The sequence below is a fragment of the Vanellus vanellus genome (assembly GCF_965231255.1).
Source record: "Vanellus vanellus genome assembly, chromosome: Z".
In the NCBI taxonomy this organism is placed as follows: domain Eukaryota; kingdom Metazoa; phylum Chordata; class Aves; order Charadriiformes; family Charadriidae; genus Vanellus; species Vanellus vanellus.
In genome coordinates, this window is record NC_138908.1 from 43,419,040 (window position 1) to 43,490,686 (window position 71,647).

Consider the following 71,647-nt stretch of genomic DNA (forward strand, 5'->3'; position numbering starts at 1 on the left):
GAAAGGCAGTGCTTTGTTCCCAATGGGCACCTGAAAACAGTCCATGTGCCTCTCAGGCACAAACAGGGCATCTGGCATCCAAAACACTTGCAGCAGAAAGCCCGTCCTTCCCTGTTTATCCAGAGTGGCCATGGACAGGAGCTACAGCTGCAGGGGGAGAGAGGATGTGCTGTCCCCTGGTGCAGGTCCTCGAGTGAGCCCGTGGGACCACTTCCAGCACAGCTCTCTTCACCTACACCTGCGACCTGCTGCTATGTAATGTATAAGATACTGTTCAGAGCTGCTTAATCTTCTGGGACTTGTCTCGCTGTGTAACTGTGGATTGTTAGTGTTCCAAAAGTGTTTTTTGGAGGAAAAACGTGGAAAATTCCCCCTCCAAAATGAACAATATTACAAAGCTTTATTCATTTTCATCTGCCTGTAACTTCTCACTTGTAACAAAAACACATGTGTTTTTGTTTACATAGCCGGCCTGATTTTTAGAGATAACTCACACCAGAAGCCACCACTGACAGCAGAAGGAACTGAATTGGAGGAAGATCAGTACTTCTGACTGCACGGAATGCACAGCTTTGAATTTTACAGCCCAGTTTTTATGGGCAATCATTTTGAGAAAATCTTGGTGTAAGAGGATCTTTGGTCCATACTGTTTCCTGAATTGTGGCTATTTTCTATTTTTGAAGTCAATAAAAATATCAGTTCAAATGAACTGAGTATTTGACCCCTTTTATTTACGTATTCACATAGGCACACATGTATGTACATTTACCTGCATGTACGTAAGCTGTATTTAATGAAAGTGTTTAATTTCATTCTTTTTACAAAGTAATGCTTCTTATAAACCATAAATGAGGGAAGTCAATACTATCTATATACTTTTTACAACAAGAAATTCTCACAATGAGCAACTTGTCATGTTCTGTACCTCTAATTTATTATACTGTTAAAAAAATCCGTTAACCTGGGAACTCAAAAACATGTGGGGGTTGTAAAACTATCCACTATAATAAAAGACTTACAACATTTTTAGCCAGCTGAGGAACTGGGAATTAGGTTGATGGAAGGGATTATTGCTTAATATTTTCCGTAACATCAGCAATCTTGTCAAAATCCCCTGGTTGCTCTGAGAGTAGAAGACATCTGTTTTATGGGGTGAGCACATATCCTGGAATGTCTGCCATGAGTCAGCGTCACAACCAGGCTTCATTACCCCTTCACACACTAAGCCTGGTTTACACTTCGCAGTGCCATGGAAAAATCACACATTCTGCTTATGCCAGCAAAAGCCTTGTTACAGACACAGTCCTGCAGATTAGAAAGTCCCCTTGACAGTATCATTTAGTTAATGTGGGGAATGATTGCAGGCTGTACGAGCACATGAACCATCTTTCCATTTACATTGCACCACAGGTTTGCCATCTAAGCTTCAGCTAGGAGGATTTGCCGGCGTAGCTGTCTCTCACCTTCTAGCTTTCAGGTCAGAGGCCAGTTCCTAGTGGTGTGTCACGGGGATTGATACTGGGACCACCACTGTTCAACATCATCATGAATGACCTGGACACTGGTACTGACAGCACCCTCACCAAATCTGCAAACAGTACAAAACTGGGAGGAGCACCTGATACGCCAGAGGGTCCTGGACAGGCTGGAGAAATCTGCCCACAGGAACTTCATGAAGTCCAACAAATGGAAGTGCAAAGTCCTACCCATGTTGGGGAACAACCCCAGGCACAAGTACGTGCTGGGTGCTGAACCAGTTGAAAAGCAGCTCTGCAGGGAAGGACCTGGGGCTCTGTTGCACAACACGTTGACCATAAGCCAAACACGTGCCCTTGTGGCAAAGAAGGTCAACAGCTTCCTGGGAAGAACATTGCCAGCAAGTCAAGGGAGGTGATCCTTCCAGTCTACTCAGCGCTGGTGAGACATATGTGTAGGCCTAGGCTCAGTTCTGAGCTCTGGGGAAAAAAAAAAAAAAAAAAAAAAAAAAAAAGACATGGAGGTACTGGAGCAAGTCCTACAAAGGGCCACAAATATGATGAAGGGACTGCAAAATCTTTCATACAAGAAGAGAGTGAGCTGGGACTGAAGAAGAGAAAGCTCCAGAGGATCTCATCAGTGTGTATAAATACCTAATGGGAGAGTGTAGAGAAGATGGAGCCAGGATCTTTAAGTGGTGTCCACTGAGAGGACAAGTGACAGTGAGCACAAATTAGAACATACGAAATTCCATCTGAACACAAGAAAACACTTGTTGTTCTGTGACCGCTTGTGAAGGCCGTCAAAGTTTGTCACAGGTTGCCCAGACAAGCTGCAGCATCTCCATCCTTTGAGATACTCAAAACCCAACATGGACAACTGGACATGCTCCAGGTGACCCTGCTTGAGAGAGGTGGGTAGACTAGGTGATCTCTAGGGGTTCCTTCCAACCTCAGCCATTCTGTGATGCTGTGACAGTGGTATTGACAAACCTTTGGGAACTGGAATGAAGTTTAGAGATCCATGTCCCTGGGCAGACATCTTTTCCAGCTCCATCTGTGCCAGCAGGAGGTGTTACCCTTTCCATTTATGAAATTTTTCCTCAGGGTCCTTCTTTCTCAACTTATCAATTATATAATGGGTATAGACATGTTGTATGTCTGAGGCAACTGAACCCATTCTCAAGAAAAAATCAGATATGGTGATCATCTATAGCTTTTTAAGATAATGATGAGAGTTAGAAAAATATATTTCACTTGCCTCTGTTTTACAGCCTCTGTTCTTCGGGGGCAAAGAAAGTATTCAGGTGAAAGCATGTTAGAAAGTACATCTTTCACGGAGTGGGAACCTATTCTAAAATATTATTCTAGATGTTTTTGACACAGAGGATTAGTGCTTGGTTGTGGTACAGGGAGGCACAGGCACACTAGCTTTAATTTACCGAGCCTGGGGAATAGCAGAAACCCCAGCCTGGGAGGGCCGGCAAAGCCCAAGTTATATGGAACCTGTGGCAGAACTTGACAGCCTGTGCTGCCATTTCCCCATCCCCCCCGTTGTCCTTACCCAGACTAGCTAAATTGTTAAGGACATTTAATTATCACACCTTTATTTCACTGCATAAGCGTGTCTTTAAACCCTGTTTTCATTGGCAGTTTGAGCAATAGTTTTTCAGCAATTCTTTTGAATCTGCTGCCATCTAGTGAGCAGAAATCAAGCTGAAATGTATCGGGTTTGCGGCCCGCGGTCGGTTTTTAGCTTCTAAGTCATGCAGGTTTTTGTCCCGTTCTCCTTCCACGTCAAGGTGCAGCTTATGCTGGGGTTTGCATGCATCTCCCCAGTAGGCTTCCAGATGCAAAGACATAATTGATATAAGGCGTTCTCTGTCTTATACCTTACTCCCTCCCTGGCTAGTTCTAAATCACTTCATTTTAGCACACGGAGATTCTCATTAGGTGCCCTCTACTAACAGTTCCAGACTTGAACATCTCAGTCAAAAAGTTGTGAACATCCAGGACTTTGACTGGGTGTACTGGTTTTGGCTGAAGTAGAGTTAAATTTCTTCAAAGTAGCTGTATGGGGCTGTGTTCTGGATTTCTACTGAAAACAATGTTGATAACACGGGGATGTTTTAGTTACTACTGAGCAGGGCTTACAGAACATCAAAGCCTCTTCTGCCCCAGCCATCTCACCAGCAAGTAGGCTGGGGGTGCACAAGAACTTTGGAGGGGATTCAGCTGGCACAGCTGATCCCAGTGGACCAAGAGGATACCCCACATCATACGACGTCATGTTCAGCAATAAAATTAGGGGGAAGGTTGGGGGGGGACACGCTGCTCAGGGTCTGGCTGGTTATCAGTTGGTTGGTGGTGGGCAACTGTTTTCATTTGCATCACTTGTCTTTCTTGGGTTTTATTTTTTTGTCTGCTATTTTTGTCCTCTTTTCATTATTATTAATATTATTAATTTTTTTTAATCATTACATTTTTCTTATATCAACCCATGAGTTATCTCACTGTTACCCTTCTGATTCTCTCCCCCATCCCACCATGGGGGGAGAGTGAGTGAGCAGCTGCATGGTGCTTAGTTGCTGGTGGTGATTAAACCAGGGCAATCTTTTTTGGCACCCAACATGGGGCACAGATAGTTTAATATGATAACAGTTTGACCAGAATGTATTAGAAGGGATTTATATCTGTTAACAATTGCGGTTCACAATATCGATTCATCTATTCTCAATATTAGTCTATCTGATTTGTGCCATGCTCTTTTTTTTCTGTACATTTTGAAGGTTGGTGTTCACTTTTGCAGTTTGCTGTGCTCTGTAATACTTGGTGATGTATTGCCTGAGAGAGTCATTATGAAGACACTGGCCTTGAGCTTAATTGGGTATTTGGGGCCTGTACTGAAGACATTACTGTACTTCAGGTACCATCTCACGGAGACAATTAACAATTACACTTCTTCCTCTGAGAGGTGTTTTGTGGAGGCAATACAGAATGCACCTTCACCACGTTCTTCTCTGATGTTTTCTCCCGTGTTACAATAACTTTTCAGTATCTTGAAGATCCTTGGGTAGTTAAAATACTTCTATTGGTACTTCTTAGTAACATAGTTTTTACTTTTTTTTTAAGATTAATAAGCTATTTAGGAATAATGACCCAGGCCCTGTGCCAGTGTGGTCATGGGTGGCAAAGCATACAGGAGAATATGAGCATGTATCTAGAAACCTTCTCACCTCCACTGGCCTGGAACTTCACTCCCGAACAAGTGCAGGATCCTGATGAAGCGATAGAATATTTGCAAAAAGAATGCCCTAGCTATTCCAAAGAGACACAACTTACTGCAGTGTGGTGGAGCCTGGCCAGCACCTACCAAAGACTGCTCAATATTATACAGCACCCTCAAGGAGAAGAGAGGGTCTCTGAATCTGAAAACATCCCAACAGTTGCTATGGCTAAGCCAGAGACTATATCAATCGCCCTTATAATTAAAAAGAAACAATGGAAGCAGAAGTCAGCTCATGTAGTAAGGGATGAAGAAGTTTCTCTTAAGAGGGAGTGGGAGAAAGAGTCAGAAGAGACAGCCTGTTCTGCAGCAGAGCAGTCACAAGAACAGGAGGAAGAAGAGACTGAGATCATAAAGGAGACAGAAACCACCTGAGCCATATCACTAAGTAAGCTGTGAGATATGCAAAAAGATTTAGCCATCAACAAAGCGTGCAAATTCTCAGCTGGTTACTCCAATGCTGGGATCTTGGGGCCAATAATCAGGAATTAGATGTTAAGGAAGCTAGGATCTCTTGTTGTGGTGGAGGTGACCTATAACAACCTGGACAACGACCAGGCATCCAAAGACCTGGATGAGATCTGGTGCATGCGGCCCATGTGGTAAAAGTTTATAGGAAGTCCACTGATGTCATATGCCAGCACCCTGGTGATACTGAGCTGGGCAGATATGGAGGCACTAATTATGGATGGATTGGCCAGACAAATCCAAGAATACAAAGATAATCTTGCTTGCCCAAAAATTGTAAGAGCAATCCAAGAAGGATAGGTCTTCCTCACCCACACCAACAAATGTCTCAGCTATCAAGTGTCAGCCTTTTACTGTTCAAGGGAAAAGGTACTGGTGGCTCACACCACATGCATCCCTGTGGTTCTTCTTGCATGTGTGGGGTGAGGACATGAGGAAGTGGGATGGTGACCTACCTGGAGACTAGAAGCTCATGTACAGGAAGTGCAAGGAAAAACAACAGTCAAAACGCATCCATCCAGGAAAATTACTGTCCAGTGCCTGTTGGGCAGAGTAGATGGGCTGATCGTAATTTTTACCCTGATGAAGGGACTTCTGGTTTGCAGTTACAAAAATCAATCAATGAAGACTCCTATCAGGAATACTGGGTATCAGTACTGGGACATGTACTGTTCAACATCTTTGTTGGTGACATGGACAGTGGGGTCGAGTGCACCCTCAGCAAGTTTGCTGATGATACCAAGCTGTTTGGCAAGGTAGACATGCTGGAGGGGAAGGGTGCCATCCAGAGGGACCTGGACAGGCTGGAGAGATGGGCCCAAGCCAGCCTCATGCAGTTCAACAAGGCCAAGTGCAAGGTCCTACATCTGGGTCGGGGCAATCCCAAGCACCAATACAGGCTAGGCAGGGAATGGCTGGAGAGCAGCCCTGAGGAAAAGGACCTGAGTGTGCTGATCGACAAGAAGCTCAACATGAGCCAGCAATGTGTGATCGCAGCCCAGAAGGCCAACCGTATCCTGGGCTGCATCAGAAGTGTGGCCAGCAGGTCAAGGGAGGTGATTCTGCCCCTCTACTCCACTCTCGTGAGACCCAACGTGGAGTACTGCATCCAGCTCTGGAGTCCCCAACATAAGAAGGACGTGGACCTGCTGGAGCATGTCCAGAGGAGAGCCATGAAGATGATCCGAGGGCTGGAGCAGCTCTCCTATGAGGAGAGGCTGAAAGAGGTGGGGCTGTTCAGCCTGGAGAAGAGAAGGCTCCGAGGAGATCTTATTGCGGCCTTCCAGTACCTAAAGGGTCCCTACAGGAGAGCTGGGGAAAGACTTTTTACTAGGGCATGTAGTGATAAGATGAGGGCGAATGGCTTTAAACTGAAAGAGGGCAGTTTTAGATTAAACATTAGGAAGACATTTTTCACTTCGAGGGTGGTGAGGCACTGGAACAGGTTGCCCAGAGAGGTTGTTGAGGCCCCATCCCTGGAGGTGTTCAAGGCCAGGCTGGATGTGGCCTTGGGCAACCTGGTCTAGTGGGAGGTGTCCCTGCCTATGTCAGGGGGGTTGGAACTGGATGATCTTCAAGGTCCTTTCCAACCTAAACCATTCTATGATTCTATGAATAGAGAGGCCCTGCCTTCAGCCAGGCAGAGGGAAAGGACAACCAGGTTTATTGGACTGTGTGGGTTCAATGGCCTGGCATATCAGCCCCATGGCAGAATAAAGCTCTAGTGGATTCTGGTGTACAGTGTACTCTAATACCATCAGATTACAAAGGGGCAAAATCCATCTGTATTTCTGGAGTGACGGGAGAACCCCAAGAACTGTCTGTGTTGGAGGCTGAGGTAAGCCTAACTGGGAATGAGTGGCAAAAACACCCTGTTGTGACTGGTCCAGAGGCTCCATGTATCCTTGGCAAGCACTACCTCAGGAGAGGTTCTTCAAGGAACAAAAAGGGTATCAGTGAGCTTTTGGCATGGCTGGCTTGAATATGGAGAAGTTTAAACAGCTGTGTATCTTGCCTGGTCTCCCAGGGGATCCTTCTGTTGCAGGGTTGCTGCAGGGCAAAGAACAGAAGGTGCCAATTGCAATTGCTACCATTACACTGCACCGGTGACAATATCACACCAATGGAGATTCCCTGGTTCCCATTCATAAGCTGCTCTGGTGACTGGAGAGTTAAGGGGTCAGTAAGACTCATTCATCTTTAATAGTCCCATATGGCCTGTGCAAAAATATAATGGAGAGTGGAGGGTAACAGTGGACAATTGTGGCCTGAATGAAGTCACAGCACCACTGAGTGCTGCTGTACCAGACATGCTAGAACTTCAATACCAGCTGGAGTCAAAGGCCACCAAATGGTATGCAGCCATGAATATTGCTAATGCATTTTTCTCAATCCCTTTGGCAGCAGAAAGCAGGCCACATTTTGCTTTCACATGGAGGGGTATCCAGCACCCCTGGAACTGACTGCCCTAGGGGTGGAAACACAGCCCTTCCAGTTCCCATGGATTGATCCAGACTGCACCAGAACAGGGTGAAGCTCCAAAACACCTGTAGTATATTGATGACATCACTGTGTGGGGCAACACAGCTGAGGAAGAGTTTGAGAAGGGAGAATAAGAATCCAGATTCTTTTGAAAGCTGGTTTTGCTATAAAACAAAGTAAGGTCAAAGGACCTGTACAGGACATGCAGGTTTTAGGAATAAAATGGCAAGATGGGCATTGTCATCTCTCAATGGATGTGATCAATAAAATAATTATGTCTCCACCAACTAAGAAAAAAGAAACACAAGCTCTCTTAGGTGTCATGGGGTGCGTTTTCCAGGTTGCAGTCTGATCATAAGCCCTCTCTGTCGAGTGACCTGGAAGAATGACTTTGAATGGGGCTCTGAGCTGCAGCAAGCCTTTGAACAAATTAAATGGGGGATAGTTTGTGCAGTAGCACTTGGGCCAATCCAGACAGGACAAGATACGAAAGTCGTGCTTTACACCACAGCCAGGGATAATGGCCCCACCTGGAGCCTCTGGCAGAAATCATGAGGGGAGACTCAAGGTTGACCCCTAGGGTTTTGGAGTCAAGGATATAGGGGATCTGAAGCTTGTTATACTCTAACTGAAAAAGAAATATTAGCAGCATATGAAGGAATTTAAGCTGCTTCAGAATTCATTGGTACTGAAGCACAGCTTCTTTTGGCACCTTGATTGCTTGTGCTGGGCTGGCTATTCAAAGAGAGGGTCCAGTCTATACAACATGCAATGGATGCTACATGGAGTAAGTGGGTTGCACTGATCACACAGCAGGCTTGAATGGGAAACTTCAACCATCCAAGAATTCTGGATGCAATCATGCATGGGTCAGAGGGCCAAAACTTCAGAGTGTTGCCAGAGGAGATGACTCATGCTGAGGAGCCCTCACTGTAAAATAAATTACCAGAAAATGAAAATCAATATGTGCCCTGTTTACAGATGGATCCTGTAATACAGTGGGAAAACATCAGAGGTGGAAAGCTGCTGTGTAGAGACCTACACAAGTTGCAGAAACTGCTGAAGGACAAGGTGAATTGAGCCAGTTTGCAGAAGTGAAAGCCATCCAGCCGGCTTTAGGTATTGCTGAATGAGAAAAATGGCTAGCAGTTTATCTCTATACTGACTCATGGATGGTCACAAACGCTCTATGAGTGGCTACAGCAACGGAAGCAAAACAACAGGCAGAGCAGAAGTGAACCTATTTGGGCTGCTGAATTACGGCAAGATACTGCTGCTTGAGTAGAGGACCTGGTTGTAAAAGTACATTACGTAGATGCCCACACACCCAAGAGTTGGGCCACTGAAGAACATCGAAACAATGATGTCCTGGTTTGAGGTAAAACAGGACCAGTTTTGTTCAGTAACTTTATTTCTTAGCTAGGCCTCTTCTGACTACCAAAATTAACAGCATATTGTGCAGACGCTGTTCACTCTCACAGTGATAAGACCAATTGTTTACAGCGATGCCCAGGTGCAGTATGCAGAAACGCTCTTGCTTATACTTATTGCTGTAACACTCAAGGCCAGCTCACTCTGTTACTTGCCCTGTTGGAGAGTCAGAAGGGGAAAAGTGTAGAGGGGAGAAGCCTGCGGGGAGAAGCAGACAGGACAGGTGACCCAAAACTGACCCACAGGGTATTCCATCCCATCTGCCTCAAGCTCAGTAGAAAAGCTGAGGGATCAAAGAGTCAGCCCTCTTTCTTCAATGGCCAGCATCAGAGGAGGACTCAGTTTGTTTGTCTGCCTTTGGTCCTGATCCTGAATCCAGATCCAGAATGCAGTTCCTATCCATCATTAAGTCCAGTCTGGGACTTCCCCAGTGCCAGCCAGTGATGAGATTGTCATCCTGGGACCTTGATATGATTTTGTATATACTTCATTTTTCTTTTTATTTTATTATTAATATTTCATTAAAGTAGTTTAGGTCCTTCTAAACTCATAAGTCTCTTTTTCTCTCCTCTGCCTCTCTCTTTGAAGAGGGGTATTGGGGAGCATCCGTCAGTCCCATCTGGGGTGCCCCACATCCCCAGTAGCCGATTCAGCTAAACCACAACAAATGAGCAGGTGGACTGGGCTGCTAGAATTGAAGTGGCTCAGGTGGATCTGGACTGGGAATATAAGGGTGAGCTATTTATAGCTTGATGGGCCCATGACACATTAGGACATCTATGAAGGCATGCAACATATAAATGGACTTGTGATCAAGGGGTGGACTTGACCATTGATACCGTTGCAAGGGTTATCCACGATGATAAAAAGTGCGCCATAATCAAACAAGCAAAGCAGCTAAAGCCTTTTTAGGTATAGAGGACAATGTGAAATATCAATATGGGGTAGCCTGGCAGATTGATTATATCACGCTACCATGAACTCGCCATGGCAAGCACTGTGTGCTTACAATGGTGGAAGTGACTCCTGTATGGTTGGAAACATACTCTGTAACCCATGCCACTCCCTGGAATACTATCTTGTTTGAAAAGAAAGTTTTATGGTGACACGGCACCCCTGAAAGAATTGAATTAGGCAACAGGACTCATTTCCAAAACAACCTTATAAACACCCAGGCCAAGAAGAATGCCATTGAGTGGGTATATCACATCCTCTATCATGCACCAGCCTCTGGGAGAATTGAACGATACAATGGACTGTTAAAAACTACACTGAAAGCAATGGGTACTGGGACATTCGAGCATTGAGATACAAATTTAGCAGAAGCCACTCGGCTAGTTAACTCTAGAGGATCTGCCAGTCGACCCGGCCATGCCCGATCAAAACCCCTGAGCACTGTGGGAGGAGGTAAGATCCCCATAGTACATACATGGAACTTGTTGGAGAAAACAATCTGGGTTATTCCTTCCTCAGGAAAGGGTAAAGCTATTTGTGGGATTGTTTTTGCTCATTACCTGGTGGGTAATGTGGAGGGATGAGGGAGTCCAATGTGTACCTCAGGGTGATTTAGTCCTGGGTGACAATAATCCATGATTTGAGTTGTATGAGGGCAGTGTTACACGATGCTGTATGTCACCACTGCTGTGGCTGCCATTTATCAAAAGCATTAGAGCAGGAACCTCTTGCTGCTGGCCAAGCTAGAGGCAAGAGGAGGAATTAATTGCAACTTATGGCCTAGTCCAAAAGGATCAGGGGTGGAGAATGTAATGGATATACCTTTAAAGTTTTCTAACCTATTATTTGAGTTGCACACTACAGGAAGTATTACTGCAGAAACCACCTGAACCAATGAAGGGTGAACCTCACAAGAAGCAGTGCAAGTGCAGCAGTGACCCAACTTGAGCTGGTTTTAGTGCTCAGTAACTCCATGCAACACACCACCTCTTCTGTCCTGAGTGAATACCATAACAGGTGAAGCCCAAAGTCACAGACCAAATGAACTCAGTGAACGTTTTATGGATACTTATGGATATTTCACAAGCATTTTATGGAGAAAGGGGTGGTTAATGAGGATGTGTTCCAATACGGTGGGATCTGAACATGATATAAATATTATGGAATGAAGGGTGGACAAAGTACTGGCTTTGGATGGGATAGAGTTAAATTTCTTCACAGTAGCTTGTATGGGGCTATGTTTTGGATTTGTGCTGAAAACAGTGTTGATAACACAGGGATGTTTTAATTTCTGCTGAGCAGTGTTTACACAGAGTCAAGGCTTTTTCTGATTCCCACACAGCCCCACCAGCAAGTAGTCTGGGGGGCACAAGAAGTTTGGAGGGGACACGACACTGGGCCAAGTTCTTTTCAGGTGTAAATGGGTCAGCTCCGCTGTCTTCAGGAAAATCTCGCCTTAAAATATTGGGCAGATGGGGTTTCTGGCTTACCTGCAAGTGATGCAGTGCTCCACTGATGTAAACAAGCAGCAAAATTTTCAATACATCTTAGCTTGCCAAGCTGGGGAGTATTGCAACAGCGAAATGCTGAGGTGACAAACACAGCAGATATGGGGTGAGGCTCCAAGAGATGGCTGAATCACAGTAAAAACAGGCACTCCACCTCTGCTTCCCACCACTCCTACGCCTGGGCAATCACACTCCCATTAGCACCAGCATGGCAAATTTCTGATCCCAAATCAACCCTGTTTATCTCACAAGACTGCAGAAATTTTGAATCTTTTTTTTTCTTGGTGGGAAAGCTTTCCTAAAGGAAAAACAGGTACATTGTACAACAAGTAGAGCATCTGCACTGAGATAACGCAGGCCTGTAAAGAATTCTGAGCTGGCTTATTGAACATGCTTGAGATGCCTGCCCTGCTTCCGAAAATGTGAAAGGACAGTGGAAAACTATGCCTGTGTGAATCCCTGAAATACAGGCAGGAACAGCAGGTTCAGGCCCTCGTTCTCATTCTCTCACTAACAAGGACTCTCTCGAGCAAGGACTGAGCTCCGCAGTGCCAACGTTCCCGCTGGTGTGTCTCTGCCCGGGTACTGCTTCAGACATCCCCCAGTTCGCCAGCTATCACGATTAAATTTACTCTTTGCGTCTCATCTGTGATTTTGCAGTTGTTCCTGCACCCTGCCCACGTCGGCTCCCAGAGGTGGTTAGTTTGGTGAGACCCGCAGGCTATATGCAGTTGGGTTCTGGGACTATTCCACAGGAACTGCTTATATTGTACTATTTTCACGATTGTGTGTGCCAACCCGTTTATTTCCCACTTGCATTTCCAGGAAGATGCGCCCCTTCCACCCAGTTAGGTTGCCCAGGACACTCATTGCCGTCCTCTCCTAGCTGCGGGGAAGAGCCTCCCACACCCACCGGTGGGTCCAGCGTTGGCAGGGCTGGCCGTGACGTAACGCCTACCCCACGGGGAGCCTGCCTAGCGACCCCCGACGGACACGGCCTCTGCGCTCCCCGCTCCGCCACGCGTGGGGGCGGTGGGAAGCCCACGGCGCAGCCTGAGCGTACCTACAGCCCAACCGCCCCCCTCCTTCCATGAACTCCAGGCCACGCCTAGGCCACGCCCCGGCGGGCGGTGGGGGGCGGGGCCGGGCTGCCGGAAGACCTGCGCGGATCGAGCGCGCGGGGGGCCTGTGCCGCTTCCGCCGCCGCAGGAGACGGGCCTTCGGTGGCCGGTGAGTCTTCTCTCGGCGGGTGGTGGCCGGCGGCCCGGCGCGGCCTTCCCCGCCAACGGGCGGCGTCTATCTCTCCCGCCCCTGCGTCTTCCTTCCTTCCTCCCTCCGTCCCGGGCCTGGGCCGCGGCCCGCCCGGCCGGTCGCCGGCCCCTCTGGCCGGGAGCTGTGAGGCTGAGGCGGCGGGGCAGGGCCGGGCCGGGCCGAACGGGGTGGGGGTCTGCTGCGCCGCAGTCCCAGCCGCTGCCCTGTACCGGCCGCCTGACTGCCTCCGGCCGCCCTCCACCCACCCCCCGAGGCCTCCGCCAGACCGTACCCCGGGCCTTCGGTCGTTCGGTGGATGGGGGGAGGGGGGGCAGGAGGCTGCTGGGCACGGGGTCTTCGTCCGCCGGTGGGAGGGCTGGAAGGAGGGGGCCGGGAGCTGCCGCGTGGGAGCGAGGGGAGCCCCGACCCACGTCGCGCCTTTCCTGCGTAGTGGTGACGGAGGCCGGTATCGTAACGCCACCGCCTGCGTCCTGCTGGCGGCTTGGCCGGCGCTGCCTGCCGCGTCTGGCCCCGCGGGGAGGACCCGGGGGTCCCCCAGCCGCCGCCTCGGTGCCGGCCCGCCAGGTCCCAGCACCCGGCCAGTGTCGCGGCTGGGAGCCGGAGGCAAGCGTGAACTTTGGCTCTCGGCTCCTTGCCAGTGCGGGCAGCGTGTCATCACCTGGCCGGGCGGGTGGCTGGCTGTGGGCGTTGGTGCTGGGCATGGCTCTAAAACGAGCTGGTGTTAGGTCACTCTGAAATTCGGATGTGACGGCAGTTTCTTTGCTACAACAGGCAACAAGCCCGCTTGGTGCGTTATAAACTTTTGTGTCATCTCGGAGCTGGAATAGCTGCACCTGCATGGTCGTACATAACTGGCTGTGAGCTCAGGTCTTTAGGACAGGAATCATCCTACTTATTTTGTCACTCATGTGAGAGGAAAAAAAAAACCTCTTCTGTTTAAGAGGGGGATAAACACTAAAAGCCTCAAGCCTATAGAAAGCAAACACTGAGATGCCTAAGGGTGTCTTTGGGGCCTGCAGAACTTAAAAAAAAAAAAAAAAAAAAAAAAAAAAGAAAATCAGGTATCCTGTTCCCATATTAAAGGCAACAGAAGGGCATTTCCTGCTGTTTAAGTGCTTCTTGTAAATGCCCTACAGCCTTCTCTGCATCCTTAAGCACATACATTTCTTTTGAAAGAGAGAACTTTTTTTTTTTAATTGTATATGACTATATGTAAAGCATACAATATTTAGCGTCAATGTGACTGCTGCCGCTTACCAGTCTCTTCCAGATAACTTCCCATTTCACAGTCCACATGGGTTTATGCTAACATTGGAGTTACAGCTCCCTGGAATTGTTTTAACGATAAGAACACAGATGTGACAGAGGATAGGGGAGAGACCAAATTGGTAGCCCAGATGTTTTAGACAGTACTAAAACAGTATGAAATATGTGTGCTTAATACCGAGTAATGTGAGACCTCAGAATGCTGGTCTAGGTAAAATGTGCAGAGTGCACTGGGAACAGAGCATTGTTTCTTAATCATTGTATGATATTTGCCTGACAGATAGATTGCACTTCAATTTCTACTCTCTATCTCCTCTGATCACAATTTTCATTCTTAACAAGGTGAACAGTGTCTATTATGGGGGAATGGGCAATATTCAAATGATGTAGAGTGGCTTTGGGGCCAGCCTTGTTACTGCCTCCTACATATTCTACATGCTACAAAGTTTCTTCAGTCATTCTTTCAAAGCTTTCCTGTACTGAGCTGAACTATGTGGACTCTTAAATGTAGTTATTTGTCCTAAAGGTATCTAGTCCTTAATGCCTAAAAAAGCCATAGGCTGCCTCTGCACTTTGTGAACCACCCGTAGGTTTTAGATATTTTAGGAGAATTAAACCTAGATGAGTTTTGAACTGCCTTCTTTTTGGTTGGAGCAAATTTTGCTTTCCACCAAGACTAGCTTGCCTTGATGGTATTACAGAGCCAGGGCTTTGATTGTTGAGATTTCCATAACAAATAATAACCACTGTTTATTGCTTGATTCATTTTAAAACACAACTTTTAACTTTTTAATTTCTAGGTGGGAATCACTAAATTGAACAGCAATAACCATGGGAGATGCTGAAAAACCTTGCTTTGCCAAACAAAATAAGGACCAGGAAATTTTAAATCAAGAAGAATTAAAAGGAAGTCCCTCACAGAAAGACTACCAAGTCATGGCTGAATACAGAAATGCCCATAGCAATAAAATAGATACCAACCTGCAAAGGAAAAGGGGAACATCGGGTGATTACGGAAGCAGTCCCAGGCAAGGGCCACGTAGTGTTTTTAGCAGCCCAAATTCACTTAAAAACACAACTAACAGTCAAGGGTCAAAGTTAAATGATGTCCAAAGAGACCAAATGAAGAAGTGGGTAACTGATGACTACCGTGGTACTTCTGACAGCTGGAGAGAGTATAGATCTGTTGCCTGGATTCCTGCACGTAGCAGGACAAGAAAGGACTCCCTTCATGAGGTTGAAGGTGCTGGAAACAGAAATGTAAGACGACAACTTCAGGAAGACTTAATGCATGAAGAGGTGCCAGACATGCAGAAAGGAAGCTTTGGTAATCAAACATGTTTGTTTGTGCATAACTATCCAGTAAAGTATCTTTCTATGTGTGTGTTAATGAAAAGTGAAATTGTAAGATTCACTGCTAAAGCAAAAAGTAATTTTTGTTCTGTCATATATTGCAGGCTATTGACTGTACTATACTGCAACACTTTAAACGGATTGTTACAGTGAATGGTACAGAACTTGTTTTAGAAACTGTGTTGTCTTTGTAAGTTTGTTTATAAGTAGTAGGAGTAAGTAGATTGCAACATCCGTGTAGTGTCCCTGTTTGCAGCTTTCCAGGTACAAATTAGATAGAATCTGTTAAGGCTGATAAGGGATGTTTCAGTTAAGTTGATACAGGGTAAGATTTTGGAGTTACCAAAGAGGTCTGTAACAACATACCTTAATGAAGATGGGAAACAATGCCTCATAGATGATGTGAGAACATAATACTAGCAAGAGTAACACGGCAATAACACAAAATTAATTCTCTGTGTGTATTGAACTTCGCTACAGGCAATTGATACTAATAATGAGAGTACAAGCCCTAAGTATTGAAATGCAAGGAAGAACAGGCAAAGGAGGGACAAAGTGATCAATAGCATAAGATCTATTCATTGAATGTGAGTACTAGAAGGAAGTGTAAGTAGATCAAGGCAGAAAGAGGAAACTTTAAAGAAGAGAATACAATTAGATAAAATAAGAAAGACTAAGGCACAGATGAGGTGCTGCTAACATGGAACAACTGCCTGTTGACAAGAAATTTGTCATGTTTTAGTTAAGACTGGGGGTCAAAGACAGTATTGATCTGCCGTCCTGCTGAGGATCAGCTATTGCTGGTTGATACCAGGAAGTCCAGGAATTAAGTGTCATTTCCCTTGATATTAGCTGTCACTAAAAAGATAAACTGTGAGCAGGTGGCCAATGTCTCTCATTGTTAGAAGTAAGCTGCACACTTAAGCTTAATTTCAGATGAGGAGAGAGCAGAGTAGAATGCTTTCACAAGTTTGTTCTCAAATTTGCTGGGTCTAATGAACTTTTTTCTGTGAAACTTCAGGGACTTGCTGAAGTAGATTTTTGGAACCACCAGCAATCATACATGAGAATGCTAAAGGAGAGGCCACTGCCCAAGCATTCACGTGCCGTTCAAGGAGTCGCCTGCACACCACCCAAGTCTTTTAACTGCTAAAACCAGGGTCCCTTCACAGTGGGTGACCACAGTGGGCTGGCAGGTACCCCTTTTGACTCCTCACACACACACACACACTTGCTCTGGGGTGCACTCACTCCTTCTTCAGGCTTGACACTAGGTTTCCCACAGCAGAGTCTCAGGCATCAGATTTTATAAAAATAAGTAATTTAATTGAAAGGTACAGCAGCAAGGTCAGCCCAGGCTGGGTGCCTCTGGAAAGGGAGGGACCTCAAACAAAGAAATCGCTGGGCAATTATACCCTTGCAGTCTATACAACTGCCCCTCATGTGCTGTTCACTTGTCTTTTAGTCCAATGGTGATTTTTGGTCTGGGGTCTTCTCACACCTTATTCAATTCTTTTTCTGTGTCCTGCCAGGCAGGACACTGTTGAGTGCTTATGTCTTGTTGATTTGCAGTCTCTGCTGATGTTTGTAGTCTCCTTATCTGCTGGTTTATGCTTCTTGTGCACCTGCATTCGCCGGCAAAACATGGGAACTGAAAAATCTCAGACTTAGGGAAAACAATACCAAAAATTCAGTCTGTTATCAATGTTTTTCTTCTACTAAAAGACTAAAGCCAGCACTGTACCAGCTGCTGGGAAAATTACTGAGAAAATTAACTGTATTGCATTCTAAAGGCTTCAGCAAATCTAGCTACTCATGCTAAATAAAGATAAGCAAACAGCATAAATCACACCATATTATAACCCCAAGTAATTTGTTCTAAGAAAACTTATTTATTTAAGCTAAACCACTAATACCTCTCAACGAAGAACTTATTCAGAAGGGAACTACTGGGATATAGGAAAGGGCAAGCATCTCTTAAAAGTGGAATTAAAAAAATGGTACACAACTTTAATCTTGGGAATCCATTCTGGAACAAATAATGTAACCTATTGTAAGTATTTGAAAGCTAACAGAGAGATGAGTAGCAGTAAACATTTGTCAAGATTTGTCAAGAAAAAAGTATGCCAGGTCCTTCTTTATTTCTTTATTTTCTTCTTACTATTATTTTATTTCTTTTAAATAGTGATCAGTCCCCTGTGGACGTGGAAGAAGCAGTTGGTAGATACTGCTAGTACTGTAGTACTTTAGACATTCTTGCATGAATGTTCTGTAAGTAAACTAGAGGAAAATTCTCTAGTTTAATTTAATACAAGAGCCTTGCAGAGTTAGTTAGATAACTATACTCAGAAAATACTTACCAAAGATTTTGTCAAGATGATAAGAAGCATTGAGCAAGCATCTACGAGGATTCTATTCTGTTCAATGTATATTACACTATTCTGATGATGAATGAAGACAACATGCTTTTTAATTGTGTGCTGCTAAATTTGAATATGCTGTGGAGCTGGTAGGAACTGAATGCAGAAAAGCAGGAAGGGCAATTAAAATAACTGCGCAATTAGAGAAATGACCTACATATAGGATGAAATACAAAAGACGTGCAAATACCACTGCTTAAGTAGGAATGTCAACTGTACAAATAAAGGAGGAAAGCTTATTATGAAGTAGTATTTTTTTCAGAGAAGAATCTGAAATTGTAGTGAATCAGAAGATGATCATGACTAGTCAGTGTCATGGTGTAGTGAGGCATGAAAACAGACTTGCATCCTGAGGTACTCCTTTTTCTGTAAGTCTTTGGTAAACTCAGTTGCAGTACTCTGTCCAGCTTTGGCACCCCACTTGAATGAATAAAACAAACAGTCTAAATGAGTAAGAAGAATGCCAGAGCACATAGAAAACAGAAGCCACGTGAAGTGTAAACAATACCCAATCTTTCTGCCAAAGGAAAGGCTAGGAAGGCATGATAACAGTCTTCAGCTCTCTAGAAAGGTATTAAAAAGCTGATGAGGTAATCTGGCTTGCATCTTTCCAGTAGATGGGACAGAAAGCAATGGGCCTAAAATTGAGTGAGAAAGGTTCAGATGAGGAATAAACGGAAAGTTTCTAATGGTAAAGCTACGGAAGCACTGGAGAGGTTTTTCTGGACAGCTCATGGTGTATGTACCTGAAGGCCTTTAAGAACAGGTTAGGTGAGCATTACTCAGGATTGACAAAGTTCATCGTGCTGTGAAGCACAGGCTTGGCATAGCTCACCTCCCGCGGTCCCTTCAAAAGCTCTAATTCTATGTAGAGTAGCAAACAATTACTAAAAATGTTTCTTTCAGCATTTCCTTTTACTTGAAATCTTTTCTGCAGATGTCCCTTTCTTTTACCCGTATGTCCTTTTACTGTAGCTTATAAGGAAGGAGTTTAGCAAATCTCAGAGGCACTGATTTTTCTGCAGGAACTTTAACTTTAGTACTTTATTTAGTCATTAACCTATAATTAGATTCTCACTACTGTAACTGCCAAATATTAGAAGTATTTATTTACTTTGTAATTTTTTTTAAGTTACTTAGTGGTTACAGAAATAATTGGTAAGTAGGTAGCTGTCACACACTTTCCAGCAAAGACATTAATTTGATACACATTTTTCTCCAAGTTCTGTCTACACTCATCAGTAAAAATGTAGTCAAACAGCTATGGTGGGTCTTAGGAGTTTGAGCTGGAGACTCGGCATGGAAAATGGGAAGGCATGTGTAAAGTTCAGAGTCTCAGACCTCTGTCTCTGCTCTTTGGAGCTTCCTTTGGAGTACTGTTCCTGCAACCTGTTAAGCCTTAGTTCTCTTTATTCCAGCATAAACTTGGGCTGCTGCACAAAGAAATTATATTGCCATTCTTGTCCTGGTCCTGTTTATAACACTAGCACCTGGATGCTGCTTAGTGAACTGAATCAAACAGCTGGTTGAAAATGCACAACCAGGTTGTTTCCCTTTCGCCAATTATTAGAAACAAATATTGTGGTCACAGGAAAGAAACTTTGTAAATGTGTTCAGTAGAGCAGTTGTGTTTTATCTTTTTTTTAATATACATAATTATTACAAGTGAAAACCTCATGCTGTGATAAGGGTTTTGAAGTCTAAGGAAGTTGCATAAACTTTCCCAGAAGCAGGGAACTTTAGAAATTCCATTCACCTGGACATCCTGTATAGCTGTTCAAGTGTAAGGGAAGGTGTGATCTAAAGTCATGTGTGAAAATCTGGTCTGTGTATATTCATTCCCGAGATGATTTTTACAGGTATTCTTTGGACCAGTAGCAATTCCTACTTCAAAATTATGACAAAGTTTGCATAGAAGTAGAAGTGGTATTTACCACTTGTTCCAGAACTTTTGCTGTAAACATAAGAAGCTTTCTAAGCGTGTTTATTCTGCCAGTTTTATAGCTTTATTAAGCAATCTGTGCAAATACTTAGCAAGTTCATTTATTGACTTAACGTAGCCGATACGAGTTGGGTTTTTTTTTCCGTTTGTCTGATTAATAATGTGAAGGCAATACAAATCCATATGCTGGTTTAACTGAAAGGCAAGTGACATTAACAGGGAATTATTACTGGTGATAATAAATTGTTGTATGTCAGCTAAGCCATGACAGTGCTATATCATAGTGCTGTTAGCTTTTACAAATTATTCAGATTGGCCTACACTCACGAATTCTGTGGTATGCATAGTGCCCTATGGGACAGTTAACTTTTTAGATTGTTCCTATACCTAAGCCTGACCAGGAATCCTGAAATGTTTGGATTTATTCTACATTTTCATTGTAATGACATATAGGTATGTCTTAATTAGGCAGTCCAATCTATTGCATTTAGTATTTATTTTTTTTTTGCCAGTTTTAATAAAACTGTCTGAATAAGGTCAGTGACTTCAGTGGGACAAATTAGTGTTTTTTAGTAGTTCAAAACAAAGGTACTATGGATTATAACATAAATATACACTCTTGCTATTTTCAGACTTGCACAGAACAGATTATGAAACCATGCAGGGTAGATGATTTGTATGTTATTTGACTCACATGTGAGTAGAATCGTAATTAAAGAAAAAAAACCCAAACAAAATGCTGTGTGATACTCTGAAGTTATTTGACATATTTGCTCTTGTAATTCTTTATAAGAAATGAAGAAGCTTAGGAAACCAAGAAGACTGAGAAGAACTAGAAAGGATGAGTATGATCAAGATGAAGTGGATGGTCCAGTCATAGATGAATCTGTGCTGTCAACAAAAGAACTTCTAGGGTTACAGCAAGCTGAAGAACGATTGAAGCGAGACTGTATTTATAGACTGAAGAAGGTACCACTGTCTTTACTTGTATAGTCCTCTCCTATTTTCTTGACTGTAAATACAATATAGAGGGTATACTCCGAACAATTACTCTGACTATAGCGGGGAATCTAGTTATAGAATTGATGTAGCATACAAAATAGGTGCTGTTAATGAATTGTCAAGAGAAGGCAGGTTATCCTTTGGTTTTTTACTATAATAAGTCTTGGTTTGGCAGCAAGTTAAACACAAAAATGGCTGCTCCTTTAGTTCCTGAATTAACGTCAGATCACTGGGTGCTGGGACGGTGGACCAGAAAAGTTTTATTTTATGTTTGTTCACTTAATATATTCTTCTGTGGGCATTGGGTATTTTCCGCTGTAAAAGACAAGGTGTTGGGCTTGATTGAACCAGTACCATCACTCTGCTGGCATTATTTTTTATATGCAAACTTTTTGACTGTAATGATGGAGTTAGGAAAGCTAAAGTGAGTATTTCTAGATTTCGAAGTGAGTCATTCAACTTAGCAAGGGTATTGAATGAAATGAAGGTGATATCTTTCTATATTTTAGAGGTTTTTAATATTTTTACTTTAGCAACCTCGAAGCTACCCATCAGCAAAATATACCTGCAAATTGTGTGATGTTTTGATTGAGTCGGTGGCTTTTGCTCATAAGCATATTAAAGAGAAAAGACACAAGAAGATCCTAAAGGTAAGGACAAGAAAGAAGTATAAAATGCAGATTTATGAAACTGTCCTCACCCTATTAATGACAATGAAACTGTACTGCTTCTAAGATCATTCCACATTTATTTTTTACTGTGTTTGAATCTTCTTAAAAACTATTACTTAGTGATACTGGTAAAAAGAGAAAACTTGGGACCTGAACTGTGCTTCTGCCCTCAGCTTTGGAATTTAATTTGTACTTTTTCATGCCTATTATTATTAAAAGAAGTCCTCATTTAAAGTATAACTCAGTAATATTTTATTGCTGGTGACTGAAATATAATAAAAAAAAAAAAGCTGTACCAACTGACATTTCTGTTTTGCTGTTCTGTAATTTTTCTTGTAGACCAGTGAAGTGTATTAGTCTTGGTGTGTATTTCATTGGCATATTTCAACAACAAAGAGTTTTGATCAATTCCAGGGCAATGAGGAGTAGCAATAAGCAAATATAGCTGGTATGGCAGAATAGAAATTACAACCTGTATGTCAGGATGAAGATTTCAATTCAGAAATACTGTAAAAATTAAGAATTGTGGAGTATTACATACTTGGGCTTTTTATATGTAAAGGAAGTAGGTTTGTTTTGAACATAAACATCAAAATAACTTCCAGGAAAACTTCAATTTTACTTTTTTTTTAATTAAATATCTTCGGTGCCTTCTACTTTCTCAGCTTGAAGTGGACAAAGCTACCCTTTCACACTTCATAGGTGATGAAAGGATTGGTGACTTTGGGTTTTTTTTTTTAATATTCCAAATATATGTGTGTATATATACCTCTGCACATTACTGAAGACTCCTGGAATATCTAATTCTTTATACCTGTCACAGTTTCTCTCTTGATGTTCTTGCTTCCAATTACCTCCATTATCTGGGAAACCTGTGGTGGTGTTACTTGGAATGAGTTGCAAGCATTCCTTCTAACATATTAAGCAACTCAAGAAAACCATTAAAACATCAGTCTTATTATCTTTAAAGGAAAAGCAAGAAGAACAGCTGCTGACTGCCCTGCCTCCTCCAACACCTTCCCAGATACAAGCAATTGGTGTTGCTATTGAAAATGTAGTGCAGGAGTTTGGCTTAAATAATGAAGATCTAGAAGAAAGGCTCAACATTAAAACAGTGATGGAAAACTTACTGTGTCAAAAATTGCCAGGTATTATTTGCAATTTGTTTTAAATGCTAGATATAGCAACTTGAAAAAAACACAATCAAACAAACAAAAAAAAAAACCCTAAAAAACAACAACAGCTCATAAAGTGAAAACTTAATTAAAAACTTTGGCTAGCTAAATTCTAAAACAGTATATTTAGTTGCTAGTCTGTTGAATGACATGATGTGGCAATATAATCCTGAATTAAATTACAATGGTGCTCATGACTCAAACAGACCTGTAGTAAAAAGTGAAGACAAACAGGATGTGGGGGGCATTTGACCTTCATGGTAAGCTTTTACTAGCAACAGCATGGAGGGCAGGATTTAGTAACACAGTTCTGTGCTGTTGGAAGACCCTTTTTCATCTCCTATGGTTATCAAAACTAGATGTAGGTTTAAGATCTACTGACAATGCTGTAAAGTAGCTACAGACTTAGAATTAGGTATAGAGTAAATGCAGTATCATTCTTTTTGTTGCAGAGTGCTCGTTAAGGTTGTATGGCTCCTCCTATAGCAGATTTGGTTTCAAAACTTCAGACATAAACATAGATATCCAGTTTCCTGCCAATGTAAGTAAGACCATTTTATTAGGTATGTCTAAGTAGTTTTAAATGTTTGCACTTTTATGTAGATTATAGCTTAAATATAACTTACAGTGTGGTAGTAGCACTTTTTATGAAAACACATTGGGTAAAACAACTATCACATTAAAACGGTTTAAAATCTCATTCCTTGCTTCATACACCAGTAATGGTCAGGCAGTATAATACAGCTTTGTGTTTTATTGAATCTTCCTTCTGAAAAACTGAGAATGCTTAAAACATCTGTACTCATAGCAGTCCTGTGAGACAGATCATTATTTATCTTCTCTTACAGCTGCATTAAATGGCACTTCCAAGATCTTGTTTCTGTACGATATATACACATCAGAGTTTTTGATTGCTAGGTTATTTTTGACCTGTGAAACTATCTTATGTCATTTATATATAAAGTAATTTAAAGTCTTGATTAGTATGCGTCATGCTAGTTGTTTCTATACATCTTTGTGCTTGAACAATGAAAAGAAATTAAAGACTGTGGAAAGCTTTTGAGTCCATGCTTAAGTTTCTTCCTGCTGTCGTTGATTTGACAGTCTCATAGTTAACATTTAGCATTTATTCTAGAAAACAGAGGTGGAAATATTGTACGAAAAAAGAATTATTCAGGTTCATAAAGTGCATATAATTTAAGGAAGCTGTGATTCTGGTCTTTGATGGAAGGTAGATGCACTATGTCAGAAGACAATCATATTTAAGCACACTGAAATAGTATTTCTGTTGGTGGGTTTTTTTTTTTCCCCAACCAAGTCTTTGATAGAGGTTAAAATAGCTTTACTTACAGTTACTCCAGGATTTGATTATTTTTTTTTTTTCTTCAAAACAGGCAGAGTTTGTGTTCCTTTTGATAAAATTTAGCTATAGCCAAGGACTAAGAGAAATTTTTTCTGGGTTGCTGTTATTTTGTTTCCTTCTTGCTGCCCTCTCTGGAAGAAAAACAGAAGTGGCTTAGTGGGATTGTTTTGATTTTTTTTTTTTTTTTTTTTCAATTGTGGGAAATTTTTGACAGCTATGAAAACAGCTTTATTACTTTTATTGACAGATGACTCAACCAGATGTTCTCTTACTTGTGCAAGAAAGTCTCCAGAGCAGTGGTAAGAACAAATTGCTGCCTTCACAATTCCATTAAACTGTTACTGCTTAGTATTATTGAATTCCACCTCTGTTGAGTAGATAAACCATATGCTATTCTTTTTTTTGAAAGCTGTGAGACTGAAAAATACTACAGGAAATAATACATTGGCAGAACTAACTTTAGTTTGGTATTCAGTTTTATGACTATTGAAGTCCCATTATTTCTGTTGATACGAGAAAGTCCTAGTGGGAGGTTTTCTTCTACATTGTAAGTGAAGATGTCATGAAGCTTAAGGTAGACTGCACTGCCTTTCTTTCCCCAGCCGGCTCTATTAGCCACGTATAGTACAGACAGTAGTCTATGCTCTTCAAACATGTGATCAGAAACTTGGTAATGTAATTTTAGGTTGCAGTCTCTTTTTCTATAGTTATGTGCCATGCCTGTTAGTGCAGTGAGGCTGTGTACAAATGACTGCATACAGACACATTTTTTTTCAGGTAATGAATACAACTCTGTGCTCTAATTCAGGCGAGTAAAGTCTAAGATCTTTTAAAAATGCACTTACTTAAACCTTGAGCATATACTTAACTTAAACATATACATACTTAAACTTGAGCATATGCAGGCCAAAAAAAATGTGAAAGAAACTCTATCTTTTTAAATACAGCGTGCAAAAGGTAGCTTTACTACTTTCTTGCCTTGCTTTATGCCCACAGTTGGGAAATCAGACCACGTGGTTCCAGACATGTATATTAAACATGCATATGTTTACTGACCTAGTTTTTTCTCTTTGCTACCTCCCACCCCCATTGTATGTGCATCTTCTTGTCTGGTCAAATAACCATTATAATCTTTGAGAATCGGGTTATTGTTCAACCAGACTGGAGGAATGAAGACCCAGATTCCATAAGAAGTTACGATCTCTGATGTGTTTTGAAAGCAAGCAATATTTGCATTAACATCTTGTGCAGAGCCTTTTTCTAATGCAGAGCTTTAGGCATTTGAGGTATCACAGTGGCGAATGCAAGATGTTTTTCAAAGAAGGAAGGTGTCCAAATGCCTAGATAACATAAAGAAAACCTTGTTATTTCAGAATTTTTGAGTTGGGTACCTAAAATTGTTTCATAGTTTCCATTCTATCTGGCCCAGTGAAACTGTGAGACATCAAAAAATAAGCCCGGTTTGGATCAATAAACTCCACTTGGAGAAAATGACTGCAGTGCCATCTGTACTTTTTTAGTGTTAAGATAAAAATGTAGCTGAATTGCATTTGGAAATCTGTATAAAGAATAAGATAAAAAAAAAATTAAGCATAGCAAGAAGACATTGCATCTTGTCAGTAAGCCTGTTCTATACTTACATAAAACATTCCTAGATTACCAGGGAAAATAATCTTGCATGTTTTCAATCTGTCTAGTACTGACATAATGCTCTGGGCTTTTTCTTCTTTCAAACTAACATTGTTTTACAGATGTCACTGATAATTGAGGCATACAGACAGACCAAAGCCAGCACTTAACCAGAATATACCTACTTAATTACACCTACTGGGTATATGAATTTTGAAAAGTTCTTTTTTCTGGAGTATTTTCTTAACAGTGCTTATTATAGAGTATGGACCGTACTCTTCCCATCACATATGGAAAAACTTGCTTTAAAAGGGCGGTAGGATTAAACTATCAGATGAACTGAGTTATTTGTTTCAAAATTAGTAATTTATTAAGAAGTTGAGGTTCTAGCTGTATTCCTCTAATTGCATCCAGTTCAATATATTTTTTGTCTACACCATGTTTAATGCAGCTTCTTCTTTTTCTTTATCCCGCCTAGAATCTTTTACGGAAGTTGATGCAGATTTCCATGCTAGAATACCAGTGGTGATGTGCAGAGAAAAACAAAGGTCTCGGTTGTCACTTTGTGTGTTCTAATAGTATATAGCAATGTAAATTATATGTACCAACATCTGAAAAATGACGTTTCTGTACTAAATTATTACAGTTCCATGGATCTTGAAACACAAACTAACACTCATGGGCAAGTCATTCCTAGCCTAGAATAAGAGGGTAAGGGTTGTTCTGTCCTCAGCTGTGTATTTCCCAATCCCTTCAACCATTATGGCTTCCAGCATGTACCCTTACCCTTCCATCTGGGATAACTGCTTAAGCAGACACTTTCCTTCCTTATGGGTAACGTAGATACCATATTAAATTATGGATTTCTGTAGGGGCAAGATCAGCATACTTACCTGCACTAGTATTTTGAAAAGAAGTGAAAGACGTTTTATTTTGCCCATTTAATGGATATGGCTTAAGATTCATGAAACATTCTATAAACATCTACTGATACAGAAATATTACAGTTATTTGCTGCAACCTTATTTTTCACTGGTGTATTTGTAGCACTGTGGAGACAGCATAGAAACTGTTTCCTGATGGGTGTGGTATAGGAAGATGGTTTTGATTCATGAAGGAAATTAGTACTGTTACTTCTTTTTCAGTGAATTAATGTCATTACAAACAAATATTTAAACTTGAATTGTATTTGAAAACACTTTTACAGGAAAAATATAATGCATATATTTTTCAACCTAACCATGAATCAAATAGGGTTTTCATGTGTCTTTTAATGTAGATACAGTGTCTTTGAGGGGCTGTTCAGTCTTTCCTTACAGCCTTCTGCCACACTGTTTTGTGAGATGTTACCTGTCCTATGGCTGTTCTGACAAAACCTCGAAGATCTTTTACTTTGTTTCTTTTTGGGTTTTAGTGGCCTTATTTGTAAAGTGAGTGCAGGGAATGAGACTGCTTGTCTGACAACAAACCATTTGGCTACACTTGGAAAACTGGAACCTACTGTAGTACCTTTAGTGATTGCCTTCAGGTATTGGGCAAAGGTAGGAGTCATTTATGTTCCCCTATCTGTGCATAAATACTGAATGAACATTAATATTGCGCTGGTAAGACTGTAGGTGTGGTTTAGAAAACAGTTGTTGAAACTGTCTTTAGAAAAAGAGTTATAAAAAGGATATTTAGATTTTTTAGAAATTTTAAATTTTATAAATGATATAACTAGCATTTCTATGTTACAAGGTTCCACTGAATTTCAAAAGTGGAATTTTAAGCTTCAGCCAGTGGCATGCAGACTGTAAGTATCCTGCTGTGTTACCAAACACGTCAGAGGAATGTATATGAAATGGTATTACCAGTTTCCCATAAACATAATTGGTCATGAAAAACATGAAAGGAAAAAGCTGCTTGTTTCCATATGTAGATGAAAACTTCCTTGTAAATTTAAAGAACTTGCTTCAAAACTTTGTGTGCCTGCAATTAAAATATGATTTAAGAAAAAGCATGAAAAACTTTTGACTTGTACTATATCTACATACAATGAGTCATCATTTTTGCAAATGTGCCATGTGCTGTTTGTTTTGCCAGTCTGCATCCTATGGCTCTTATACTGAAGATATGGTAATAGAATGAATCACAGAATGGTTTAGGTTGTAAGGGACCTTAAAGATCATCTAGTTCAAACGCCCCTGCCATGGGCAGGGACACCTCCCATTAGACCATGCTGCTCAAAGCCCCATCCAGCCTGGCCTTGAACAGCTCCACGGATGGATCCTCCACAACTTCCCTGGGCAATTTGTTCCAGTGCCTCACCACCCTCAGAGTGAAAATTTTTTTCCTAATATCTAATCTAAATCTCCCCTCTTCCAGTTTAAAACCATTCCCCCTCATCCTATCATGACATGCCCTTGCGAAGAGTCCCTCTCCAGCTTTCTTGTAGGCCCCCTTCAGATACTGGAAGGCTGCTGTAAGGTCTCCCCGGAGTCACCTTTTCTCCCCGCTGAACAGTCCCAACTCTCTCAGCCTGTCTTCATAGGAGAGGTGCTCCAGCGCTCTGATCATTTTTTGAGGCCCTCCTCTGGACCCACTCCAACAGGTCCATGTCCTTCTTATGTTGAAGGCCCAAGAGCTGGACACAATATTTCAGGTGTGGTCTCACAAGAGCGGAGTAGAGGGGCAGAATCACCTTCCTCAGCCCGCTGGCCACGCTTCTTTTGATGCAGCCCAGGATACAGTCAGCCTTCTGGGCTGCAAGTGCACATTGCTAGCCCTTTTTGAGTTTCTCATTAACCAACACCCCCAAGTCCTCCTCCTGAGGGCTGCTCTCAATCCATTCTCCACCCAGCCTGTATTTGTGCTTGGGACTGCCCCAACCCACATGCAGGACCTGGCATTGGCCTTGTTGAACTTCATGAGTTTTGCATGGGCCCACCTCTCAAGCCTGTCCAGGTCCGTCTGGATGGCATCCTTTCCCTCCAGTATGTTGACCACTCCTTGATGACACCAAGAAGCAGCTCGGTGTCATCAGCAGACTTGCTGAGGGCGCACTCAATCCCAACATCCATGTCACCAACAAAGGTGTTAAACAGCGCTAGTCCCAGTACTGACCTCTGAGGAACACGACTTGTCACTGCTCACCACTTGGACATGGAGCCATTGACCGCAACATGACTCCAGTAAATACTAAGGCCTTGAGAACAAAGTCCATCTCATAAGAACTCAAAGATGTCTGAGTTTTTGTCAGTATTTAATGTGACTGACTTCTGAACAGTAATTAAAAGAATATTTTTCACATTATCACTTGAAACCTTATTGACTGCAGAATTTATTTTTACAGTTGTGCTGTGTTGATCGTCCTGAAGAAGGAGGCTTGTCACCTTATGTGTTCGCTTTAATGGTTATTTTCTTCCTACAACAGAGGAAAGAGCCTTTTCTACCTGTCTATTTGGGATCATGGGTACGTGTATTAATATACTGAGTAGTATCAATGAGAGAACCAGTCACTTTTGGTGGTGTCAGCTTCTTGCTATTCTAAGCAAGCCACAAGCCAGCCATTTCTTCAGGAATTCAGAAAGAACGTGAATTCAGCAAGACTACACCTAACCTTTGTATGCTTGGCTCTAAGGATGCAATTCACAATCCTAGTAATTGAATTAAGCGCTCTTTTGCCCCTTTTGTGAGTAAGGAGAGCTGGGCATTGAACAACACATTTCATAACAATCTACGTACTCGTTTCTTCAGCCCTTCTTCCACATGCTTGAGAACTCTGAATTCACATAGCTACATCTAAAAAAAATGTCTTGGATTTTGACATCTGATTCTTCAAAATGTAGAGCACAGCTGGGGAGCACACTGTGTGATATCTGCCCAAGGGATCAGACTAGGGGTTTAGAGCATTTGTTTCTTGGGTTTAGAAGCTGAAATGCATCATAAGATCAGGAGTTGTATTAAGGACACAAATCCAGAATCTAGTTCTCTGAGACACTATTCAGGTGTTATATTCATGGCACTCATTTTTGTTCTTATAGTCACCTGTTATATTTAGTGCTTATGTTCCAATTTCCATAACCAATTACATGGGCCTTGCAGTTAAAAATTTTGTTCAGTACACAACTGACTCATTCCCAAAGCTTCTCAGTCTGCACTGAGAGAAACATGCTATAGTGTATGGCCATATAATTAAAAAATACATATTTATGCTTGTGTCATGTGCCAAGACAAGGTTCCATGACATACAGATACCTTCCAAAAGCACTGACCTCTTAACTTTTTGTAGAGAAGCACAGGAAGAAGAAAGCAGCAGATGGGAGCCTATTCCTGTTCTGTTTTAATTTTGATTACTACCATGGGAGGGGGTAAGATTTAAAGTTCACATGATGTTTAGCTGTATGTTTCTTTTCCTGTTTTCTTTAGATTGGAGGATTCTCATTAAACAAATTAACTAATTTTCATCTGAAAGAAGTTGAGAATGATGCTGTGGTTTGGGAGCATAACCCCACTGATGATTCTGATTTGCCACAAGAAACCTCCCCTAGAAGGGGCAAGGTCTGAACTATTTAATTTACTTCTGTATTAGCCTAGCAGACATTGCTGTACTTGAAAAAAGAAACTGTCTTCTATTTTTGTTTTGTGTTTACATTGCAAAACCATGAGCTGAACTAAGAGATTGCACCACTGCTTGATACAAGGCTTTCTGTGCTTACTTCTCGATGCTAAGAAGCTAGCAGGAAACTAGTTGTTACTTCAAACTCTTTGATGAGACCCTGGATTTTAATCTGTCAGGGGAGAATATAGTTTATAGAGTTGAAGCAATTTTATCTCGGACTTAAGTTAAGCATATGAAAAATATTTCCTCTTAGCTTTGAACTATTCTTATAAATTACTTATTTTATAACAACTTTGTGAGAAACAGTAGCACTATATGATTCCGTGTTATGACAGTTACAGTACAGCTTAGGCTACGCTAAAAAATAGAGTATGTAATCCATTCTCTCCAATTAGGTTAGATGTGACATTTTCTTGGAAATTTACAAATTATGACATAAACACTTAAATAAGCAATGGTTATTAATCATTGATGCTATTCTTTACCATTGCTGCAGTCTTTCATTTTGAAGTTTTGTGATCTGGCTTTATATGATCTCTTCCAAGTTTTTATTTGCAGTTTTTATTACAATTGCAGGAGTATACAAGCAACTATAAATTTTGTAATAATACATTACAGATGAAATACAAGGAACTGTAACAGCTAAACATCTGTGCATTAAATATTATTTAAGATTTTCTTTTGTAATTTACAGGTTCCCTTAGTATTTGATTCAGGACAGCGGTGTTCGGCGCCTGCTGGTCAACTCTGGGTCGAACTGCTTCGTTTCTATGCATTGGAGTTCAATATGGCTGATTTGGTTATTAGTATACGACTGAAAGAAACAGTGTCTCGTGAATCAAAGGACTGGCCTAAAAAGCGCATTGCTGTGGAAGGTATATATATCAACAGACTTCAAAGAACTGTTACTTTAATTTTCTAGGGTACTATCTTGGCTATTGACGTTGTGTGTAATAACTTGGAATTTTTCAATATTGGACTGTGATTCCCAATAACATAGTAGAATATGTTTTGAAAAAATCAAATTAATATCTCGGGTATTTTTTCAACATTATCAAAAGTAAGTGAACTTAAAAATTCTCTTCAGCACAATTCATAGGTGTGTGTCCCTATACAATGTTTTAGAGTAACTAACAGTAATATATTCAAATTTTGTAAGGATGTAAGTGTATTCTTTTTAAAAAGAAGCTAACTCCTACACTGCTGTCTCACTTCTTCTCTCTACTAGACCCATATTCGGTCAAAAGGAATGTGGCAAGAACTCTGAACAGCCAGCTCGTATATGAGTATATTCTTCACTGCCTGAGAGCAACTTACAAGTACTTTGCCTTGCCTCACAAGAAAAGTTCAAAATTGAGCAAAAAATCCTCTCCAAATGCTGATGAGGAGAAATCCCAAATGATGGACTCTGCAAAAGATGCTATAAAGCATGAAAATTCTGAATTGCAAAACTTGGAAGGTATAACAAACACAGCAGTAGTGGAAGATTGCATAACAGAGACTACAGATATGCCTCAGGCACATAGAATTGATCCTTCAAAACTGTGTGATGGCTCAGAAAGCTTCACAGAAGAAGAACTGGCTGATGATATGAGTCATTTGGGAATTGCCCATGAAGATTCAGACTGTATCATTGAGGAAGTTATTTCTGGAGATAATGAGGATTTTAAACCAAGTTGTGAAGAGACAGAGAGTGGAAATGAAGAGGAAGAAGAGGAGGAAGAGGAAGAACATGAACAACATAAAAGAAGATGGAATAATATCTTGACAACAGAGCAGGGAATAGATGAAGACAGTGATAGTGGAGATCTTGTTACAGTGAATGAGCATGATATAGAAACATGTAGTACTTCAGACTTAGAAGGTTTTCAAAATGCTGCACTTACAGAGAGTGATGAATTTGGCTTAGAGTGCAGTGGTATCATGGATGACAAGATTGACATTGATGAGGAGAGCACTGAGGGTACTGATGAACTGGATGAATCCCCCCAAAAATTCATATGTTCGGCACAGAGTCAAATATCCCAAATGATTAACTCCGATGATGAGGAAGAAGAGGAGGAAGAAACAAGTCTCCTAAACCAGAGAGAGTGTGGTGTTATAACAGCTGGAGATGAAATAGATAATACATACACTGGATCTGGAGACGATGATGCATTGTCAGAGGAAGAAGAAGATTTTTCTGTCCTCAAGAAATATGAGAACAAACATTTTGAAGAAAACGCGGATGCACCTCAGAGGATCAATTTGAGTCAAGAAGATCTTACTGAGAAGAGGAGACTTTTTGAAGAGAACACAGCAATAGAACAATGTTTAGAATCTGAATTTTTTTATGCATTCAGTAAACCAGCTTTTACAAGAGGCAAGGTAAGCAAGCTGTGCCAGAACATAAGCATATTGCTTATGTTCTATTATCAGTTATACGAAAGTGTTGCTCAAATTCATTAAAGCATTATAGTTGTTAAAACCGATCTTGCTTTCTGTTCATGCAGTCTCCTACAGTAGTATGTAGCTTGTGCAAACGGGAAGGTCATTTAAAGAGGGATTGTCCAGAAGACTTCAAGAAAATTGAACTTGACCCACTGCCAGCGCTAACACCCAAATTTTCAGTTATTCTAGATCAAGTTTGTGTCCAATGTTACTGTAAGTTTTTTCCTTTGAATATTGTTGTGCGGTAGAAAAAGAATTGCAAAAAAAATGAAATAACCACAGGCTAATGGTGTTATAAAGGGGCGTGGTTTATTTGCTACAATGCCTCCAACTCTTAGATTCAAATTTTAGAATTTTAAGGGCTTTAAGAGGACTACCGAGTAGTCTGTACCTAGACAAACACAAAACATTTAGGTTCATCTTCCATGCATTGGCTGTCTGATTACTCATTTAGGCATCTTAATATAATTTCTAAGAGTTTAATTTTAGGTGTTTTTTTTGACTGATGCTTTTACGTTTCTATCTACATTGAATTTCGTTACTGTCCTTTAACTTGTGGTTTTTAGTAAACAAAGACTTCAGTGTTCTAGAAAAAAATGGAGGGAAAATACTGTTTTGTAACACTTCTCCACTTTTGTTCTTTTCAGAGTGACCCAACTTTCTTCCTTTCTCTCTCGCCATTTCTGACCAGAAAAAATACATTATTTCTCTAATTAATGTTTTTCTTTGAACAGGTATTTCTCTTCTACTTCATCCTTGCTTTTTTCCTTCACATGTGAATCTTCTCTTGCTTTTTTTTCTCCCTCCCCCACCCTGCTGTAAACCCCTCACTTTTTTCATTTGAATCTTTGCTGTTGACTCTTTCGACAGATCAATTTGCCTAAACTGTTGTCTTTTTTAATTATTTTTTTTCAAGACGATTTTGCTCCAAATATTGTAGAGGATCAGGCTCGGGAACATATCAGAGAAAACTTGGAAAACTTCATTAGACAGGATTTCCCAGGTAATTAGGGAGTTCTAGCTTTGTATTTGTGCATTGGTATGTTCATACTTGTATGTTTTCCAAGAAGACATATATCGGCATAATAAAAACTTTCGTTTTGAACATTTAACCTATATTGTTGCTCAGCATTGCTATACATTACATTAATTTCTGTTTTAAGTCTTTTAAGGTCTTGGTGTAAGTCTTTTTTGACTTAGTCATATATAAAACACATTAGTAGGAAGGAACAATGGCAAGTTAAGCAGAAAACAATCAAAGCAGTAGTGGAACAGTTTTATAATTGTTATTTTAGCCTTATTCATAAGCTAGACTTCTCGTTGTATCTGCTTTTAGAAACAAAAAGGGTTTTGTAGTCCTTCCTGCTGAAACTTGCTGGTTTGGGAATTGTCGTGGTTTAGGCCAAATCCACCACTGGGGACCCGAGGGACCCCAGACGGGACCGACAGATGCTCCCGTCTACAAAGAGAGAGGCAGAGGAGGAAAAAGAGACTTACGAGTTTAGAAGAAACTAAACTACTTTAATGAAATATTAATAATAATAAAATAAAAAGAAATAATGAAAAATATATACAAAACCGTATCAAGCTCCCGAGATGACAATCACGTCACCGGCTGGCACTGGGGCAGTCCCAGGCTGGACTCAGTGACGGACGGGAACTGGATTCCGGATCTGGAATTCAGGATCGGGATCACAGGCAGACGAACAGAGTCCTCCTCAGACGTCGGCCATTGAAGGAAAGAGCCCCTGACCCTTTGATCCCTCAGCTTTTATACTGAGCATGAGGCAGATAGGATGGAATACCCTGTTGGTCAGTTTTGGGTAACCTGTCCTGTCCGCTCCTCCCTCCAGGTGGGACCCCACTATGCTTTTCCGCTTCCGACCCTCCAACGTGGCAAATAACAAAGTTGGTTGGCCTTGGCTGTTATGGCAATAAGTGTAAGCAGGAGCCTCTCTGCATACCATGCCTGGGCATCAGCTATAAACAATTGGCCTTATCACTCTGAGAGAGTGAACACTGTCTGCACAATATGCAGTTAATTTCAGTAGTTAGAAGAGGCCCAGCTAAGAAGCGAAGTTACTAAACAAAATTGGTTCTGTTTTACCTCAAACCAGGACAGGAATATTTTAAAATATAGGCACAGCATCTGTCCTTTCCATCGAACCTAGCTATTTGAAATTTTTGTTTGTTTCTGGGCTTCTTACCTGTAGCACCTGGACTTTGGTTCATAGTCTTTTAAAATTAGCAAGAGATTTTTTGGCTGGAGCCTACTATGTGGACAGATATGTCCCTTATCCTGAAAATCTCTGTAGAGAGTAGTCTTACATTTTTTTTCATCAGATTTCAGCTCAGACCTGCTTGCTGATGATTTAATTATTGGAAAACCTCACTTGTTTCTGGATCTGGATTTGAACCAATAAAAGAGATTCTTTTATTGATGATGAGGATCATCAGCTGAGTTGATAAGAAAATAAGTTTTGATGTACCGTAGAAAGATAGTAATGTTTTCATGCCTGTATTAAAAGACATGCAGTGGTTTTAAGCTATATACAATTTGAGGTTCTGTGCCTATATGTGATTATAACCCATCACATCTCTTGCAGGAACCAAGCTGAATTTGTTTGGCTCCTCAAAAAATGGCTTTGGCTTCAAACAAAGTGACCTTGATATCTGTATGACAGTGGATGGGCTGGAAACTGCTGAGGTAGTTTGAAAAGATTATTTTTTTTTCATAAATGCAAAAATGTATGGTTATATTGTGTATATAGTGTAACAAATATTTTATAAAATCTTTTCAGATTAGAAGAAAACACAAATAGGTGCCACAAAGGCAGATTATTTTGAGTTTAAGAACTACTCTCAGTAGTCAATTTTCCTCTAAATTCTGCACTATCATTACTTCTAGCATTAGCTGTGTAGATACATAACATGCTTTGTAACATAAACAACTATGAAAGGGAGACAGTGGACAAGGACATCGAACTCCTTTCATGCCTAATATAAACTTCTTAAAAGTCTATGTTAAGTCTATGTTATCTAGTGTTGATTTTACAATGCTATTTTGAAACACTTTCTGGTATTCACATAATTCTGTATCATATGAAATTCTCAGTTATAAAGCTTTAAGATTAATGTCAAGTAATAAAAGGTTTGCCTAAAATACTTGTAGCAGATACAACTTTAAGCATTTTTTCTTAATGTCTTAGGGACTTGATTGCATCAGAATCATTGAAGATTTAGCAAAAGTTCTTAAGAAACAGCCAGGTAACTTTCTTGAAAATTAAAAAAGTGTTTCTGTTTATGTGACTTCAGTTGCTGTTGTGAGAACATTCTGGGGTACTGTAGATGAAAATCATTAAGATAAAACTGTATCGAATAGCTTAATGTTAGTAAGAGTGAGGTTATATGTTGTGCACATTTGGGTTTGGTTTTGTTTGCATACGTAGCTCTATGAGGTTATAATGTTATAGAACCACATCTGAATTGAACAAATAGTATATTTATAACCTACATGCAGAGAACAGACTTTGTTAAGGCTCAAGGCTTCAAGTTAGTAGTTATGTTGTATTTGTATATTCAGTGCCTAATAAGGTAATAGCAAAAGGTAGGCTGATACAAGTTTGCAATGGGAATACTGTTTTAGTACAAGAAATTATGATTTTACAGTGCTTGGTTTGGTGTATGTCACATGAATTTAATATAATTGGAGTGAACTATCAATGAACTCTTAAGCTTATTTTCTATAACATCTAGACAGATCTTTGTTTTGTTAGGGGGCTAATTGTGTGTTTGTATGTGTTATATTTAGCCAATTCATCATGTTTGACAAATGCCTAAAATCAATATTAAAATATAACTGAAATATAATTTTGGTTTCAACTAGGATTTTATTTTGTAGCCTTTTTACTGCAGTTTTGAGTTATTTGTAGAGCATTTGATACTGTTACGACTGTATTGCAGTCATTCAGTAATTAAACATTTCATCCTAGGTTTAAGAAATGTCTTGCCTATAACAACTGCTAAAGTCCCAATTGTCAAATTTTTCCATGTCAGAAGTGGTCTTGAAGTAGACATCAGTTTATATAATACTCTGGTAAGGTTATCTATGTTTTTATTTTTTTTTTTAACAGAAAAATGTGGGTCTGCTTCTTGAGATTGAAGTGATTGCTTTGTTGAGGTTCAATAATCAACTGTTTCCAATTACCTATTGTAGTTTTGAATTTCCAAACAACTTTTTTGACTATGAGTGGAGTCAGTTGCAAAGTTTTGGTTTTTTTTTCAATGTCTCTGAACTTCAAAAGCCAGTTCCTTGCAGCATCAAAGGAAAGTAAGTTTTAGAGTCAAGTATTAAGCTTTCTGAAGTTTTTGTATGAGTTCAAGGGGAGTCTTGAGGAAGATATCTCAACCACTAAGTAAGTGTGAAAGTTCTCTTTTTGAAGTTACACATCCACGTGGGTCAGTTGTTCTTACATTTCTGCGTTGAATTCTTAGTTGAAGTACTTACCTTCTACCAAATATTTTGAAAATGCAGTAGTAGATTAATGCTTCACTCTCTGAAGTACTGTTGTGTGAATGCTGCTCTTACCACTTCTGCACAGAGTAAGGATCATCTTTTTAAGAGAGCAGGTGATAACCTCATTGTTGAATGCTTCCTTGCTTCGTATACATTCTACTATGCAGGGCTTCACACCTGCATTTCTTGAGCGCACAACTTAAATTTTTTTTTTGTTTTTCGTGTTTTCAGCTTATTCCTTCATTTCTTCAGAGCTCCTGTATTTTCTATATGATTTTCTTATTTTTATAGGCCTTGCATAACACAAGACTCCTGTCATCATATGCAGCCATTGATCCTAGAGTAAAATATCTGTGTTACACAATGAAAGTCTTTACGAAGGTAAGTATATTTCAGACATTCTAGAAGCAGTAGTGCCTGCAGCAAGAGTTCATAACCATTAAAGATACAAATCATGTTTCTTTTTCTAGATATGTGACATTGGAGATGCATCTCGAGGTAGCCTTTCTTCTTATGCATATACTCTTATGGTGCTTTATTTTCTTCAACAGAGAAATCCACCTGTCATCCCTGTTCTTCAAGAGGTATAGTATATCAAGAAAGAAATGAATGTCTGTTCATAGTATTGACCAGAAGAACATCAGTGCTGAATCTGAAGGGCTCTTCTAATGAGTTTAATATTATGCTTTCAGATCTACAAAGAACCACAAAAGCCTGAAATTTTAGTTGATGGCTGGAATGTTTATTTCTTTGATAAGATAGAGGAGTTGGTGAGTAAATCAGGTTAATGTGAAATGATGTTACCTGTAGCTTTGCAAATAAAAAAGAATTCTTTTCAAGAAATGTTGTCCTCAAATGCAATGCTTGAATATCAAAGTGGAAGTGGAACAGCTATTGCTCTGAAAATCCCAATCCCATACTATAAAACTTTAAGAATGTGGTTGGCTGTAATTCACCTGTGGGGAAAAAAACCTGCAAAATCTGAAAACTAGATTAGATTTTGAAAAATTTTTGAAGGTGTTAATGATGATTAATTGCTCTGTGTGTCACATTACTGGATGGAGATAACTCCTACAAATAACAGCTGCATGTCTAGTCATAGCTGGTTAATTCTGCTGAATAATTTTGTGTTAAATAGGCACATAAAGTGAATTAATAAATTCTTTTTTATAATAGGCAAACCCTAATGTTAGAAGTTCTGTTAATTCTCCACTTTTGTTGTTAATATTTAAAAAAATATACCATTTAAAAATCAATATTGGCTTATTAATACCAATTATGAAAGGAAGGGAAGTATTCTGGTGTAAGTCAATTGTGTTTCTTTATAAAACAAGACTTACATTGTTTGAGTTTCTAAGTTATGAAAATTATTCTGCTTAATGTAAGTACTGGAAGTAAAAATATTTCTGTCATTTTCAGTCAGTTGTTTGGCCCGACTGTGGCAAAAACACTGAATCTGTTGGGCAACTGTGGCTGGGACTTCTCCGTTTCTACACAGAAGAATTTGATTTTAAAGAGCATGTCATCTGCATTAGGAGAAAAAATCTGCTTACAACTTTCAAGAAGCAGTGGACCTCCAAATACATTGTAATTGAAGGTAAAAGCACATGAGTACAGGAATATGTGGAATTTCTTTAATACTTACATGAAAAAATTGGTCTTTCCATAAGGCTTATGTATTTTTCTTTTACTGGATTATAAATTGTTATTTGCTTGTGTTTTAAAATCATTGCAAAATTCCCATTGAGTTTCAGTAGTTCTAAATATTGTTCTTGTGAGGTTTTTTTCTCTATTGAAAAGAAGCTGCAAAGCAGACTTCATACTTTTCATGAGGACAGTAACTGACAGAAAAAAATAGATTTAACCAAATCCTTTGGAAAAGATATCAGCTGTAATGCGATTGAGGTTTTCTCACAAATACTAAGTTTAGCTGAGTGCATATTTACATGACCAATTTAACCCTATGTGTGATTAAGTATGTTAAGTAATACCATGGTTTCTATCAAGAACATGCTGTGACACATTTTAGAAATGTTCCCTAAACAACTTTCTGGCCCGTATGACTTGGACAGAAAGAATTTCTTCTCTCTTGCCTGCACGTTCAACTTACTCTTTTATAATATTTCAGTCAGTTCAGAACTGGACAGTTGTGATCCTTTTGCCCACGGAGTTAATTTCTTTTCAATAAACTTACAAACAGTTCAATTTCATTATATTAAATCTGCACCAGGAATAGCTGCCTTGGGTTGATCGGATGTATGTTTACGTTGCTGATCTTGCCCTGGGTTTGAGTAATGTCTGTAATGCTTTTTCTACAGACCCCTTTGATTTGAACCACAATCTCGGAGCTGGATTATCAAGAAAAAGTAAGTTTCCTGTTAACAAATTTGGGTACAAAGTGAGGATATTGCCTTAGATCTTATTTTACTGGCTTGTATGATGTTGGATGATGTGGTTTTGTGGTGTTCTTTTTTCTTCCCCAGTGACAAATTTTATAATGAAGGCTTTTATCAACGGCAGAAGGTTATTTGGTACCCCTATAAAAATATTTCCAAAAGAATATCCATCAAAAATGGTAAGTTGCTTCTAAGAGCACTATGTGCATGCTTTTGGGTGTATAACTCGCTACTTGCAGGAGTACGGTTACATTCTTTTTAAGCTCTTCTCCCTTAAATTTTGACAGTACACTAAAAATCTTTTTGGGAGTTATTACTGACTACTGGGTTTGTGTTGCTTGCATGAAAAATGTGTTGGCATGCAGAATACTAATCAAGTCAGAGCTTCATTGCGTAGGCTTACATATTTTAGTTCCTATCAAAACCAGCTTACCATTTCTTAAAACAGCAGTTTCAAAAAAAGACTTTGCAGACCTGGTGGTCAGCAGGCTGCCTGTAAAGAGGCCAGTGGCCAATTAATCTCATCGTGTCTTTCAGGAGCTCAGCTACACACACCAGGTTTATTATGCTCTGTAACCCTTACTGCTGTTTAATGCTTGCTTATCTGTATTGATTCCCAAGTGTATGGATTTTAATTTTAAATGCATGATTTCTTCCTCAGGAGTACTTTTTTGATCCAGAGGTACTAACAGAAGGAGAATTGGCACCCAATGATAGGTGCTGCAGAATTTGTGGTAAAATTGGCCATTTCATGAAAGATTGTCCCATGAGAAGAAAGTGAGTATAGTTTTGGCATCTGCATGGACCTCTTCCTTAGGTTTGTTTAGAAGAAAGATTAGGATTGTAATGCTAAAGCAGATTGTAATGCTGCAGATTATTTCCTTTACTATTTAAATCAAAATGCTTCTGTACCAGTTTTGACAGTGGTGGATGATGATCTTTTTTTTTTAAATTTTTGGTCTATGTTTGGTCTACTTAACTTCTGCCAGCATCATCTGTAGTGTTTTTTTAACAGAATCTTTTCGTAGAAGGCTGCAAAACTACTTAGCTTAGGTAGTAATACTGACACTAGACTTCATTGCACAGGAAAGCAGTAGTCAAAGAGAATCCAAACACAGAGCTGAATAGCTGTGTGCTGTGAAAAGCACTCATGAAAACATTTTATCTTTTCATTTAATAGCTTCTACTTCTAGGATCCTGCTGCTCCTAGCAAGACACACTTTTGTTATGTTCACGGAATTACACAATTCATATGAAAAAGCAAGACAAGAATGTCACATCATTATTTTCCTTAAGTACACACATATGAGAACAATGTCTTGGTTTACCTCCAAGAGAAGGTTTCCTGATCCCAGGTAACCAGATATCTAAAATTCAACATCTATCTTCTTGTAACAAAAAAATGCTAAACTGATCTTTCTGCTTTTCATATTATAGAATCATTAAATGGTTTAGGTTGGAAGGGACCTTGAAGATCATCAAGTTCCAACCCCTCTGATGTGGGCAGGGACACCTCCCACTAGACCACGTTGTTCAAAGCCCCATCCAGGCTGGCCTTAAACACACTTTTGTTTAGTGTCTGCCTATGTTAAAAGCTGTAATTAAAAATCATCTGTGCTTTTATGCAAGTAACTTCTGGAGTGATGCCCCAGTTTATTGCACATACGCAGCTATGTTCTATACAACATTAGAGCAAGAGTCAATGGGATTTTGCATCTAAGAACATAAATGCCTTATGGGGTAACACCACTGATATGTTTGAGTGCTCTGTCCAGCCATTGCAATAGGAGATGCTCTTTATGTAGGGCACACTAGTTGGCTGTTTTCTGTAATCTCTTCTCATGCATTCCCCCAGCATCTGCAGTTGCTGTGGTTAGAGCACATACCTGCCCTGGACTGGTAGTACTCATTTGTGGACTAGAGTTGTTTATGATTTTTGTCCTTTTTGTTTGTTTGTTTTCTGAATATGATTCTCCTATTTTCCTTAACAGTCTTCTATAGCAACCAGTCCCATAGGAATCATACAATCGGTTAGGTTGGAAAAGATCACCAAGTCTGTTAACCTAGCGCTGCCAAGTTACCACTAAACCATGTCCCTCAACACTACATCTACATGTCTTTTAAATACTTCCAGGGATGGTGACTCAACCACTTCCGTGGGCAGCCTGTTCCAATTCTTGAAAACTCTTTCAGTGAAGAAATTTTTCCTAATATCCAATCTAAACTTCCCCTGGTGCAACTTGAGGCCATTTCCTCTTGTCCTATTGCTTTTTACTTGGGAGAAGAGACTGACACCCACCTCATTACAGCCTACTTTCAGGTAGTTGTAGAGAGTCATAAGGTCTCCCCTCTGCCTCCCTTTCTCCAGGCTGAACAACCCCAGTTCCCTCAGCCACTCCTCATAAGACTTGTGCTCCAGACCCCTCACCAGCTTCATTGCTCTTCTCCTGGACACACTCCAGCACCTCAACATCTTTCTTGTAGTGAGGGGTCCAAAACAGAACAGAGTGTTTGAGTTGTGGCCTCACCAGTGCTTCAGGGGGTGATCACTTCCCTAGTTGTGCTGGCCACACTATTTCTGATACAAGCCAGGATGCTATTGGCCTTCTTGGCCACCTGGGCACACTGCTGGCTCATATTCAGCTGGCTGTTGACCAACACCCCCAGGTCCTTTTCTGCCAGGCAGCTTTCCAGCCACTCTTCCCCAAGCCTGTAGCACTGCATGGGTTTGTGACACAAGTGCAGGACCCGGCACTTGGCCTTGTTGAACCTCATACCATTGGCTTCGCCCCATGAAACCAGCCTGTTCAGATCCCTCTGTAGGACCGTCTTACACTCAAGCAGATCCACACTCCCACCCAACTTGGTGTCATCTGCAAACTTACTGAGGGTTCACTCAATCCCTTTGTCCAGGTTGTTAATGAAGATATTAAGAAGAGGCCCCAGTACTGACCCCTGGGAAACACCACTTGTGAGCAGACACCAACTGCATTTAACTCCATTCACCACAAATTGTTGGGCCCAGCCATCTAGCCAGTATGCTAACTGATCTGTAAAATAGTACTTTCTTTTATCTGTTTAAAGCCAATCTCATTTTAGTTTCATAAGCATTCCCTAGGCCTAGCCTTGTGGGATTTACTTAGTAGCAATACTGCCATGATAATTTTGTAAGCCATGATTGTGTTCACCCTCTAGTTTCTCTCCAGGCAGGAGAGTCTTGGCCTTCTTAGTATCTCTTCCTTAAACACTTGCTGTCTTCCTCATTTTAGCTGCCTGTCTCTGTACCATCTCTAACACTGCTACTTCCTTCTTAAAATGTTGAGACCAGACCAACATGCAGTACTCAGATGTTGGCATACCATGGGTTTATGTAGCAACAAAATCATGTCTTCTGTCCTGTTCTTAATGTTTTATCGATCCTATCACTACACTCCCTAGAAAAGAGTCCCTCCCCATCTTTTCTGTAGGACCCCTTTAAGTACTGGAGTCTCCCCAGAGCCTTCTCTTCCCCAGGCTGAGCAACCCCAACTCTCTCAGCCTGTTCTCATAGGATACGTGCTCCAGCACCCTGATAATTTGTGTGGCCCTCCTCTGGACTCACTCCAACAGGTCCATGTCTGTCTTGTACTGAGGACTCTAGGGTCTCATGAGAGCAGAGTAGAGGGACAGAATCACCTCCCTTGACTGGCTGGCCAGGCTTCTTTTGATGCAGCCCAGGATATAGTTGGCTTTCTGGGCTGTGAGAGCATATTACCAGCTCATATTCAGTATTTCATCAGCCAGTACCACAGAATGGTCAGGGTTGGAATAGACCTCTGGAGATAATGTAGTCCAACCCCCGTGACAGAGCAGGATCACCTACAGCAGGTTGCACAGGATGGTGTCCAGGCAGGTTTTAGGTTTTAGAGGGGAGACTCCACAACCTCTCTGGGCAGCCTGTTCCAGTGCTCTGCCACCCTCAAAGGAAAGAAGTCTCTTCCCATGTTTAGATGGAATTTCCTGTGCTCAAGTTTGTGCCCGTTACCTCTTGTTCTATCACTGGGCACCACTGAAAAAAGACTGCTCCCACCTACCTCCTGGCACCCTCCCTTTAAGTATTGATAAGCATTGATAAGATCCCCCTTCAGTCTATTTTTCTAGACTGAAAAGACCCAAGTGCCTCAGCCTTTCCTCATAAGAGAGGTGTTTCAATCCCCTAATCATCTTAGTAGCCCTTTGCTGGACCTGCTTGAGCAGTTCCCTGTCCTTCTTGAACTGGAGACCCCACAACTGGACACAATACTCCAGATGCAGCCTCACCAGGGCAGAGTAGAGAGGGAGGATGACTTCCCTTGACCTGCTGGCCACACTCTCTTTGATGTACCTCAGGATGCCATTGGCCTTCTTGGCCACCAGGGCACACTGCTGACTCATGGTCATCCTGTTGTCCACCAGGACTCCCATGTCCCTTTCCACAGAGCTGCTCTCCAGGAGGTCAGCCCCCAGCCTGTACTGATGCATGGGGTTATTCCTCCCCAGATGCAGTACCCTACACTTGCCCATGTTGAATTTCATTAGGTTCCTCTCCACCCAACTCTCCAGCCTGTCCAGGTCACGCTGAATGGCAGCACAGCCTTCCAGCGTGTCAGCCACCCCTCCCAGTTTTGTGTCATCAGCAACTTGCTGATGGTACACTCTTGTCTCTTCATCCAGGTCATTGACGAATATATTGAACAGGACTGGACCCAGTACTGACCCCTGAGGAATGCCACTTGTTACTGACCTCCAGCTAGACTCTGCACCACTAACCACAACCCTCTGAGCTCTATCTGCCAGCCACTGTTCAATCCACTGCACTGTCCATTCATCTAACCCACACTTCCTAAGCTTGCCTGTGAGGATAATGTGGGAGACAGTGTCAAAAGCCTTGCTGAAGTCAAGGTAGACAACATCCACTGCCCTCCTCTCTTCCACCCATCCAGTCACACCATTGTAGAAGGCTGTCAGATTAGTCAGACATGACTTCCCCTTGGTGAATCCATGTTGACTACTTCTGATGCAGGTCTCCTGCTTCCCTTGCTTGATTTTTTGCTCCTAGGGATGCACCAATCCTGAGCTTGGAGGAGGTGATGCTTAAATATCAGCCAGCTCTCTTGAGCCCCCTTACCCTCTAGAGCTCTCTCCCATGGGATTTTTCCAAGCAATTCCTCGAAGAGATCAAAGTTAGCCCTCCTGAAGTCTAAGGTTTCAATGCTACTTGTTGTTATGTGCATACTGCACTTAACCCTGAATTCTATCTTCTCATGATCACTACAGCCCAGTCTGCCCCCAACCTTAACATCCTCCACCAGTCCCTTTTTGTTTGTCAGTACTAGGTCCAGTACAACACCTCTCCTTGTGGGCACCTCCACCATCTGAGTCAAAAAGTTATCATCAGTGCATTGGAGGAACCTCCTGGACTATACATGCTGAGCTGTGTAGTCTTCCCAGCAGGCATCAGGGTGATAGAAGTCCCCCAAGAGAACCAAGGCCTGTGATTGTGAAGTGATGCTTACCTGTTTGTAGAAGGCCTCATCAACTTCCCCATCCTGATCAGGTGGCCTGTAATAAACACCCACAACAGTGTCTCTCATATTACCCTGCCCCTTAATCCTTACCCACAAGCTCTGAACTCGCTCTTCATCCACCCCCAGGGAGAGCTCGATACATTCCAGTTGCTCTCTCACATAAAGAGCAACTCCACCACCTTGCCTCGCTGGCCTATCTTTCCTAAAGAGAATGCAGCCCTCCATGACAGTGTTCCAGTCACGTCAGCTATCCCACCACGTCTCAGTAATTGCAATGAGATCATGGCCCTGTGACCACACACAGATCTCTAACTCTTCTTGTTTGTTCCCCATGCTGCGTGCATTAGTGTACAGGCATTTCAGAGAGACCATCGAGTGTGTAGTTTTTGCCCTAGAGGGGTGGTGGGCCTTCTGATTCTCAAAAATACTAGCACTCTGACCCACAAGTGCTGAGCTACTACAGCCGGGCACCTCTCTAGTGAACCCAGTTACATACCCATCCCCCTTTGAATCGAGTTTAAAGCTCTCTCAATGAGCCCTGTTAACTCTAGTCCTAGAACCCTTTTCCCTGTGTAAGACAGGCTTTTCCCATCTGCTACTGGCAGGCCTGGTGTTCTGTAAGAGACCATGGTCGAAGAACCTGAAGCCCTGCCGGTAGCATCAGGCTCAGAGCCAGTCATTGACCTGCTGGCTCTTCCTGTTTCCTCCTTCATCATTCCCTGCAACTGGAGGGATGGAGAACAAGACTTGTGCTCCGATCCCTTAACCAGTTGTCCCAAGGCCCTGAAATCCCTCTTCGTTGCCCTCAGACTTCTCACTATGTTGTTGCTGCCTACCTGGAAGACTAAAAGGGGATAATAATCTGATTGCTGTACCAGGGAAGGAAGCTTCCTCTTAGCATTGTTAACCTGGGCCCCAGGGAGGCAGCAAATTTCCCTATATAGTGGGTCTGATCTACATATCGGGCCTTCCGTACCCCCAAGGCCTTCTCCACAGGGCTGCTCTCAATCCACTGATCACCCAGTCTGTATCCACGTTTGAGATTTGTCCTGACCCAGTTGCAGGACTTTGCATTTGTCATTGTTGAATGTCATAAGGTTCATAAGATTCACACGGGCCCACCTCTCTAGCCTCTGAAGGTCCATTTGAATGACAACTCTAGAGTATCAACCACACCACTCAGCTTAGTGTTATCTGCAGACTTGCTGAGGATGCACTCAATCCCACTGTCCATGTCCGCAACAAAGATGTTAAATAATACTGGTCCCAGTATGGACCCCTGAGGGACATCACTCATTGCTGGTCTCCACACTGACATTGAGCCATTGGCTGCAACTCTTTGAGTGTGGCCATCCAGCCATTTCCTTATCCACTGAGTGGTCCACCTGTCAAATCCATGTCTCTCCATTTTAGAGATGAGGATGTTGTGTGGGACAGTATCAAATGCTTTGTACAAGTCCACATAGATGATACCAGTTGCTCTTCCCTTATCCACCAGTGCTATAACCCTGTTGTAGAAGGCCACCAGATTTGTCAGGCACGATTTGCCCTTAGTGAAGCCATGTTGGCTGTCACCAATGACCTCTCTGTTTTCCGTGTGCCTGAGCATAGTTTCCAGGAGGATCTGTTCCATGATCTTGCCAGGCACAGAGGTAAGACTGACCAGCCTGTAGTTCCCTAGGTCTTCCTTCTTTCCCTTTTTTAAAAAAAGGAAGCTCACCTTGAAGCTCATCTGCCATTCTTTTGCTCATTTGTTCAATTTTGTGAGGTATTTTCAAGTTGCTTGCCATTAGTACTGCATCAGACTGACTGAAGAAGTCTAGTATCATCTTCAGATTTTGACGTTTCACTGATGTCTCATGCATAAAGAAGTTAGGTAAAACAAGCCCACCAGTGGTAGCTGTTTCCCCACTGCTAGATCTCTTAAGTCACATAAAGTGTTAGAGTGTCTCCCAGTAGAAGAGACTTTTAGAGATACTGTGAATATACACAGTTTCAGAAGGAAGGGAGTTCTGATTGAATTGTACAAGTAGAAAAAAAAAATAGAGCTATAGTCCTATTTTTTATACTTTGTTAGTATTTTGCTCTGTATTTCTTTTCTTCCACTGTCTTTGCAACTCTAGCACCCAGATTTTCTGTTGTGTTTACATTTTTTGAGCTATAATCATTAGAATTTAGGGCTGTATTGTAATGTAATTGTAAACTTAAATTATTAAGAGCACGTTACATCAGTATAGCACAGTTTTGTAGGAGTGTCAAAGGGACAAGTACATTAATTCACTTTATTTAACCCACTGAAGAAATACATGAGATGATACGTTGATTTTCTGTGGACGGCACTTGGTTTGTTTTGTTTGGTTTTCAACTCTGTGTATGTACGTAAGGCCTATGAACTCTGCAGCATTTTTCTACTCTTGCAGATTAAGACGGCGGCGTGATTACGAAGACATCAAAACTCAGAGGTACACAGAAAGCAAGGACAAAAGAAGTAAAGAGGACAAAGAAACTCAGAATAAAACAACAGAAAAGGAGACCTCAATCAAGGAGGGAAAGTTGCATCTGTGTACACCTCAGAAGAGAAAACTAGCAAGGGTAATAATGGAAACTGGAAGAGAAAAGACTCCCAGGCAATCAGCAGAGAAGTGGAAGCGCCTGGAAGACAGAGACTTAAGAGAAAAACGTTGTTTTATCTGTGGGAGAGAAGGTCATATTAAAAAGGAATGCCCACAGTATAAAGGAGTTGCAGGTATGAAGCTGATCAAGCTGAGCAGTTTAAACAGAGGTTATATTTTTTGGTATTTTTAACAGGGTTGACTAATGGGTAAGGTTTTTGCTTTGAATGGCATCACATAAATGCTTTTTTTTTTTTAAAACTGTAGTCACAAGTAGTCAGTTTTCCCTTTATCCTCACCTACCTTTCAGAACTTTGCTATATCCCAAGAGATTTGGCATGGTTTGTCTTGGCAGGTAAGATGCTTGTAGCAGAAAGGGTGTGAGCGTCTAATATGTTGAAATTCCTTCCATTGTCCTCACTATATAAGAGTTTGCTAATATTTCAAATTACAGCTTCTCTTTCAGTACACCATAATTGCAACAAAAGCTAGCATTATAGCTCTTCATTCACATCACCTAAACCAGAATTATTCCATAAGACCCTAATGTCACTATGAAAGTGCACAAATTGCTCACATAGAATACTGAATAAAATAAAGAATGTTCTTGCCAACTCAGCAGTCAGAGGGATACAGCAATTTGTCTTAGTTTTCATGGAGTCAGTTTGCAATTTTTACTTAAAAAAAAAACAAACAAACAAACAAAAAAAAAACACCACCACAAAAATGACCCCAAATCCAGAGCCTCACTGAGACCTGAACAAAATAATGAATGCTTCCATAACAGTATCTAAGTCATCCTTCAGAAAAAACAGATCTCTCATCATCTGTGTTGTAAAGGAAAAATCATCCTAAGATAAAACTGAGACTCCTTAAGACAGTGAATCATACTTTTAGCTTCCAAAGGAACACAGTAGTATTGTTTGCCTGTAGGTCCTAGCAGCATTTAAATTCATGCTGGAAAGACTTGCTCTACTGATTGTTCATGACTGGACCTCTTAAAGTAACAAATAGGAATCCTTTATATAAATGGAATTTCACACCAGCTTACCTTCTACATACTGTGAATGTAGATCACAAACACTTTGGTATTTTTATATTTTATGATACCTGAAATGTAAACTAGTTTCAAATTAGCAAATCTTTGTTATATTATGATCTTTTCAGGTGGTTCAAAACCAGAAGTGGTGTGTGGATCCCCTTCTTTACCCAGCACTGCCAAACATGCTGGTAGATTAAATCAGGTAAACACCAAATGTCTCTTTTCTTTGATCTTTTTGCCTTTAAATGTTCTAAAGTCCATATAAAGTAATTAAAAATAGCTTTACTTAAACTTTTGAGAAGAACCCTTTATTTTTTTATTGTGGAATGACATAATTCAGTTGTGTTTGTTCATCAATATGTGTATGTTGTTTATAGGGAGTGCTTATACATGAAGAAAGAAAGAAACAAAAAGGAAAAATATTTTTGAGTCCCCAGTCAGGTTTGTATATCTTCATTTCAGAAATTCTGTGTAAAAGCATGTATTTTTAACTTGCTTTCTCCGTCAGTCCTTACAGGAAGTCTGCCTAATTTGCTGAACACAGCAGCAATCTGGACAGGTTGCTAGATAATTCTGAAGTGAAACCATATTATTTTTACTCAAAAAGTGTGCAATTTTTCTGGTTTGTTTTGGAAATAAAACTTAGGCACATCAGTTCTGTGCATTTTTTCTTTAACTCGTGTAGACTTATTTTGCAGAAGGATGTGGTGGGTTTTTATCAATCTCTCTCCTGTTTTGGCATACGTGGGGTTCTGTGTTTCTCCAGGGACAAGTGGAATGCTTTCTTGTGAGGCTTCCTCAGAGTCATTGTCTAGAATTCCACATGATCAACTAACTTTGGAGGGACTATCAAAGCACATCCTTGGTCTGAGCTGCCAAAATGCAAGTTAAAATTGCACTTACAAGTAGCAGTCAGATGATAATATAAATGCTTTAATGTACTCTCTCTGGATCAGAGATGTTTTGTTAGATGCATGGTTACAAATGCAGCTTTCTTAAAGTAATTTCACAAACATTTACTAACAGGTACAATGAAGATTTTGAAAGGGACTGCTTTTTTAAATTACTTTGAGTTTCTAGTGCAACTTTGCAAACCTTTTAGCAGCTTGCTTTTTTTTCAATAAAATATATAAATCTCTTTTGCATCATCTAAAGAGGGGGACCCTAGGTAGTCTTTACAAATTTTGGAAAACTAAACTGCTATTAAGTGCCTGAAATTAAACTCTCCATTTTGTTTGGAAGACGCAGTATTTTCTGTTTTCACTGCAAGGCTTTTTCAAATCTGAGCTTGGGGATTTTAAACACAAAGTGATTTATCATTGAGTGTCTAGTTGAAGAAAATGCTAGTTTTCAATTTTGTTTTTTAATATTTCCTACTGTCCTGCAGCAGGTAATGATCTAAAGTTGATCTGTGTATGCTTTCATAATAGTTTGACTTAACTGTTTTTCTCCTGTCTGATTGTTTCAGTTGTTTTATTTCTTGTCTTTTTTAATTTTTTTTCCTTATTTTTTAAAAAACTCCTTTAAAGTGTGATGCTTTCTTCCTCCCAATCTTAGGCAGCCTTTCCAATAAATACATGACTCAGGGAAAAGCCTCACAGAAGAGGACCCAACAAGAATCATGAGGGATATTAAGCACTGTTAAATTGCAATACAGGCCCTTCATTCATTTAAAAAATTTTCTTTGGCTAAAGCATCTGGATTCACAGGACAGCAGCAGAGACAACCTTCAACTTAAGTTTAATGAAATATGGGTGTTTTATTTTAGATTGCTAGTACAAGCAACCGTGGATTTTTAATACAGACCCCTGCTCCTAAATATATTGAGTATTTTAATAGAAAGCCATGATGTTTTGTATTTGTTTCCTAGATAAATCACATGAAAAGGGCAGATACTGAAAACGGAGCATTTTCAAGTTTTTGTCATTCCACCTGACTATTTTAAAATGCACTAAAATTGTGTGCAAGCCAAATACATTATATTTTCTTCAAAAATGGATTTTTTGAAGGAGCAAATAATATTTATTAATGTTGATTGTTTAATGAATCCTTGTGTAAAAGTGTTTGAAATATTTGTAGACTGCTACATTATTTTTTTCCTGTAGAAAACTGAAAACATAGACACTAGTAAACATACATAAAACAATCTCTGGACAAGCAGTGCCATTAAGATTTCTTGGATTTTTTTCTGTTTTGTGATTTTATGGGAATTCATTTGCTGCTGTGCTTGTGTAAAAGAAGAAAGAAAGACTAAGAAACAGGTCAGTCCTGTTTGATGCTGCTAAGAATCTTTTTTAAGTCCTTGGGGATACAGACAAAAATGCTTTAAAGAATAGAGGTATTATATTTGGCAACTAGGGAAAATACATGTCCGTTTTACATAAAATGTGAAGAGGATCCTTGTACCAGCCAAGAATTTAATTAGTAGTATGAACTTGAGCTTTACTTGAAGTCCTTCCAGAGCTGGTAATGTACCGTCTTATCTTGTTCAGGAGAGAATTAGTTACATGGTAAAATTGAAACCACTGTTATTTATGACTTTGAAATAAATTTTAAAAAAAAATCAAAAATCAGACTTAAGTTTCTGTATTTCTTCTTAGATTGTAGTTTTCAGTATTCCTGATTTAAATGTGGAATTAATGATAACTTATTAGAATTACCTGGGTTTAGAAATGTCATGTTTAATTTTTTTCCTTACACATCTATTTTTATTAAAACTGAAATCTGGAATTGCCAAAATGGTCTTAGGGAACTGGGATACTAACTCCTGTCTTGGTTTTCACCCATCTGTAGCGAACTATCTGAGAACATTTAGATGTGCAACTTTTGCAAATAATTTCTTTTGTATTCTTTCCTCAACATCTTTTCAAGGAAAATATTAACCAGCAACAAACGGGAAATAATTCCAACTTAGTCATCTGTATATTTCATCCCATGAAATTAAATCAGTTTTTCCCTCAAAAATATTTTTTTCATTTAGTTTTCAGTTATTTTTTTTCATTTCATAAAGTTTTTCATTTGTATCCCCAAAAAAAGAAAGGCTGACATGCCTTCTGTATGCCTTATTCAACCCTCAATTCAGAATTACTTTCAGTTTTGCTGATGGGAATGAAGTGTGTAAACCTTTAAGGGACTATGGCATAATCTGAAAGATAGAAATTAGTTAAAAAAAAAATAATATCAGATTTCTGTATACTCACCCTCTTCTGTTCGTGATACTTTGTAGTTTAGCAGTGAAGTTTTCAAACTGTGAAATTTCTGGACTCGCATCTGAATGAAAACTCATTCTGCAGATCCCAGTCTTCTCACTTTGAAGTTGCTGCTTCCTTATGCAGTGACAAATTCTATATAGTTACTAACCTCATAGCCGTAAAATAAACCCCCCAAATTTGGGTAATATATTACAAGCATTTAAACCAGTAACTAAGAAATCTTTTGCTTAAAGAGTAGTTAAAGAGGAGAGTCATAACTTACAGAATGTTATGTGACACTGAATAAACGTAATTGAGACGGCATGCATATCTGCTGGATTAAGTTGTTCTAAAATGCAGGAAATGGATTGAAAATTAAAATTGAAGAAAAGGAAGTTCTTCATAACAATTCTTGATATCCAAGATCCTGCTAGCCTTATGGGAGTATATTCTTAAGGGAGCAATTTTCCACATACAAAGAAAAACTCTGAAAGGACACACCGCATTAATAGTTTCTAGAAAAAGAATGGTATCAAAAGTAATAGTAATAAACTAAAATAATGGTTTACAGCTAAATTCTGTCAAGGTTTCCGCCAAAATCCACTACTGGGGACCTGAGGGACCCCAGATGGGACTGACAGATGCTCCTCTCTACCCGTCTTCAAAGAGAGAGGCAGAGGAGGAAAAAGAGACTTATGGGTTTAGAAGGAACTAACTACTTCAATGAAATATTAATAATAAAATAAAAAGAAATAATGAAAAATATACCAAACCGTATCAAGCTCCCGAGATGACAATCACGTCACCGGCTGGCACTGGGGCAGTCCCAGGCTGGACTCAGTGACAGATGGGAACTGGATTCCGGATCTGGATTCAGGATCGGGATCACAGGCAGACGAACAGAGTCCTCCTCAGGCGTCGCCCATTGAAGGAAGAGAGCTGACCCTTTGATCCCTCAGCTTTTATACTGAGCATGAGGCAGATGGGATGGAATACCCTGTTGGTCAGTTTTGGGTCACCTGTCCTGTCCGCTCCTCCCTGCAGGTGGGACCCCACTATGCTTTTCCACTTCCGACCCTCCAACGTGGCAAATAACAAAGTTGGTTGGCCTTGGCTGTTATGGCAATAAGTGTAAGCAGGAGCCTCTCTGCATCCCATGCCTGGGCATCAGCTATAAACATTGGTCTTATCACTCTGAGAGAGTGAACACTGTCTGCACAATATGCAGTTAATTTCAGTAGTTAGAGGAGGCCCAGCTAAGAAGTGAAGTTACTGAACAAAATTGGTTCTGTTTTACCTCAAACCAGGACATTCCACCCCTTATTCCATACCATTTGCATCTTGCTCAGATTACTATTACTTTTATCTATCAAATTTACACACACATAGATATAGATATATATGAAATATGGATACATGCAGGTCACTCATCTATGGTTTATGTTTATATACAAAAGTTTAAGTCCATTTAGTTCATGATTGCAGGATCTCATCTCAGGGCAGGAAAGATGGTATGAAATTCATTCTGGTTTGTGCCCATGGGTAGTGTGTTCATTTTGAAGAGCTTGCTGGATGCCACTTGATGAAGCTAGCTCAGGTTTCATCACCACTGTGTTATCCTGAAAAACACTTATTGAACACTGTTAGTATTATGTAGTGCTCAGCATCATACAGCTCAGGATTGAGTATTCTCACCAAGGGTTAAATTCCCTTGGGCTACACATTGAACTTCTCCATCCTTCAGCATCACCCACCAAGTACATCCAGGTCCTTGGGCAAAAACAGTCCCATGAAAGGGTTTGCTTTTGCCTGAAGCAGGAAAAACCCATACAGTTTTCCCTAACAAATTCCTTTCATACACCACAGGGACTTTATCCCCTTCTACAGTATGTAAACGGTCTGATTGAGCAGGACCAGCTCGATTGATGGATCCCTGGTATTAACTAACCAGGTATCTTGCTCTAAATGCTTGTCCCAGTTTTTAAAGGTTCCACCTCCTATAGCTTTTAGGGTGGTTTTTAACAGTCCATTGTATCGCTCAGTCTTCCCAGAAGCTGGTGCATGATAGGGGATATGATATATCCACTCAATGCCATGTTCTTTTGCCCAATTACTTATAAGATAGTTTTTAAAATTAGTCCCATTGTCTGACTCAATTCTTTCTGGAGTGCCATGTCACCACAAGACTTGCTTTTCAAGGCCTGGGATGGTATTCCAGGCAGTGGCATGGGGTATGGCATAGCGCTTACCCTGGTGAGTTTGAGTGTGATGTAATCAATTTGCCAAGCTTCCCCATACTTATATTTCAGCCATCATCCCCCATACCACAAAGGTTTTAACCGTTTAGCTTGCTTTATTTCGGTGCATGTTTCACAGTCGTGGATAACCTGTGCAATAGCGTCCATGGTTAAATCCACCCCTCGGTCACGGGCCCATTTATATGTTGCATCCCTTCCTTGATGACCGGAAGTGTCACGGGCCCACCGAGCTAAGAATAGTTCACCTTTATGTTCCCAGTCCAAGTCTGTATGGAAAATTTTAGCAGCCTGATCTGCTTGCTGATTTGATGTTCCTCAGTGGCCCAACTCATGGGTACATGAGCATCTACGTGACGTACCTTTACGACTAGGTTCGCTAGTCAGTCAGCAATGTCTTGCCACAGCTCAGCAGCCCAGATGGGTTTACCTCTGCTCTGCCAGTTGCTCTGCTTCCACTGCTTTAACCACCCCCACAGAGCATTTGCCACCATCCATGAGTCAGTATAGAGATAGAGTATTGGCCACTTTTCTCGTTCAGCAACATCTAACGCCAGCTGGATGGCTTTTACCTCTGCAAATTGACTCAATTCACCTTGTCCTTCAGCAGCTTCTGCGACTTGTCGTGTAGGACTCCACACAGCAGCTTTCCACCTTGAATGTTTTCCTACAATATGACAAGACCCATCAGTAAACAAGGCATACTGTTTCTTGTTATCTGAGAGTTCATTATATGGTGGAGCTTCCCCAGCACGTGTCACTACCCCCTCAGGTGGCATCCCAAAGTCTTTGCCCTTTGCCTTCGGGCCAATTTGTGATCACTTCTACGATTCCTGGACGATTTGGGTTTCCTATTCGAGCTCACTGCATGATTAAGGCAACCCACTTACTCCAGGTAGCATTGGTGGCATGACGAGTAGAAGGAACTTTACCCTTGAACATCCAGCCCAGTACTAGTAATCGGGGCGCCAGGAGGAGCTGTGCCTCAATACCAATTACTTCTGAAGCAGCTCTAACTCCTTCGTATGCTGCCAAGATTTCTTTCTCAGTTGGAGTATAGTTGGCCTCGGAGCCTTTATATCCTCGACTCCAGAATCCTAGGGGTCGACCTCGAGTCTCCCCTGGTGCTTTCTGCCAAAGGCTCCAGGTAGGGCCATTGTCCCCAGCTGCGGTGTAGAGCACATTTCTAATGTCCCATCAAGTTCGGACTGGTCCAAGGGCTACTGCATGCACAATCTCTTGTTTAATTTGCTCAAAGGCTTGTCGTTGCTCAAGGACCCACATAAACTCATTTTTCTTTTGAGTCACTTCATAGAGAGGTTTCACAATCTGGCTATAATCTGGAATATGCATTCTCCAGAAACCCATAGCACCTAAAAAGGCTTGTGTTTCCTTTTATTAGTAGGTGGGGACATAGATGTTATTTTGTTAATCATATCCATTGGGATCTGGCAACAGTCATCTTGCCACTTAATTCCCAAGAACTAGATTTCTTGTGCAGGTCCCTTGACCTTACCTCTTTTAATGGCAAAACCTGCTTTCAGAAGAATCTTAACTATTTTCCTACCTTTGTGGAAAACTTCTCCTGCTGAATTACCCCACACAATGATGTCATCGATGTATTGTAGGTGTTCTGGAGCTCCACCCTTCTCCAGTGCAGTCTGGATCAGTCCATGGCAAACAGTAGGGCTGTGCTTCCACCCCTGGGGCAGTCGATTCCAGGTGCACTGGACACCCCTCCAGGTGAAAGCGAACTGTGGCCTGCACTCTGCTGCTAAAGGAATAGAGAAAAAGGCATTAGCAATGTCAATTGTCGCATACCATTGGGCTGCCTTTGACTCCAGTGCATACTGAAGTTGTAGCATGTCTGGCACAGCAGCACTCAGTGGTTGTGTGACTTCATTCAGGCCACAATAGTCTACTGTTAATCTCCAGTACCCATCAGACTTTTGCACTGGCCATATAGGGCTGTTAAAGGGTGAGCGAGTTTTGCTGATCACTCCTTGGGTCTCTCGCCAGCGAATCAGGTTATGGATGGGAATCAGGGAGTCTCTGTTGGTGTGATACTGTCATCGATGCACCGTGGCAGTAGCAATTGGCACCTGCTGATCTTCAACTCTCAGCAGTCCCACAACAAAAGGGTCATCTGAAAGGCCGGGTAAGGTAGACAGCTGTGTAACATCCTCAGTCTCTACAGCTGCTATACCAAAAGCCCACCGATACCCTTTTGGGTCTTTAAAATACCCTCTCTTGAGATAATCTATGCCAAGAATGCACGGAGGGTCTGGACCAGTAACAATGGGGTGTTTCTCCCATTTATTCCCAGTAGGCTCACTTCAGCCTCTAATATAGTCAGTTCTTGAGATCCACCTGTCACTCCAGAAATCGTGACAGTTTCTGCCCCTTTATGATTCGATGGCAATAGGGTACACTGTGCACCAGTGTCCACCAGGGCTTTATACTTTTGTGGTTCTAATGTGCCAGGCCATCGAATCCACACAGTCCAATAAATTCGGTTGTCCCTCTCCTCCTCCTGGCTGGAGGCAGGGCACCTCTAACGTTGACCATAGTACCTACAATTATCAGATCGGCTCCTACCTGGTCCATAGGATCACCTACCGTAGGTTGGAGCAGCCTTTCTCCTGTAAGAATCCTTTCTTCTATCTGCTTTACTTAGCAGCTCAAGCACCCCTGCCTCCATCCCACTTCCTCATGTTTTCTCCAAAGTTGCAGAGGCAAAGACACAGGAAATCTCAGAATGGGTTAGATTGGTCTTGAATTGGAGGATGGTTTTTCTCCTGAGTAGGAAGGTTCTTCTTCTCTTGAGCAGGAGGGTATTTCTTCTTAGCAGCTGCAACATAGGTCTGTGCAGGGAAAGAATGGATTTTTTCCTCCACCTTGGTTAGTTTATCAAACAGTTTATCAGTTTGCTCAACTATTTTCTGGGTCATATGCTCTATTTTCTCAGTCATTTTCTCAGTGGTCACAGTCAGCTTTTCCATGGCTGCCACAGAGAAGGGACGAGAGACACTGTCTTCATACTGTTGTACCTCATTAACCACTTCATTTACAGTTGGTGTGTCAGTATCAGATTCTCCCCTGACCATTGTTGACAATGTGTGGGAATATGCTGATGGTGCACTTTGTACAAACTTTTTTAGCATAGATCGTTTGCATAGCATTTCATCAGGGTCTACAATAACTTGCCTATCACTATAAATCACCTCTCGAACAGCCAATTCTCTCAGGTACTTAATACCTTTTTCCACGTTGGTCCATTTACTTGGACGGCATTCGATATCATCCTTAAAGGGGTACCTGCGCTTTATGGCTGACACCAGTCGCCTCCAGAGACTGAGAGTGCTTGTCTTTCTCCCAATCCCTTTATCAATACCTCCATCCTTGGCCAGGTTTCCCAATTGCCTAGCTTCTCTGCCATCTAAATCTATGGTATCTGCCCCACTATCCCAGCATCGGAGCAACCAGGAGACAAGTGTTTCACCTTCATGACGACTAAAGTCCTTCCTGATATTTCTCAGGTCTTTCATAGAGAAGGGTTTAACAACTACCTCTGCATCTGACTCCTCCTGTGATGAGGCTGCCCGAGAAGGACCCTCTCCAGGATCTGCTCTAGAAGGACTCTTGCCTTTGTCTGTTTTAAAAGGCCTCTTTCCTTTGTCTGGTCTTGAAGGACCCTCTCCTGGATCTACTCTAGAAGGGCCTTCTCCTGGATCTTCCTCAGAACTCTCCCCCAAGCTATCTGGCTTGAGGTGGTCTTTGTCGTAAGGGACAGGGGAAAGAGTTGACCTCTTCTTCTTCCTCCTGGTTACCGGGGCAGCTTGTACCGATTTTGATAGAGTTTGAGTATCTTTTGCCGAGACAGGCGGCGGCGTGGCTTGTGCCGCTGGGGGGGGGGGGGGGGGGGGCGGCACGGCTTGTGCCGGGGGGGGCGGCGGAGTGGCTGGTATTGTTGCGGTGGGGGGGGAGGGGGGCGGCTGCCGGTGGTGCCGGTGCCGCTGCAGGCGGCGGCGGCGCCTGTGCCGTTGCGGTGGGGGCGGCGGATGCGGCCGGGCCGGGCGGGGCCGCGGTTTGCGCCGCGGCAGATCCCCGAGCGGCTGCGCGGGTCTGAGTGGCGGCAGCGCACCATACCCTACAGCTACCCCTGCACCGAAGTTTGACAAGAAACCACCCCTGCACCACATTCAGGAGCACCAACAACAAAATCACGATCTTAACAAGGTACCAATCCTTATCCTCAGAGCTCAGAAGGTTTCCATGCCCCAGCTCTGATGGTGTCACAGTAGTATAATTATCAAAGGGCAAAGTAAACATTCCACAGGTAGAACCGAAAGTGTAAATAATCACAGAATCCATCATGTGATGCCCGAGATATACAGGTAGAGCCGCCACCCAAGTCATAATGTTATACATCTGAATTGCAAACCACACCAAAACAGCACCTTTAAACCTTTGCATAAAAAGACAAAGAATAAATGAACTTTGCAACACATTTAGAAGGTTAAACCAAGTTGACTGCATTAAGGTCAAAGAAAGCTGTTTAAAGGCATGATACAATATTTCATCTAAGAACGACATGATGCAAACTGCCTGTTCTAATCTCTGAGCAAACTGGAATTCAAACTATTCGGGCAATTTATCACAGCTCTGGTCGAGCACTGCTCATGCCCCATGTTGGGCGTCAATTAATCTGTCGAGGTTTAGGCCAAAATCCACTACTGGGGACCTGAGGGACCCCAGATGGGACTGACAGATGCTCCTCTCTACCCCTCTTCAAAGAGAGAGGCAGAGGAGGAAAAAGAGACTTATGGGTTTAGAAGGAACTAACTACTTCAATGAAATATTAATAATAAAATAAAAAGAAATAATGAAAAATATACCAAACCGTATCAAGCTCCCGAGATGACAATCACGTCACCGGCTGGCACTGGGGCAGTCCCAGGCTGGACTCAGTGACAGATGGGAACTGGATTCCGGATCTGGATTCAGGATCGGGATCACAGGCAGACGAACAGAGTCCTCCTCAGGCGTCGCCCATTGAAGGAAGAGAGCTGACCCTTTGATTCCTCAGCTTTTATACTAAGCATTGAGGCAGATGGGATGGAATACCCTGTTGGTCAGTTTTGGGTCACCTGTCCTGTCCGCTCCTCCCTGCAGGTGGGACCCCACTATGTTTTTCCACTTCCGACCCTCCAACGTGGCAAATAACAAAGTTGGTTGGCCTTGGCTGTTATGGCAATAAGTATAAGCAGGAGCCTCTCTGCATACCATGCCTGGGCATCAGCTATAAACATAGGTCTTATCACTCTGAGAGAGTGAATACTGTCCGCACAATATGCAGTTAATTTCAGTAGTTAGAGGAGGCCCAGCTAAGAAGTGAAGTTACTGAACAAAATTGGTTCTGTTTTACCTCAAACCAGGACACTCATACTAATAAAATGTAATAATAAGTACTAATAAACTAATACTTAAAAGACTTTTTCTGAACCACCTGTATACTCACTCAGTCCCTGTAATGATACAGAGGGACCCCAAGTTGGTTACAATGTTTTGTGCTGCTTTTTTATTTAAAAAAAAAAGGGTGCTATTGACATATTTCACAGGAAATTCACATGCATTTGATGTCCCTGTTTGCAAAGTTGGAAGATATCTTGTGCTATGAGTAGATAGTTACCAGTGCTGAAAAAAAAACATTAAATTCTGTTTCAGGTATGCAGTACAGTTAACTGTCTTAAACAGGCAGTTTAATCTCAGTTAGCTGTATACTACTAGATTAACACACATTCTTCTCAATTTAATTGTTCTGATGAGATTTGTTTCATAGCTATATTTAAAACCAGTTTCTCATCCATTAAAAATTTTATTTAAATGTATTTGTGTGAGCTGACTTGGGCAGGATGCAGGAACGTCCACAAGACCACAGATGAAAGACAAAGAACAAATTTAATCTCAATTCCTCACGAATCAGGGAGTCACCGCAGCAACGCCTGGGCAGAGGGACACAAGCAAGGGATGCAGGCACCGCAGAGCAGGAGAAAGTCCTTGTTAGCAGGAACATGTGAGCTCTGACTTGCTGTTCTTGCCTGCTTTTCAAGGGTTCAAGCAGGCGTAGTTTTCCACTGTGCTTTGATCTTCAACAAGGCAGTGATCTCATGTATGCTAGATGAGTTGTCCCTGAGTCCATCCCAGGCTTACATTATCTAAGTGCAGATATTCTACTTGTGAGTACACGAGGCTGAACATCAATTAGTGTGATATATGTGTTGTCCAGCACCCCAGGTGCGAGTCACTTGAGTGTGTTTACAGTCCTCCTCACCAATCTTCCGTTACTTTCCCACAGTATTTAATACACAATAATTTATTTTATAAACCTCATCACATTTCTATAAGAACTGCAGAAGCCACATCGAAAAAGGTCATCGCTAGTAACTTTTTGGGGCCTCAAATAGCTGCTTACAATGGCAACTTGCTAGTGAAGAAAATATTGTTTTCCTATACTGATAAAGTTATCAATAAGGTTTGTTGTTATTCACTTGAACTGTTTAGATGTTAATACTGACTTTTGGTTTTATCTTCTTTTGGTGATGTTCTGAAGGTGAAAAGCAGCTTACAAAAAGGGTGCTGTTCTAGCCCATGCTCAGTCTTTCATGCTGAGGTTCATTCAGCAGAGAGGTGACTAAAGAGTGGTGATTGGAAGCATCCTAAGGAAGTACAAGAAGGTGAAGCTCTTCACGCCTGCATGGTAGACAGTGAATAATGAAGACAGTATTAGTTGCACCCTTACAGAAGCTTCCCCCCTCCAACCATACACATTACTGACTTAAGCTTCTGGCTGATAGTACATTTAAGCCCCCCCCCCAAAGCAGGTGTGTTTTAGTTGAGGATGTGTGCTCACGTTGCACAAATTGTGTGTGAAAGACACGTTTTGTGTAACTAAAGAAAATACAACTATTTTTATACACTTGCTATCTTTCTATTTGAGGTAGAAGTGCTGTGCCTCATTAAAGAGTAGTGGCATAATTACATATATAAAAAAGAAAAACATCTGCACATTTTCTATCAAGCTTGTCAAAATGATGACTAAGCCCAGAATCAGGTACCCGAAGTAGATGTGGTGATGAGATCCAGACATGCTGCTTGTGCTTGGACTTTGTAAATACAGGTGAAAACAGGTTTAAAGTATCGTCTAGCATATTTAAGAATGCTGTCGAGAGGAAATGAAAAACGGGCCCTTGTTTTCTTCTGGCATAGCCATCCTTTGATTTAAAGTAATGGGATTAAGTCTTCCCGGTGCCAGGGCTGTCGGGGTTTCTCAGCAGCACTCATAGCTGCCCCGACAGCCGTTCGGCAATGCCGCTGCAGTCCTCCCAGCAGCTTCCAAGCCGCCTGCCCACCACCACCGCGCACCAGGTGGGCCTCCAGAAGAGCAGTTGTGCCCCGACTGCCGCATAGCCCCGGCCGGACCCCTAGCGGGAGGACAGGCTCTCCGAGCGGGCAGGGGAGGCGGCTGGTGCCCAGCGGCCGCGGGCGGCAGCGGTACCCGTGACAGACCCCACCGGCCACCGGCTCCGGCTCCGGCACCCGTCCCGGCCGCATCACCCACCCCCCACGCGGGTTTCCCCTGCGGGGCCGAAGCTTCCCATTAAATAGCCCTATCCTGGGCCGTTTCAAAACGCCTGTCTGCGCGACCGTCAATAAACATTCGCGTTCTGGGCCTGTTTCCCTCGCAGAGCGGGGCCGCGTACTCGTGGGGCCTCCCCGCTCCCACAGACGGCTGCTTCCCTGCCGCCTCCCCGGGGCAGGGCCTCCCGCTGCGGCTGCTCTGTCCAAGGCTGCCGCTTATCTCTGCGAACAGCCCGCCGGGCCTGCGAGGCCCCGCCGGCACAGCCCTGCTCAGGCCGCTGCCCCCCCGCCGCCGCCCGCGGCGGCGACCGCTGGAGGGCAGGGGGGGCAAGGGGGCGGGCCCTCCGCTGCCTGCCGATCACAGCCCGATGGCCAATAGAAGCGGGCGCCGGAAGCGCGCCGTGCCGTCACGGCGTGACGTCGGCAGTGCCCATGGCAGAGGGCAGAGGACGGGGCGGTGGGGGGTGATGGCCTCGTCGGTGGTGAGGGCCACGGTGCGTGCCGTCAGCAAGCGGAAGATCCAGGCTACGCGCGCTGCCCTCACCCTGGTGAGTGCCGTCGCCGCGGGCGGGGAGCGCTCGGCCCGCCCGCCCTGCCGCAGCACGGCTGCGAGAACTGCGCCACGGGCCCGGCCGGTCGGGGCTGCCGGGCCCCGCGGCAGGTGGTGCGCTGCCGCCCCTGAGGCGCCGGTGACAGCGGGGCAGGAGGAGGATGGGCCGCCCGGCCTGTCTGCGCAGTCAGCGGCCCTGCCCTCCCCTTCCTCCCCCTCCCCGCCCCAGCGGGCAGCGGGCGGGCCGCCGCGGCGGGGGTGGGAGTCGGGCGGGGCGGTGTGGTGGCTGAGGGCCGGCTGCCGTTAGCCCTCGGCGGTTGCCAGCCGCGCGCTGCGGCTGGGCGTTTCTCCGGTAGGAGAGGGTGACCGGGAGGGGTGTCTTCGCCCCTGTGAGGTTACTGTGGGGGGAGCTGGTGCTCCTCGCTAATCCCGGCGGAGAGAAGGCCCCGCGGCCCGCTGCAGGCTTTGCAGAGGGCAGGATGGCGGGAGAAGGGGGGAACATCAGTGCGGTCCCTTCGTACGGGGGGAAGGGGCTTTTTGCACGGTCACCCGGGGAAGTGTGTTTCTTTCTAAAAAAAAAAAAAAAAAAAAAAAAAAGAGGAAATGGATTATCTACAGAAGCTGACGAGTAGGTTGTTTTCAAGGAGGGTTTGTGTCCTTTGGTTAATCGGGGTAGTGCGTTTGCTGCTAGCGGCAGTGTTGCGGAGGCTGTACTGTTGAGAGGGATTACTGCAGAGGAAAGTACAGTCAGTTCCCTGCAGGAACAGGGGCAGATTAAGCTCATATAGTTCAGTCATTGGTCAGAGCAGGTAATTCCTGCTCAGTAGTGATTCTGTAACAAATGAAGATTAACTGCGGTAATTGGAAAAGATTTTCTACTGTAAATCTAATTGTAGTTTGCTTTGTGTGTTTAAATCTGCTCATGGTAGGAACTTAATGTTACTAATGCTTTTCCTTTTCTCGGTGTCTTAGAAACTTGTAAGTGTGTAATGGAGACTTTAATGTTTGTGTTTTGTTCTTGCATTTCTGCGACAACTTGATCCGCATGAACAGTGAATTCATCTGCTGTAAAGTCAGAGCTTCCCTCTAGGTTAGTGGGAAACGAGTAGTAGGCCATAAACTTTTCTGTGCCTAATTGATTTTTGGCTGTAATGTGTACGTGACAAAAGTTTCATAAGAGCAGAACTACTTTATTGAATTGTGGTAGTGATTTTGTGGGGGGGAAAAAAACAAACACCCTGATATTAAGGACCGAAGTTCTTGATCTGTCTGTTTGTGGGCAATGGGGGTGAAGAGGGGAATGAAGAGGGATTGTGTTCTGCATGGATTAGATTCAGCAATCATCTGTTTTACAGCAGAGTGTGTATCTTCAGATCAGCTTCAAATAAAACACAGGCTAGTCAATACTGATGAGTGGGTGATGCTGAAGGTGGACTTCGCAGATAAGAGACAAAAGTAAAGTGAGAAAATTTGAATGCACAGAGTTGGGATAGAAATTATTTATAATACCACTAAGTATGTTGCACCCTTCAATATGTGCAAGCACTCACTGCAAATAAACCAAAAAAAATGTTTCAAATTGATGTATATGTTTTTGTTTTTCAGACCCCATCAGCTGTTCAGAAGATAAAACAGCTTCTTAAAGATAAACCCGAGCATGTAAGTATAAACAGGGCCAACTTGTAGAATGTGCTAAGGTATTAGCACAGCTTATGATCACAAAGCATTTCTGGCTAACTTAGAAGTTTGAAATAAACACTGAGGTGTTTATTACAGATGTTGGCATCTTTTTTGGAGGGGAATTCATAAGCTTGTTTATATATCAGGCTTCACTTCTTTATAAAATTAAATGCAGGAAGTATCTGACTGTAATGACACTTCACTGTACAGTTACTTCGCAGGTGGATAAAGTTGAAAAAATTTTGAGTTTTAAAATTTTTTTGAGCTATGTTTTGATGAAGCCTTTTAGTATGGAATCGTGGTGGCTTCTGGTAGGGCTTCAACTGTTGATATTAAGACGTTATTAATGAAGTGCTTCTAGGAATTCTGCAGTATAGAATAATAAAGTTAGATTCATACCATTGGGAAGCATCTCATTCTTAGGAAACTTGCCAGACTATATTTTTGAAGTAATCAGCATTTCTCCAAATAAATGATTGAGCTTTTCATCTTTTCTTCTTGGGGAAAAACATATAAAGTCTTGCTTTCTATTACAAAAATAAGCATTAGATTTTCTTCTTTACAGTAAGTATTATTTCAAGAAGAATATTTCTTTTTTAACTTTCATACATGGCCCATTGTTTCTCTTGCTTCCTGCACATCTGCAACTAACTAGACTCTTTGGTCTAATGTTTTAAACCAGCCTAAGGAAGCCCTAAGCCTACAGCTTAGCTGGTCAGTCATAAAAGGTGCTTAAAAAAAGGGTGCTATAAAAGGTGTTTGTGTCTTCCAACCCATTATTTGTAGCAGTTGCTGTAGAGACAGGTATTTAGCCTGAAAAGATCAAATGCTGTTTGTCTGAGAACCCACTTGATTACAAGTAATATCTTTTGATACATTTTGATCGTAACATTGATTATGGAGATAGACAGTATAACTTTCCTCTTCAGTTATGAAGCATTGGTGTGTGGAAGGTGGTACAGATACTTTTGAAAGATTGTTGTGCACAAATAGTTTTCTGTTTCTTTAAAACCTGTTCTCAGTTCTTTATTTACACAGATGCTCTTTTTGTCAGACTTGTTGGACACTGTGAATGTTACAAACATACGGACTTGGCTTTTAAGGTCAATTAAAATAGTAAGCAAATAAACATAATTGATTTAATGACAGAATTGCTTTTTAAGTGAGACTGGCAATAGAGGTAATGAAGAAATCAAAGTATGTTTTTCAAAACATTGGTTTGAAGTAAGTTTTCTAATGATGTCATTACAAGGGTTCTGTGAACATCTAGTAACTGCCCTTGTTTTGGCCTCCCAGCTTCATAATTATATTATTGTCAATAATCTTAACATAGCACCTGAATTAGCATCTGAGTGAACTTTAATTTGAAGTCACAAAAATATCAGTCTTTGAAGTCTTTCTGAGAACAGGCACATACAAGAGTGCCAACGGTTTATTACTTCAAAAATTTGACATGCTTTAGGGCTTCATCCACAGTAGCAAACATCTGATATTTGGGTTTACCTTGACCATCAATTTTGTAAAAGGAAAAAAATGTTATCTCTTAATCCCTTAAGGTAATTCACTTCTGCTTTGAGGCAGTGGAGAATAATAAATGTCAGCATTTTGTTGTTTTGCATACTTTTTATCTTGGTGTTCCTGAGTAGGTTTTAATAAAGTCACAAATGTGCTGTTGGGTTTTGTTGTTTTGGTTTTTTTTTTTTGTAGGTAGGTGTGAAAGTAGGTGTTCGTACAAGGGGATGCAATGGACTTTCTTACACGTTAGAATATACAAAATCGAAAGGAGACTCTGATGAAGAAGTAGTTCAAGATGGTGAGTTTCTGATGCAGCAGAGCAAACTTCTGTGGTGGGGGGGAAGAATAACCTATTACAGGTTTGCCAAGGCACAGGTTATAACTTATTTGAAGTAATGACTTACAGCAAGAGGTCCTACTGTTCTGTTAGGGAAGTTGTCACCTCAATTTCTGTTTTGAAGTAATCAATTAGTTAAAATCTGCAGCTTTTGTAGTCTTTGCATCAGAGACTGCTCCACGAGGATAGCCTAGTCCATCATTAATGTCTTTGGAGGTGGCTAATAGCAGATATTTAGAGAATAATAGAGAACAATGCATGTATAAAGGAATACTTTATCAACATACCTAAACGAAGGCTTGGCAAAGTAAAGATTTTATTTTCAAAGGGGGTTCCCAGTTATGTTCTCTAATTAGTCTTATTCTTCATTGATTCCTAGTTTGTTTTTAACCTCTTTGTGCTTTTGACCTTTGCATTGCTTTGTAACAATGGGTTCTGTGATTTCAATTTAATTTAAAAATTGTTTCTATATGCTGGTATTTACGCTTTCTGCCTGATAATTTCATTGACCATCCCATGATAGTCTATTGCTAGAGTTCCTGTCATGGTTTAACCCCAGCTGGCAACTAAGCCCCACACAGCCACTCAGTCACTCACTCTCCCACCGTGGGGTAGGGGGGAGAATCAGAAGGGTAAAAGTGAGAAAACTCATGAGTTGAGGTAAAAACACTTTAATAGGTAAGGTAAAAGCTGTGCACGCAAGCAAAGCAAACCAAGGAATTAATTCACTGCTTCCCATGGGCAGGCAGGTGTTCAGCCATTCCCAGGAAAGCAGGGCTCCGTCATGCGTAACAGTTACTTGGGAAAATAAACACCATTGCTCTGAACGTCCCTCCCTTCCTCCTTCTTCCCCCGGCTTTTGTTGCTGAGCATGACTTCATATGGTATGGAATATCCCTTTGGTCAGTTGGGGTTAGCTGTCCCAGCTGAGTCCTGTACCAACATTTTGTGCACCCCCAGCCTACGCACTGGTGGGACAGTGTGAGAAAGCAGAAAAGGCTTTGACTCTGTGTAAGCACTGCTCAGCAGTAACTAAAACATCCCTGTGTTATCAACACTGTTTTCAGTAGAAATCCAGAACATAGCCCCATACTAGCTATTCTGGAGAAAATTAACTCTGTCCCAGTCACAACCAGTGCAGTTCTATACATTTTTCCAGTTTTTCTAAAAATTTGTCAGTGGTCTTTTTGTCAGATACAGATTTTTACAAAAGCATAGTAGTGTTTGTTTTGGTTTCTGTTCTGTTTCTAAAAGTTCATAAAATTCCTTTTGTGGTGGTGATTTGGGGTTTTTTTTAGGCACTACTGAATTCTTTTATATTATGTTCAGGAGTATTACTTTTAATTTGATTTCAAAGTAAGGTGTTGAAATATATGTGGGATATCACAATTATTCTGTTATAGGGGCTATGCTGCTAGGCATAGCCCATCTTCCAGCTCTCTTCAAAATATCTGTGACCAACTCACAAATTTTATTCGCCTTAACAGATAATTAGTTGGAACTTCAACAAAATATTATATTGCACCAGGGTGTGTGAGATAAGGGCTGCCACCTAATTCTGCAAGTGCTACCTGATTTCAAGCTGGCTTCTGGAGTTACCTCTTCTGCTTGCCTCAGTTTTACAGGGCTGAAAACACATTTTTCAGAAGGCATTTTCTGGTTGAATCTTAGCGAAGATAAAAGCAGTTTTCCTCAGTCATGTCAGAGACTTTAAGTTCCAAAGCCAGGCAGCATTTCAGGTGTGTCTGTGTGCTTTCTGTTTGGTTTTGGTTGCTTCTAGACTTATTTCCAGCGAAGGTTCTGACTTTTATACAGCTCTGTGCTCAGTGAGCTGGTGGCTTTGGATCCCAGCACAAATTTTCTGGTAGTAAGTGACTGCTTCAGGGATCAGGTCCATAAACTCTTTCATTAGGTTTAGCCTTCACTTTCAGTTACTGTCCAAATTGACCCCCAAAATGTGTAGATTCAACTCAGTTGCCCGCAGAGTTGAGATGTGTTAGTAAAGTTTTGTCTCAGTGCCTACTATGATGAAACAGCTTTCCAGCGGGCTCTTGTACAACTTAATGAGTTCTTGTTGCTGCTTACTGATACAATTTTACTTTTTTATTTTTATTATTTCATAGTTCGTGAACAGCTAAAGCAGTCCACCAGGGCCTTTGTATCAGATTTGCAGTTTTTAAGTTCAGTAACTTTCCAGAGAGCTAGATACTTTGTATACTTAGAAAAGGTAGCTCTTTCTAGTTCCCTGTGATGAACAACTAATTCTTAATCCTTAAAGGTTGTGATATCTTTGAAAGTTTATGCATTTGCCTTATTATAGGGTTCAATTAATAGTGCTATGAATAGTTAATGTAGACCTAATATTTTTGCTCTACAGAGCAAAAAATAATCATTTTGAGAGGGACATTTGGTTTTTCGAGGTTTGTGGGTATCTTGTTGGAGGCACAGACTTTAAGAACAGTAGGAAATGGGTTACTCACTGTAATGCATGGGAATTAATTATTGAAGCTGAGATTTTTTACCCCCTCAAAAAATACATACATTTACATGCACACGCAAATAACAGTTCTAGACTGTTGCTAGACTTTTATAGGTAGAGTTAAAACAGTGATGAAAGTGCTCTGCGCTAGCCCAGGGAAACCAAGTTATACTGGTAGTCTTCATATTTGGCTTCCATTTTTTTATTACTGGTTGAAAGAGAATTTCAAAGTTAATGATTATTTTGCTGTATGTAAATGTTTTTCTTTGTTGTCTTCAAGGGGTTAGAGTGTTTATTGAGAAGAAGGCACAGCTGACGCTTCTAGGAACTGAAATGGACTATGTGGAAGACAAACTGTCCAGTGAATTTGTCTTCAATAATCCAAACATCAAAGGAACATGTGGCTGTGGAGAAAGCTTCAACATCTGAAACCTCAGGACTACTTCTTTGACTTTGAACACCCCAAAACACTTACTATTAAGGCTTTTGGAAGCAAATGCATTTTCTTCAGGTTCGTAGGCTGCATAAAGTGTGGCTATGATTAAGAAAAATAAAGTTAAATCATTTTGAAAATGTAAATTGTGTGTTAAATTCCACCACTGATGTAGTTATGCTGTAATTTGTGATGAGTTGGGATCCAAAAGGTAAGAACAGTAAGCGCTGTAGTAATATCTCTGTACTTCCACATGCCAAGGAAATAAAATCTCACTGTTCTTTTCCTTTGTCATTTTCTTTGTCCACTCTGCCTACACTTCCCCACCCAAAATCTCTTTGAAAGAATACATTGCCTATGTGTTCTGCTTTCATTTGGGGGGAAAAAAATACCCAACCATTTTTATGTGTTTATTTATAAAGATTTGTATACAGAGGCACACAGTCCTCAGCTTTAGCATTCACTATGATTATGTAGATGCATGCTTTGTTTTTGTAGTTTTCTGATGTTTTCATCTTTTTATGTGTGGGTTTTCTGGTGGTCTATTTTCTCATAAATCCAGGGAAGTCCATAAAGAAGTTCATGTATTAATATAGCTGTAAGCTACCATAGCACTGCTTGTGGAAGTACTTCAGAGTGGGCTAACCCAATTTTAATTCTGTTCCATTCTTTGTTGAAGGCACAGTCTCTGCTGTACCTAGAAAGTAATTTTCAAAAACGTGAAATATATTCAGGTACTGGAATACTGAAGAAGGGTATACGCAGGGCTTGTTTCTCACATTTCTGTCATTTACCTTTCTTGACTTAAATTGTAAAGTTGGTAAAACTGCCTCCAGATTCTGATCCCCCGTGTTCACAGAATGTGCTGTCTGTGCACCAGAAGCTATGAACGCTGTTTTTCAGAGAGAAATCTCACGTTTCTCACTACTTCTTTTGTAGTCACATCTGTGACTAATTTTGTTACAGCTTCAACTCTTTTTTTTGTACCTGTAGGTACTAGGGTTTTTCACCAAAGCTTATAGTAACTTAACTATTTTACTCTTGTCTTGAAGTTAACTTGTTAACAGGAGAAAAAGGTTGTGTAATTTCAAAAGCCGTAGTATTTCATAATTGTTTTAAATAAATCTAGACAGTAATTAAAATACTATGTTTATAGGAGGCAGTTTTTTCTTTGGAATTTAAACTTGCTTGCTCTTAATCAGAATTTTGTTTTTGTAAAGCAGTGTTTTTCAAGCTTATAAATTTTTCAGTCCTTCTTTGCTGGTACTTAGGCAGCAGTGTAAATGCCTCTCCAGGCCTTCCCAAAAGCTGGTATGAGAGAAGTTAGTGTCCCATCCTTTTATCTCCATGTTTCCCCAATTGTCCAAAGATGACATTGTGCAGCTAAGCTGCTTACTTGTGCAGAACAGAAGATAATGTGTCTGCCTGGGCAACTGGTCAGAACAGCTGGTGAAAAGGGTACAAATAAAAAGCAGGGGACAAGAGGGACAGGGATCTTGCAGTCAAGGACAAGAAGGTGTTGAGATGGAAGTGAACTGAGAGCATTAAGGTGGCATGTTGAAAATCCAGATGTTATGTTAGTCTAGACAGTTGCACCCACATGCCCGTCAACTTCGGAATAGTAATGTGCAGAAGAGGCAGGATTGCAGCTACAGTTTTATTCTTCCCTCTATGCCTTTTTCCAAGTGTAGAGGGAAGAATAAAAATGAAAAAACAATTCTTGATCTGTTTTACGTAGTACACAAGAACAGAAAGTCAGAATTTCCCCACCTAGAGTTTAATATTAAATACCTGAATTTTGGTTGTATACTCTATCACCTTTTGATGTAAATACACTATTTCCCTCAACAGTCAACTGTAGTACACAGTTACTTTATATAGTAATTCAGGAGTTACTGGTAATACACTGGCTAGGTGTATTTGTAGTCTTTCAGTCTTGCCAAACGAAAAAATGCAGTTAATGTGATAGAGCTGCATTAATAAGTAAAACTGCAAGCTAAGGGCATTTCTTCAGACTGCGTTTCTCTGCTTGCTAGAGGATAAAACTTTGAATGTGGTAGCACTGGTGATTGCTAAGAGTGCTAGTACTTACGCATTTAACTTCTTTTGGTGTGTTTTGGGGTGGGGGGATCAGTTTGGTGTTGATTTTTTTTTTTTTTTTTTTTTTTTAGACCTGTGGCACATATAGCAATCCTTTTCACATGTTTTGTGTATATGCCTTGAATGAAAGTTTGCACTTTCATACTCCAGTGACATAACGCTCTAAATTGTCACTTTACTAAAACACCTAACGCACAATGTGTTAAATTTCTGTTAAAGTCCTATTTGCAGTTGCATAGGAACATGGTTTTGCTGATTGGTCCATTATCATTTTGTGCAATACTGTATGTAGAGTTCTCAGTTATAATAATAAATATTGCCTGTTGGTAAACATGGAATATTCCTACCTTGAATGATTCTGTTTACAGTAATAAGCACTGGGGAGAGGGAATAGGTTTGTATGCTGGGATTACAAAGTAGATACAGTATTACTGTTACCCGAGTTAATATTTCTCAGAAATAGAAAACATTTCCAAATACTAACAGCATCGGAATAGCATAGAAACATATGGCAAAAAAATTAATTAACTATGTACAGAAAGATATTTACACGTACCGGCAGCATGGGCCATTAATGCATAGACTTCTATTAAACTTCATGACATGCTGTTCTCAGGGTAAAAATTCT

At 41.4% G+C, this 71,647-nt stretch overlaps 2 protein-coding genes across 2 annotated transcripts; both read left to right on the forward strand.

Annotated features, from left to right (window-relative positions):
* The first annotated feature begins 12,807 nt into the window (after positions 1-12,807).
* TUT7 (terminal uridylyl transferase 7) lies at positions 12,808-51,402 on the forward strand. The gene is made up of 29 exons (XM_082497762.1): positions 12,808-12,833; positions 14,942-15,468; positions 20,650-20,825; positions 21,392-21,508; positions 22,500-22,677; positions 23,157-23,245; positions 24,315-24,366; positions 26,175-26,244; positions 27,111-27,237; positions 29,028-29,147; positions 30,104-30,235; positions 30,991-31,171; positions 31,525-32,663; positions 32,789-32,939; positions 33,643-33,729; positions 35,333-35,433; positions 35,936-35,993; positions 36,719-36,822; positions 37,534-37,623; positions 37,713-37,826; positions 37,935-38,012; positions 38,662-38,839; positions 39,561-39,608; positions 39,726-39,817; positions 40,300-40,415; positions 47,605-47,930; positions 48,964-49,040; positions 49,216-49,279; positions 50,396-51,402. Exons 2-29 carry the CDS (start codon positions 14,973-14,975, stop codon positions 50,461-50,463), a joined length of 4,629 nt encoding a protein of 1,542 aa, XP_082353888.1. The 5' UTR covers positions 12,808-12,833; positions 14,942-14,972; the 3' UTR covers positions 50,464-51,402.
* Positions 51,403-62,343: 10,941 nt separating this feature from the next.
* ISCA1 (iron-sulfur cluster assembly 1) lies at positions 62,344-70,555 on the forward strand. Its single transcript, XM_082497736.1, has 4 exons — positions 62,344-62,473; positions 64,081-64,134; positions 65,863-65,968; positions 68,767-70,555. The coding sequence occupies exons 1-4, from the start codon at positions 62,393-62,395 to the stop codon at positions 68,913-68,915; spliced, it is 390 nt and encodes a 129-aa protein (XP_082353862.1). The 5' UTR covers positions 62,344-62,392; the 3' UTR covers positions 68,916-70,555.
* Positions 70,556-71,647: the final 1,092 nt, after the last annotated feature.

Excerpts from the sequence above, each read along its gene's own strand:
- ISCA1 (XM_082497736.1), top strand. The coding sequence starts at position 62,393 with ATGGCCTCGTCGGTGGTGAGGGCCACGGTGCGTGCCGTCAGCAAGCGG. Across the intron at positions 62,474-64,080 it reads CGCGCGCTGCCCTCACCCTG|ACCCCATCAGCTGTTCAGAA; the intron begins GTGAGTGCCGTC and ends TTTGTTTTTCAG. Across the intron at positions 65,969-68,766 it reads TGAAGAAGTAGTTCAAGATG|GGGTTAGAGTGTTTATTGAG; the intron begins GTGAGTTTCTGA and ends GTTGTCTTCAAG.
- TUT7 (XM_082497762.1), top strand. The coding sequence starts at position 14,973 with ATGGGAGATGCTGAAAAACCTTGCTTTGCCAAACAAAATAAGGACCAG. Across the intron at positions 23,246-24,314 it reads ATATCCAGTTTCCTGCCAAT|ATGACTCAACCAGATGTTCT; the intron begins GTAAGTAAGACC and ends TTTTATTGACAG. Across the intron at positions 38,013-38,661 it reads TTGATAAGATAGAGGAGTTG|TCAGTTGTTTGGCCCGACTG; the intron begins GTGAGTAAATCA and ends TGTCATTTTCAG.